Raw genomic sequence first — 72,089 nt, forward strand, 5'->3', positions numbered from 1 at the left:
TCAAAGCAATTCTATAGCATGTGTGGTGGATGAAAGGAATAAACAACTGAAAGTATGGTTAACGAAGACAGCATATATTGTTATAAAAAGTCGTATAGTTGTACAGAGTTTGAGACTGGGGTTCCTAAGTGTAACTAAGACCAGATTTCGAAGAGACAATGAATCCCTCATCATTTTCATCGTTTCATCTGCTCCTTTTTAAACTATGTCTTACCTGCCTGGTCTTCTACCCTTTCAAAAGCAGTTATAGCAAAGCTGCAAGCCATACAAAATAGTGCGCTCAGAACAATCACTGGATGCTTAGGAACCACAAACTTTCAACACCTTCACAATAAAACAAAGATTCTCTGTATACAGTCCCACCTCAGTATGCTTGGCACTGAAATCTATGCAACGCCAACAGATCACTACCATCCCAAAAACCCTATAACTAACCACCAAACTCCACATACAGATTAAAAGCTCACCCCTGCCTCACTTTTCAGTAACCTCTACTCGTGTATGCCCCACCCATCACAAATATAACACTGGTAACGCATACACACCGAAATAACCTGAGAAGCACTAGACAACCGACTTTCCAATCCAGTATTAAACTTCAATCTACAAGAATATACCCATCAGAAACCACACTCCCCAGACAGACATGGGTCGCGCTCTCCCGTTTATTCGTTAGACATTACCACCAATACAAAACCACAAACACCATTTCAACATATGCAAAGTCACTTTATTCTCCCACAGCTCATCTACTATAAAGAAGATATGGAGCATTTATTACTCAGTTGCCCTACAATCTTTGCAAATAGATGCATGCATATCACAACACTTCATGACCTGTGGTCGCAACCAGTGGACATGGCCAGCTTCCCAAGTGCTGCAGAAGCTTCATAAGAATAGAAGGGACCCCAGGCAGGAGGTGAGTAGGTAAATGTGCTGTTAATGGGCTTTGCCTGCAATTGCTTACACCGCAAGGGAAAAGTCACCTTTGGAAAGGCTGTATCACTCTCATCAAAGAACTTCTCACTTCAAAGGATTTTAAATTTCCATGCTAATGGAGGTACTGCAGAAGCCTTTAGAAAGGTCCTGGATAACACCAAGACTCTTATATTGAAACTGGTCTTTGGGTAATAAGTTTTTATGTATTCGCTGAGACAGCAAGGGCAACTGAGACCCTAACCAAGGACATCCTATTACCGCTATAGATATATGTACGCTAGCCTGAGTCAGGAACCTATTTCATCGACCAACCCTTAGGAGTCAATGAAGAGCTGGGTTGACTGTGGATCAACTGCTGTAACCAGGATTCGAACCTATACGCTCAACCTTGAGTGGCCCATGAATGCATCACGGTCAGTAACGCTAACTGATACACCACGGAGAACATATTTTCATAGTAGATCTCTATTCTTTGCCTTAGCAAGGTCGTGCCTGGAAGACAAAAAAAAAAAAAAAGACTAATCACTCGCTTCCATTCTTTAGGTGTCATGTGTAATGCACCAAAAAAAAACAGATTCCTTTCACAATCAGGCCCCACAGATCTTTCCATGGTTTCCCCTGGACATTTTGCTGCTGTAAATCATCACAGAGTTAACTTATGAGGGGCTTGAAGAGCTAATAGCATCTTGCAGCAGCAACAGTGATGAATAGGACAAACCTGCAAAGCCTATTCTTACATCAATGGCATTCTTAAACTTCCTCTACGAGGTAAATGGACTAGCAGAAAATGAGTTAAAATGGACCTAATGATGAAGAAAGTCTCAAATTTAAGATAGAACCTGAGGACTTCTTAGCACCTTGCAGGGAGCTCGCAATTTTTTGAGGTAGGCTGTACAACAAACAATCACTTCCTTTTTTAAAATCCATGGTTACATTTTCTCCTCCTGCATCCTTTTCACATGCTAATGATCCCTTTACCTTTCAAATTCATCACCACTACAAACACATCATCGTCATTCATTGGTGAGCATAAAATATATATTGATATTATTTCATTTCAGGGTACAAACAGTACCTACTTTCATTTTGATAATTTCTTGTTTTACAATTTGTTTAGTTCATTATTATCATTATCATGCTTGACAGTCATTTCTCCTTATTCACTCCATTTTGACACATATATCCTCTTTCTCAACCTTTCCTCACTCATTCTCTCCATGTGTCCACACCATTTCAATACACACTCCTCTGCTCTTTCAGCCACACTCTTTTCATTACCACACATCTCTCTTACCCTTTCATTACTTATTCGATCAAAAATCCTCACATTACGTATTGTCCTTAAACACTTCATTTCCAACACATCCACCCTCCTCCATACAACCCTATCTATAGCCCATGTCTTGCAACCATATAATATTGTTGGACTTACTATTCCTTCGAACATAGCCATTTTTGCTCTCCAAGAAAACATTCTCTCATTCCACACATACTCCATTGTTCCCAGAACCTTCACCCACTCCCTTACCCTATGACACTTCTGCTTCCATGGTCTCATTTGCTACCAAGCTCACTCCCAGATATCTAAAACACCACTTCCTCCAATTTTTCTCCATTCAAACTTACTTCCCACCTAACTTGTTCCTCAACCCTGCTGAACCTAATAACCTTGCTCTTCTTACATTTATTCTCAACTTTCTCCTTTCATAACTTTTCCAAACTCAGTCATCATCTTCTGCAGTTTCTCACTTGAATCAGCCACCAGTATTGTCAGTGGCAAACAACAACTGACTCACTTCCCAGGCCCTCTCATCCCCAACAGACTACATACTCGCCCCTCTCTCCATAACTCTTGCATTTACCTCCCTAACCACCCCATCCAAAAACTAATTAAACAACTATGGTGATATCACACACCCCTGGTGCAGAATAACCTTCGCTGGGAACCAATCACTCTCCTCTCTTCCTACTCGTACAAATGCCCTACACCCTTGATAAAAACTTCTCTATAGCAGCTTATCTTTCACACCATATACTATTAAGTCCTTCCACGAAGCATCTCTATCAACCCTATTATATGCCTTCTCCAGATCCATAAATGCCACTTAGAAATCTGCCTGTTTTTCTAAGTATTTCTCACAACTTTCTTCAAAGCAAACACCTGATCCAAACATCCTCTACCACTTCCAAAACCACACCACCCCTCCCCAATCTGATGCTCAGTACATGCCTTCACCCTCTCAGTCAATACCCTCCAATATATTTCTAAGTATTTCTCACAACTTTCTTCAAAGCAAACACCTGATCCAAACATCCTCTACCACTTCCAAAACCACACCACCCCTCCCCAATCTGATGCTCAGTACATGCCTTCACCCTCTCAGTCAATACCCTCCAATATAATTTTCCAGATATAATCAACAACCTCATGCCTCTGTAACTTGAACACTTACCTTTATCCCCTTTGCCTTTGTACAGTGGCACTATATACATGCATTCTTCCAATCCTCAGGCACTTCATCGTGATCCATACATACCCTGAATATCCTTACCAACCAATCAACAACACATTCTTAATAAACACATTTCTTAATAAACACATTTCTTAATTAACACATTTCTTAATAAACACATTTCTTAATTAACACATTTCTTAATAAACACAACTGCAGTACCATCCACTCCCTCCACCTTGCCAGATTTCATCTTCTGTAAGGCTTTCACCACCTCTTCTCCCTCACTTCACACACCACCCCAACCAAAACACCCCGCATCTGCCACTCTGTCATCAAACACATCTAACAGTCCTTCAAAATACTCTCTCCGTCTGCTCCTCACTCGATCACTACCTGTTATCACCTCCCCCCTTGCCCCCTTCACCGATGTTCTCATTTGTTTTCTTGTCTTTCACATATTATTTACCTCTTTCCAAAACATCTTTATATTCTCTCTAAAGTTTAATGATATACTCCCACCATAACTCTCATTTGTTCACTTTTTAAACCCTTGCACCTTCCTCTTGACCTCCTGTCACTTTCTCTCATTTATCTCCCAGTCATTTGCACTCCTTCATTGTAAGTACCATCCAAATGCCTCTCTTTTGTCTTTCACTAGCAACTTTACTTCTTCACCCCTCCACTCACTACCCTTTCTGATCTGCCCACCTTCTACCTTTCTCATGCCACATGCATCTCTTGTACATGCTATCACTGCTTCCCTGAATATATTACATTCCTCACTCACTCCCCTTATTTCATTTGCTCTCATCTTTTGTCATTCTACACTCAATCTTCTCTGGTATTTCTTTCATATTCATTATCCTTGATTGCCATTTCCCACATCAGCAAGGTAGTGCCAAGGAACAGACGAAGAAAGACCCATCCACTTATATACATACATGCTCATACACATACATACATATGAATATCAACATTAACACACATGTACATACACAGCCATATATGTATTCCCATTTATCCCAGTACATATTAAATTGTGTAACATGATTTTGCTATTTCCCTCATGAGTGTGGTAGCATCAAGAACTGATTTATATCATTGTATAACCCCTGATCCTTTTTCAAAATGTGACAAATAAGACATGAATGCTTACAAAATCAATAATGATAAAAATAACATGCTCAAATATATCTGATGCTGCCACTATGTTCCTCTGTCCAGCTCACATGACCAATATAAATATCAGTTGCCTTGACTTCATCTACTGAAGGCTCATTACTTCCTTCACCAATCACATAAACAAAAGTACAGGACAAGGGGAGCTATGGCTTATCATGCCAGTTTCAAGAGATTGGGAACAGGAAGGTCCCGCTTTGCTGTATCATTACCTTCAAAGAATTGTTAAGTATTTATAGTTCTTTACATCATGCTAACACTTTCTTCCTAGAATATCATGGCATTTCATATCACATATAGATTACAGTTCAAACACTATTGCATCTAGCAACTCTCAAATGATGCTACCATGTAGCATTTATGAATGAAAAGTATCACAGTTAAGAGAGTAATATTACCTTTGAAAAAGTCTTTCATATCAATAACTTCAAAAGAACAGCAAAAGTATTTCCTGATCATTACAACTGCATTGTGCTTTCTCATATAATTGTGTTCTCTCAGCTTATTTGTGTCAGATTATAATAAATACCTAAAGGATGCCAGTACATAGTTTTGCAAAGTACAGATTGCATTATGCTAATACTTCAAGCACATAACTAAAATTACTCACAATATGTGCCAGAGTATGACTATCATGTGGTTCTTTTACATATTTTATGCTTTTCATTTTTAAAATACTTTCATTGTCTTCTCTTTTTCCATTTCATAATGTGAGTCAGTTGTTGTTTGCTGATGATACAGCACTGGTGGCTGATTCATGTGAGAAACTGCAGAAGCTGGTGACTGAGTTTGGTAAAGTGTGTGAAAGAAGAAAGTTAAGAGTAAATGTGAATAAGAGCAAGGTTATTAGGTACAGTAGGGTTGAGGGTCAAGTCAATTGGGAGGTGAGTTTGAATGGAGAAAAACTGGAGGAAGTGAAGTGTTTTAGATATCTGGGAGTGGATCTGGCAGCGGATGGAACCATGGAAGCGGAAGTGGATCATAGGGTGGGGGAGGGGGCGAAAATTCTGGGAGCCTTGAAGAATGTGTGGAAGTCGAGAACATTATCTCGGAAAGCAAAAATGGGTATGTTTGAAGGAATAGTGGTTCCAACAATGTTGTATGGTTGCGAGGCATGGGCTATGGATAGAGTGGTGCGCAGGAGGATGGATGTGCTGGAAATGAGATGTTTGAGGACAATGTGTGGTGTGAGGTGGTTTGATCAAGTAAGTAACATAAGGGTAAGAGAGATGTGTGGAAATAAAAAGAGCGTGGTTGAGAGAGCAGAAGATGGTGTTTTGAAATGGTTTGGGCACATGGAGAGAATGAGTGAGGAAAGATTGACCAAGAGGATATATGTGTCGGAGGTGGAGGGAACGAGGAGAAGAGGGAGACCAAATTGGAGGTGGAAAGATGGAGTGAAAAAGATTTTGTGTGATCGGGGCCTGAACATGCAGGAGGGTGAAAGGAGGGCAAGGAATAGAGTGAATTGGAGCGATGTGGTATACCGGGGTTGACGTGCTGTCAGTGGATTGAATCAAGGCATGTGAAGCGTCTGGGGTAAACCATGGAAAGCTGTGTATATTTGCGTGTGTGGACGTATGTATATACATGTGTATGGGGGTGGGTTGGGCCATTTCTTTCGTCTGTTTCCTTGCGCTACCTCGCAAACGCGGGAGACAGCGACAAAGAAAAAAAGAAAAAAAAATTTCAATTAAGGCCTGGCCTGATGTGGACTTTGGTCCGTGACTGAAAAAAAAAAAATTCCATCACTCCTTTTGAAATAAATTACCTATTTATTCTTTATTACCCCCAAGATCAAGCTCTATGAAAGAATCCTGGTGTTACCCAGGACCTTTCTAAAGGCTCATGCAGCCTGTGGCTCCTTTGATGCGAGTTCTTTGCAGGCCTGTATTCCCAGCTTAGCCTAGAGCTGACTTGTCACTCATAGTGTAATCTTGATCAGGTGGAGTCCAGTAACATCTTTGAAATACGCTTTGTGTAATATAACACAAACTCCTCCACTTATGAAGCTGCATTGTTCCTCCCCTGTCTGATGCTCTGCGTGTCTCCACCTTCTCAGTCACTGCTCTCCCATAGAACAGGTACACTCAACAAACTTATATCTGTAATTCACTCACTTTTGTTCCCCCTTACTTTTCTACAGTGACACCATACTGGAGTTACTATTTGTTAGGAATCTTTTTATGAGCCATGCATTCATTGAAAATCTAAACTAACCTATAAATGACAAAGTCACCTCCTGTTTTTAGAAATTCACCTGTGGTCCCATACACTCTTTTCACCGGACCTCTTGCCATGACTCCACAAATTTCCCAAACCCAACCACCTGACATTTGCCACACTGAAAAATCCCCTAGAATAATTGTTCCATCTCTTCATCTCTTCCTGACCCCTTATGTTTTCTAGTTCTTTTCATACTATTAACCTCATTTCAAAACATTTGTAAGGACAGTATTCTGTTTTGCCTTTGTTGTGAAGGAAGAGGCTTTCTCTTTCAGTCTTAATTCATAATTAAACTGCTTTATGTTTAATTTAGGCATGAGCATTAGGTATAACTAGTCAGTAGGAACATTAGGTAGGAACCTCTGCAAACACTGCACTAGACTTGCCCTCTGCCAGTGGCCTGTTAAAGGGCAAGGCATAAAGGCTAAAAGGTGGCACTTGAGTTCTCTAATTATGGAGACTATTGCCGTGGCCACCCCTTGAGGGAGTTCCAGAATGGAACAGACATCAGAGATACCGATAGACAGATAGATAATATATTCTTAATAGCTTGCCACCACTTTAGAGTTTGTACCTGTGCACTATTTCCAGGAAAAGAAAAAGACATTCATCCTTTAAATACCCTTTACTTTCATTGCTACAACACAATAAAATAATAACAAATTATAAAACAATAACACTGCAAAACTAAACTTGCAGAAATCATTTAATAACTTACTGGCCATATTATTATATAATATACATATATATAAATATATATATATATATATATATATATATATATATATATATATATATATATATATATATATATAAATGTGCTTGTGTGTGTATTACACATGACAGCTAGAGAATGGATGCGAGTGGATGCAGTCTTTCTTCCTCTGTTCCTAAAGGAAACAGTGATTAAGCATGAAAAAAAAAAAAAAAAAAAAAAAAAAAAAAAATATATATATATATATATATATATATATATATATATCATATATATATGTACACATCTTTTTCATAAAAGGGGTCCTGGGGTTGTATAACACCTATTTGTAATTGCCATAGAACCCATTTCCAAGAAAGGGTACTGTTGTTACTCAGGACCTTTCCAGAGGCCCCTGCAGCCCAAGACTACACTAAATCTAGTAGCAGAGGAATGAGGGATTCCTTTAAAGAGACTGTACTCCTAAGGATACAGCCTTGCTAAAAATGACTTTTCACTCGTGCTGTACCCTCATGCAGGTTTGCCTGAAGATGTGATAAATAAAAGATCTTGGAGATATACTTCCATTTCTCCTGTGTCTGTTACACACAAGACTGTGTCTACACTGTACATATGTATAAATATAAATAAGGTCTAACCAGACTCCAATCACTTGAGGTTAAATTGAAAATTAATTCACCTTAAGAAGGCTGTATCACTAAGAGTAAAGTCTCATCAAAGAGCTTCTCCCAATGGAGTCTACATTTTCCTGCTACACAAGGAAGTGCAGCCTTGAGCTGCAGAGCCTTTTGAAAGGTTCTGAGTAATACCAAAACTTTCAGTGAAATTCGTTAATGAGTAATTACAAAACAAAAACACATATAAATAATACAAACCCAAGGTCCCTTTTATGGGGCTCCCACAGCTTCAGAGAATCCTAAGAGAGGAGCCCCACAAGTGTAAAATTCACTCCCTGTACAGTACAAATACGTAATTACATGTGGGTAATTACTACCGTCAAGAACAGGGAGTTGATAAACTTCTTAGGAGCAAGATGTTTCTTGACAAGATGTTATTCCCCTTAGTCGCATGCCAAGGATACAGCCTAAATGAAGGTGACTTTTCACTCAGTAGGTTGAACCCATTTTAAATATATTTGTGCAGAATTTCCCACTTAAGTGAGGTAGCATCCAAAACAAATGACTGTGCCTTACAGGAAAAACCCACATATGGCTCCTCCTTTTCAAGAGAAACTGGAGGGGAGAATTTCTAGCCCCTCGGACTCGCCTTCCATGATATCCAGGAGTTACATTGGCAGCATTCTCTCTCCCTTATCCCAAGGAATAACAGATTACATAATTCTTTTTTTGATGCATGTTTTTTTCTGAATTTGCAACGTTGTGTCAAAAACAAATGACTGGGCCTTTGAGGGTGATATCCTTATATATATATATATATATATATATATATATATATATATATATATATATATATATATATATATATATATATATATTTTTTTTTTTCATACTATTTACCATTTCTCGCGTTGGCGAGGTAGCGTTAAGAACAGAGGAGAGCCTTTGAGGGAATATCCTCACTTGGCCCCCTCCTCTGTTCCTTCTTTTGGAAAAGTAAAAACTGGAGGGAAGGATTTCCAGTGCCCCCTTGCTACCACCTCTTTAAGTCTCCTACGGCAAAAAGAATAAATGGGAATATATATTAGGTTTCCCTAGTCTTGCATTCAAATGGTAACACCAAGCAGAAAGACACCTTTGATGAGGCTTTATCAATATCAGTGGACAGTATGGGGCAGATCAATGTCAGAAATCTTCCCACCCAATATGAATCCAACTCACCCTACTCTTACATGAAAAACAGCCTAGAGGTTCCAGGTCCAGGAGCTACTTAGCTAAATACATATACATACATATATACATACATACACTGATAATCTTCATGAAATATAAATCATCGAAGTGGACATGAAAAAGATATTTGACATAAGGAACATTATATACAATAGCCAAAGTATAAGAGCTTTTTCTTTTTACAGTCTGAACCACTTGTGATGAGGCTACAGCTGTAAAAATGCTTATTACAAAAAACTGTAACTTGATTAAACTCCCATCTCACTACCTGTTTTGTATTCCCACTTCAAGGATTACAGTTATGCATTATATGCCTTTATTTGAACAATGTGTAAAGCACTAGTTACTAATTCCTTAATCACACGAAATATCACATTTAATGTCAATCTCACTAATCCACAACACTCAAAAAGTGTGAATTTATCTAACTTGTGTACATCAAACTAGCTAAGAATGACATATACACTGCAGCACTCCATGAAAGGTGTCCACTTTAAACAAAATCATATATATCACAAACAGTTGCAAGAACCTGAAATGAATAATTTAAGCAGGCAAATTTTTGTACAGTTACACACCTATACTTTGCTCACAAAATATTGCATATTATTACATTTGGTCCTTTTTAAATAAAATTACTGAGAATTGGTCAAGTTTCTTCACAGAAAACTGCACATTTAACTGTGTATCTACTAATGATTAAGAGCATATATTAAAAATAGGCATCATTATTATGATCACAATGCCCAAATGAATATTTTCCATGAGAAAAATCAAGCTGCATAGAGCTGCTCTTCAAATCTTTCAGAAGCCACTTAATTACACCACCTAAACTGAATGGTTTGAAAAAACGGTATTCTCACACTAATGTGTGTAACACTTCCTAAACACTAAGAGGACTTGCAAAGAAAGGGAGTACACTTTTAAATAAATATGATACATCAAAATCCTCACTTTGCAACTCATAAATAGGAAAATTAAATGTTGTCTAAAAAACTCCCATCAAGTATTCAAATTTTACGTATTTCAAAATACGACTCAAACAGATTATTCTGCAAATTATGAAATGAAATACTTCTTTATATTTTTTCATATAAATGGACCCTCTAAACCTAACAGTCATCAGCATGGAAAGTAAATGAAACCTGCAATGTGAGGTTTCAACACTTCAAATAAGTCCATTATCACAACATATTACTTTTGATTAATAACTAATTGTTCTGAATGACATTTAATGCATTAAATGAGCTAACTACAGATGCATAGCATCTATTACTATAACCACTATTTAAAATAAGTGCAACATCTGTCTTTGCATAAGATATAAATCTAACAGTAAATCATTGGGTGAGGTGGTGAGTATAAATGCTATCATTTCCACCAATTCAACTTATTGCTGCTTCATCACTTGGCCATCTTTCTATAATTCTTAAACTACTTCCATGAGATTCCTTATTTCACAATGTGTGAAATGCCAATGACCTGCTCACATATAAACAGGTACATGACTAATATCTGCCACAAACTTTGCATATGATAGGTCTCGTATTACCAATGGCAGTATGAATGCAGATATTGACTAGGCTTTTATACTGATCATGTGCACAAGTACACATGCCAGATCATTTACCTTTGAGAAGAGTGGCATTCAAAATATACCTAAAGAAAAAATTTGGCAACAAAACATATATATACATATACAAAATACTACAAATAAGTCTAATCTTGGGTAAGTCATTTCATAATAATTTTCAGTAGATACAAATATCTACAATGTCTACTTCTGACTGTGTGAGTTCTTTGGATTATTCTGCCTACTTATAATAAGTGTGATATGTTTATCTCTAATTATTCTTAACTATCAATAAATAAAATATCAGAAACAGCTTATGGTATCATATTCTAACTTATGGAACAGAACTACAAAACAGTATAATCTAATAACATGTTGTCCAACTTTCTGTGGGATCTTTATTACTTACATACCAACCAGGCTGTAAACTTCAATGACTTTAACTTCAAAGTCACCATTTGGCGCGAGAGGAGGATTTTCAAAAGTCTGGCACGTTTCTGTTTTGCCATAGCGGAAATCACGATCCAGCATGATTCCCTGACCATTTCTGTGAAAGGAAAATTATAAGTTCAGAAATCATCTACATATAATAATGTTAATCAATGAGAAATGTCTTATCTTATCCAAACAAAGCTTTTAGACCATTACAAAAATTAATACTCACCCTCCACCAATGGTGATCATGTTATTGTCTGCATGCATAAAGAGCTCTGCTGAGTGCTCTACTGATGAAAGTGCTGCATTATCTTGCTGCCTGGAGATGCCGACCCATTGGTACTTGGCAACAGTTGGTCGCAGGGTAAACAAGAAAGTTTCACCTGTGCCAAAGTATGTCTGCCAATTTCCAAACTCATCCTTATGGTGCCTCTGGGCCCATGCAGTGGAGCAGTAAGCTCCAAACACATAATCATCCACAGTGCGGATGCAGAGGAGAGTTGGCTCATGCTTTTCTACACGCTGTTTTGGGGAAAGAAAAGAAAAATTTGAGCATGATATTGAAACCACTCTCAAAGCTGTTTATAAAACCTCTAAATCTTAAGTGATGCAATGCATTTAAGAGTATTATGTTTAATATAATGTTTTGTGCACAAGAACAGTGTCTCCTTTTGCAGTGTTTCTATTCTGTAAACTGAGATACATTAGCATCTCTTATCTTTAAGTTTTGTGCTTTATATATCTTAAATAGATATTATATATAATGATGGACCAACCATACATCCTAAAAAAAAAAGAAAAAAAAAAATCAATGAAGTAAGTGTAAGATAAAAGCAGATGATAAAGGAGGGAAGAAATGCCTTGTGGGAGTTGCTACAGTTTTTCCCAGGACAGTAAAGCATATCTGGGAGTAGGAAGGGAGGAGGTTGGGTGGTTCTAGATGAAGGCGAGTTTACATAAAAAAGTGTAATGTTACCAAGGATGTTACAGATGTTCATGAACAGGGTTATGAGGGATTCAAATGAAAGAGTCTTGAAGCAAAGGGCAGGTCTACAGTACCTTAGTACTAAGGATGAGGAAGCCTGGAAGGTGAATCTGTTGATATTTGCTGATGACAAGGCTCCAGCGGTAGACTCAATAAAGAAACTCCAAAAGCTACTGTCTGAGTTTGGGATTATGTGAATGGAGCTGGTTGAAATCAAACATGAACAAAAGTAAGGTAATGAAGTGTAGCAGGGAGGAGGAGGAGGAGGAGACAGCTTGGTCTGAGTGTGGGTTTGCATGGAGAGGGCATGGAGAAAGTGGATTGCTTTATGCTACAGGAAGAGGATATGACAGCAGATGGAACTAAGGGGTATGAAGTGAATCATTGCAAGGGAAAGCAGGCAAAGGTCCCGAGTGCAATGAGGAATTTGTGGAAGGAGAGGCCAGTGTCTGCAAAGGTAAAGATGGGAATGTCTGAAGTTAAAGGATTCTGACAGCAGTATGTGGATGTGAATGTGTGTTGAAATTAAATGATTGAGGACAATAAGTGATGCGAGGTAGATAGATTATATAAGAACAGAGCATAAGAGTGAAATGTGGTAGTATGTGCAATCTGATTGAGAAAGCAAGATGATAATATTCTGAGGGCATTTAGTTTGTCGTTGCTTTTGTGTTGATATTACTGATCTGGGGAGTGAATAGCATGTGTGTATCATACGTGATGCCTAGAACAGTTGGCGTTTTGGTCAGAGGATGAGACTGTCCATCCATGTCTGTCTGGCATAAAAAGAACAACTGAAGATTTCTGTGGAAAAGCAGTCTATAGCCAATGTCCTACCTGTGATACGTAATGCAGCATGTTTGATGTTGGCTGTAATGTGACTGTGAGATCGTCTATACATGAAATAACCTTCATGTTGAGGCTTGTCTGAGGTAATGGGAAGTCTTGTAGGAAAAGACTGAAGACAGCTGGAGAAATAACTGCTCCTTAGGGAACTCCATTGTAGAGTTTAAGTGTTTTAGAGGTGACCATTCTGAGTGACTGGCATGGCAGCCAGCTATGAAATTGGCCAACCACTCTTTTTTATATCTCTGTTAAGGAGGGTGGTGTCTAGTATATATACTGGTGTTGTTGGCCTCCACTTACAATGAGTTACACTAAGACAGAAAAGTTACCACTGGCATGGCTGTATCATTGGGAGTACATTCTTGTCGAAAAACTTCTCTCTCCAAAAGATTCTACATTTTCCTGCTACAGAAAGTAGTACAGCCTTGGGCTGGAAGAGCCTATAGGTTTTGGGAAACATCAGGACTCTTACAGAAACTGGGCCTATAGTAATTATAAATAATTTGTTTTTTCATACATATTCGCCATTTCCCACATTAGGAGATAGCAATAAGAACAAAGGACTAAGACTCTGAGGGAATATCCTCACTGGGTCCCCTTCTCTGTTCCTTCTTTCAGATAAATCAAAACGGTAGGGGAGGATTTCCAGCCCACACTCCCTCCCCTTTTGGTCGCCTTTAAAACATGCAGGAAATACATGGGAAGTATTCTTTCTGTCCTAGCGCTACCTCACGCACATGAGGGGGGAGGGGGTTGTTATTTCATGTGTGGTGGGGTTGCAATGGGAATGAATAAAGGCAGATAGTATGAATTATGTACATGTGTATATATGTATATGTCTGTGTGCGTGTATATATATGTATACATTGAGATGTATAGGTTTGTATATTTGCGTGTGTGGACGTTTATGTATATACATGTGTATGTGGGTGGGTTGGGCCATTCTTTCGTCTGTTTCCTTGCGCTACCTCGCTAACGCGGGAGACAGCGACAAAGCAAAATAAATAAATATTATTATAATCATTACTATGATTTCTATTTTTATCATTTTTTTTTTTTTTTTTATTATCATTATTATACTTGGTCACCATTTCCTTTGTCAGCAAGGTAGTGCCAGGAAACAGAAAAAGAATGACCATTCACTCATATGCACAAATATATATATAAACACACATACATGTTCATATATACACATAGATACACATACATATACATATATACACATCCATAATCGCTCGCATTAACCATTCCTGGCGCCACCCTACTCCACAGGAAACAGCATTGCCATCCCCTGCATCAGTGAGGTAATGCCAGGAAACATGAAATACATATATTATTATCATTATTAATTTTTTTTATTATACTTTGTCGCTGTCTCCTGCATTAGTGAGACAGCACAAGGAAACAGACGAAAGAATGGCCAACCCACCCACATACACATGTATATACATACACGTCCACACACGCACATGTACATACCTATACATCTCAACATATACATATATATAAACACACAGACATACACATATATACATATGTACATAATTCATACTTTCTGCTCTTATTCATACCCGTTGCCACCCCGCCACACATGAAATGACAACCCCCTACCCCGTATGTCTGCGAGGTATTGCTAGGAAAAGACTACAAAGGCCACATTCGTTTACAATCAGTCTCTAGCAATCATGTGTAATGCACCGAAACCACAGCTCCCTTTCCACACCCAGGCCCCACAAAACTTTCCATGGTGTACCCCAGACGCTTCACATGCCCTGGTTCAATCCATTGACAGCACGTCGACCCCAGTATACCATATCGTTCCTATTCACTCTATTCCTTGCACACCTTTCCCCATCCTGTATGTTCAGGCCCCAATCACTCAAAATCTTTTTCACTCCATCTTTCCACCTCCAATTTGGTCTCCCACTTCTCCTCATTCCCTCCACCTCTCACACATATATCCTCTTGGTCAATCTTTCCTCACTCATTCTCTCCATGTGACCAAACCATTTCAAAAGACCCTTTTCTGCTCTCTCAACCACACTCTTTTTATTACCACACATCTCATTACTTATTCGATCAAACCACCTCACACCACATATTGTCCTCAAACATCTCATTTCCAGCACATCCACCCTCCTCCGCACAACTCTATCTATAGCCCACGCCTCGCAATCATACATCATTGTTGGAACCACTATCCTTCAAACATACCCATTTTTGCTTTCCAAGATAACGTTCTCAACTTCCACACATTTTTCAATGCTCCCAGAATTTTCGCCCCTCCCCCACCCTATGATTCACTTTCGCTTCCATGGTTCCATCCGTTGCCAAATCCACTCCCACATATCTAACACTTCACCTTCTCCAGTTTTTTCCATTCAGACTTACCTCCCAATTGACTTGTCCCTTAAACCCATCCATAAACAAATTAAAAAACCATGAGACATCACACACCCCTGCCGCAAACCAACATTCACTGAGAACCAATCACTTTCCTCTCTTCCTACACGTACACATGCCTTACATCCCTGATAAAAACTTTTCACTGCTTCTAACACCCTGCCTTCCACACCATATATTCTTAATACCTTCCACAGAGCATCTCTATCAACTCTATCATATGCCCTCTCCAGATCCATAAATGCTACATACAAATCCATTTGCTTTTCTAAGTATTTCTCACATACATTCTTCAAAGCAAACACCTGATCCACACATCCTCTACCACTTCTGAAACCACACTGCTCTTCCCAGTCTGATGCTCTGCACATGCCATGCATTCACCCTCTCAATCAATACCCTCCCATATAATTTCCCAGGAATACTCAACAAACTTATACCTCTGTAATTTGAGCACTCTTTTATCCCCTTTGCCTTTGTACAATGGCACTATGCAAGCATTTCGCCAATCCTCAGGCACCTCACAATGAGTCATACATACATTAAGTAATCTTACCAACCAGTCAACAATTTGTCATCCCCTTTTTTAATAAATTCCACTGCAATACCATCCAAACCTGCTGCCTTGCCGGCTTTCATCTTCTGCAAAGCTTTTACTACCTCTTCTCAGTTTACCAAATAATTCTCCCTAACCCTCTCACTTTGCACACCACCTCGACCAAAACACTCTATATCTGCCACTCTATCATCAAACACATTTAACATTATTATTATTATTATTATTATCATTATTATTACTATTATTATTATTATTATTATACTTAACCGCTGTTTCCTGTGTCAGCACGATAGTGCAAGGAAACTGACAAAGAATGGTCCAATCACTCATGTACACACAAATGTACATAGACGCCCATACACGCACATATAAATATCAACATATACATACACAGACAAATACATATATACACAAGTATATATTCATACTTGCTGCCTTCATCCAACAAGGTAGCACCAGGAAAAGACAAAAAAGGCCACACTCACTAACACTCAATTTCTAGCTGTCATGTGTAATGCACCGAAACCACAGCTCCCTTTCCACATCCAGGCCCGACAGACCTTTCCATGGTTTACCCCAGACGCTTCACATGCTCTGGTTCAGTCCACTGACAACATGTCGACCTAGGTATACCACATTGTTCAAATTCACTCTATTCCTCGCATACCTTTCACCTCTGTATCAGCCAACACTCAATCTTTTCACTCCATCCTTTCACACATTATCATGGATAGGAAGATACTTCCCAATTTTCTGCAGTGTAGAAGTACTAAAGGAGGTGGGGCTAACAATCCTCCCTCCGATTCACTTTTCCTAAGGAGAAATGCAATTTTCCCACTTAGCTATCTTTGTTTTGAAAGGTACTCAATAAGAGGGAATGGTGGCAAGTACATCCCCCCTCGACAGATTTTTGACTTATTTCTTTCAAGAAATGCATTAATCCTCTCAGCTATCCAATGTTCATGTACTCACAATGCAGGAAATGGATTATATCAGAATATCCCAACTTCAAGAGAAAATTTCATTGATGTCATTTGCATTCAGTTCACATTGCTAAGATATGTATGCCAATGCATTCAGTAAAGGGATGTAACTTATACAAATAAAGTTTACAGTCAGGAAAGTATGACATCAATAGAGATAAATGTACTGAACTGAATATTTTGCATACAATTCCCATTTCTAAGATGTGTCAATGAAATCGAATAGAAGAGAAATTTTCTCTGTTAGTCCAGGAGGTTTAAAGTATAGGTGTACTACTGAATATTATGTACAAGTGAATATTGGGTGAAGAAAAATCGTATGGAAGGATCCAGGAAGAGTTGACAAGATGATTATTACTTTTGGTATGCTCAAGGATGGTTGTTAAAGTTAAGCTGTGTAACCACCTGAACCTATTTTAGTGTGATGACTGCAACTTAACAGAAACTGTAGGGACAAATGGATCAGCTTCCAGATCATGCTACTGAAAAGCTTTCAAAATTCGAAGCTACTAAAGATTATATGTATCTACAACAGTAAAAGGATATGAAAACACTTAAAATACTAACCTGGAAGAAAGTTGTAAGGGAACAGCCATGTTCCTCAGTAGTATAAACCAATGTGGGCTGGTGCATTGTCATTCTCATTGGTAGCCATGACCACAGTGTCAGAAGCTGGAAATTCAAACAACACATTATATATCATTCATCATCTACACAGCTAAAAAAGTGTCATTCATCAGACTCTTTATGTTTTTCAAAACTTTTCAAGGGTCTAAAAATTATATCTGGGAATTCTAAATACAGGTAAATATAATTCTCAACTAGTTTTATATAGTTATTGAATGCATTATGATGAACAGTTCAATGAAGCTTAGGCCATTCTCTGAATCATCCCCTTACACCCATCACCAGCATTAATAAGGGCCAGATCCTTTTCACTTGGGAATTGGTAAAGCACTTGACAAACCTCATCCCTTGAGACGATCACCGATTTGATGCTGTTAATCGGGTACTGGCCCATGGCTCGCACACGTGGGGCAGGAGATCGGGATCCCTTTGACAGCGTGCATAAAAGTATTTGTTAACTGAGCAGCATACATATACAGCACCCTCAGAGAATAAGTGTTAGTTATATTTTCCCAGAGAGGAAAAAGATGCACCAAAGCAAAATTTTCAAGCATCAGGAATCCATGAATATAAAAGACCAGAAATCAAGTCATTCAGTACAAGGGTTATTCATTAATCCATATAATTCACTAAACCCAAACAACTTACCCTTCACCAACATTACATACAAACACAAATATGCATACTGTACATAAGCTTGGAAAAGCAATGTTTTTTACTATAGAAAATGAATACGACCAGGTATATCATCAAATACATGGTGTGAAGTGGTTTGATCGAGTATGTAATGAAAGGGTAAGAGATATGTGTGGTAATAAAAAGAGTGTAGTTGAGAGAACAGAAGAGGGTGTACTGAAATGGTTTGGTCACATGGAGAGAATGAGTGAGGAAAGACTGACAAAGAAGATATATGTGTCAGAGGTGGAGGGAGCGAGAAGTGGGGAGACCAAATTGGAGGTGGAAGGATGGAATGAAAAAGATTTTGAGCAATCGGGCCCTAAACATACAGGAGGGTGAAAGCCGTGCAAGAAATAGAGTGACATGGTATACCGGGGTCAACATGCTGTCAATGGAATGAACCAGGGCATGTGAAGCGTCTGGGGTAAACCATGGAAAAGTTTTGTGGGGGCCTGGAGGTGGAAAAGGAGCTGTGGTTTCAGTGCATTACACATGACAGCTAGAGACTGAGTGTGAACGAATGTCGCCTTTGTTGTCTGTTCCTAGCACTACCTCATTCGGACATAGGGGGAGGGGGGGGGGGGTGCCATTGTGTGGCGGGAATGGATGAAGACAGCAGGTATGAATATGTACATGTGTATATGTCTGTGTATGTATATGTATGTATACTTTGAAATGTTTAGGTATGTATATGTGCTTGTGTGGGCATTTATGTATATACATGTGTATAAGGGTGGGTTAGGCCATTCTTTCGTCCGCTTCCTTGTGCTACCTCGCTAACGCGGGAGACAGCAACTAAGTATAATAATAAATAAATATGTAAAGAAAGTATGAATGTTGTTTTTATCCATCAAGTTCCAAAGCAATTTTGCTACCACAGTATATCAATCTTTCCTAAAAACTAACTATATAACTGCACTGTGGTAAAATCAGAATTAAGTTTTGATATTTCCTTTTTGCATCAAAATTCTTTCTATATTTTCCAATTAGCATCAGCATCATCTATTACTAGTCATGTTTAAACTTTCATATAAGATCCTGGGACAACCATAACCAGTTATCGAGATGTAAAAGCTTGGATTAAAATTCCATTAGCTACCAATGAAGTGATTCAATAAGTAACTATCAATTTCAATGTCTTTAAAAGATAAATTAACCATAAAAAGTACGATATTTTAGTTTAGCAAAACTGTCATGAAATGCTGTCTTAAAAATATCTTATGAATACAGTTCTAGATACATTTTCAAATACATTTTCTTAACCAAGAAGCATTAGTTTCCAAAAATAATTACAATCTTTCTCCATGCCAACAGTATGAAGTTACAGCAAGGTTATAGTAAGTGATTCATTTATTTCATTAATCTCTACATTTCTTATGCTGTACTTGTGAAGTAATCCAAATTCATCATCATTTATTACTTTCTCCATGTAGATTAGGAAGCCCTTAGAATGTTTATTACTTCCTGATAATTCAAAGAAAAAAGTAAAAAAAAAAAAAAAATGTATGCAGCAATGACACAAACAAGTCCACAGCTACCCTACTTTTGAAAAGTTTTTTAAGTTAAAATCTGAGCAATGTTGGTAATCTTAAGCCAAAGCCATGCATGTATTATAACTGTTATTCTGAAATTTAGCATGAAGCATCAAGCATGATCAAAATTTAATGAATCAATCACTCCACAGCCTACCTCCTTGATGGTCAAGGTGTGAGACATCATCTGAATATTTGACTGAGTTTCTGAAGTTGGAAGACCTTCCAGAGAGACAGAACGGTTCAAAGATGGAGTTTCTGGAACATTCATCTGTCCTCCACTTCCAGTTCCTCCCATCATTCGTTGACTCTTGAGATACATCTCAGTCTGAACAACTACTTTTGTGATTTCTGACTTACTGAAACCACGGATGCCAAATGCAGTTTTCAAAAGCTTTTGGGGAGGAACCTGGAAAAAATCAATAGAAATAAGCACAAAAACCACAACTATCAGATTCTGCCTTATAACCAAATGTGAAATCCACACATATTAATGGTGCTATATCTCTCCCTATTTCTATTACATGTATGCAAGACATGAAAAACAGGATAATGTTCTTTACTAATTAACTTAGCTTATATATGGTTTACCCCAGATGTTTCACATGCCCTAGTTCAGTCCACTGACATGTCAACCTCAGTATACCACATCGTTCCAGTTTGCTCTATTCCTTACACACCTCTCATCCTCCTGTATGTTCTGGTCCTAATCATTCAAAATCTTTTTCACTCCACCCTTCCACCTCCAATTTGGTCTCCTGCTTCTCTTGTTCCCTCCACCTCTGATGACATATATATCCTCTTTGTCAATCTTTCCTCACTCATTCTCTCCATATGTCCAAACCATTTCAACACACCCTCTTTTGCTCTCTCAACCAAACTCTTTTTATTACTACACACCTCTCTTAGCCTTTCATCATTTACTCAATCAAACCACCTCACACCACATATTGTCCTCAAACATTTCATTTCCATCACATCCACCCTCCTCTAACAAACCTATCTAGAGCCCATGCCTCACAACCATATATTATTGTTAGAACTACTATTCCTTCACACATACCCATTTTTGCTCTCTGAGATAACATTCTCTCCTTCCACACATTCTTCATTGCTCTCAGAACATTCGCCCTTTCCCCCATCCAGTGTCTCACTTCCATGATTCCATCCATGGCTAAGTCCATTCCCAGATATCTAAAACACTTCACCTCCTCCAATTTTTCTCCATTCAAATTTACATCCTAATCAACTTGTCCCTCAACCTTATTGAACCTAATAACCTTGCTCTTATTCACATTTACTCTTAACTTTATCCTTTCACATACTTTTCCAAACTCAGTCACCAGCTTCTGCAGTTTCTCACTTGAATCAGCCACTAGAGCTGTATCATCAGCAAACAACAACTGATTCACTTCTCACGCCCTCTCATCTCCAACAGACTGCATATTTGCCCCTCTCTCTTTCATACATATTTGCCATTTCCCACATTAGTGAGGAAGTGTTAAGAACAGAGGACTGAGCCTTAGAGAGAATATCCTCACTTGGCCCCCTTCTCTGTTCCTTCATTTGGAAAATTATAAATGGGATAGGGGAGAAAGAGAGTATACTGCCCATGTATTCCCCTATCCCCATGGATAATAACATATAAATTATCTCTAGGGATAATCATAGCAGGCAACTAAAAGGAGTTAGATTGGGGGGCCAGAAATCTTCCCCTCCTGTTTTACTTTTCAAAAAGAGGGAACAGACAAGGGGTCCAAGTGAGGATTTTTTCCTCTAAGGTGGTCATCTGCTTTTGATGCTGTCTTGCTAATGTGGGAAATGGCGAATATATACATACATATAGAACCATTACTATCTATTACTTTCTTTTGATCTTTTAATGTCAAAAAAATCTGTTCTGTATATATTTTCATGTTTCACTTCTCAGTATATGACTGTGTACTACTCCAACTTCTGACTTCTATATCAAACAGGAGAAGCACAAAATTTTTCAACAACAAATGCACCATAAAATGGCACTTACCTGTAAGTTTTGGCAAAATTGCATTATTGATTCACTCAGCCCTCGAGATGGAAGAGAACCAGCCACAGAAGGATCATGAGTCACTGCCTTGCCAAATAAATGGAAGATGGCCAATGCAATGCGCATGAAAACCTTAGAACCCTCAAACAAGAAGCAGTCAAGCACACGTACCTATAAAAAGATGTGTAAATCAACCTCAAATGAAAGCATACCATAAATGCAGATTTTTTTTTTCTGTGATTACTGCAGGAAAAGCCTATTACTTTTGCAGCTGTCAATATAAAATCACCATGCACCAAGGGTTATTTGACATGATTCACCTAGTGTGATGAATTTCTCCTTTAAATGGAGGGAACACTTTTGGGAAGATAGGAAAGGCTGCTGAGAACATGCTTTCTCAACATTAAATTCTAACTTTTCATTTAGGGCAACTCCTAGAATCAAAATAATCTTAACACTAAATATCTTTCCTTGTTGAAACCTTGTGAGTGGTACTGTTATATGGTACTGTTAATAATTTCACATAGTTTGTGAGTCACAGGGTGGGGGAGGGGGCAAAAGTTGTGGGAGCGTTGAAAAATGTGTGGAGGGCGAGAACATTATCTCAGAAAGCAAAAATGGGTATGTTTGAAGGAATAGTGGTTCCAACAATGTTATATGGTTGCAAGGTGTGGGCTATAGACAGAGTTGTGCAGAGGAGGGTGGATGTGTTGGAAATGAGATGTTTGAGGACTATATGTGGTGTGAGGTGGTTTGATCGAGTAAGTAATGTAAGGGTAAGAGAGATGTGTGGAAATAAAAAGAGTGTGGTTGAGAGAGCAGAAGAGGGTGTTTTGAAATGGTTTGGGCACATGGAGAGAATGAGTGAGGAAAGATTGACCAAGAGGATATATGTGTCGGAGGTGGAGGGAACGAGGAGAAGAGGGAGACCAAATTGGAGGTGGAAAGATGGAGTGGAAAAGATTTTGAGTGATCGGGGCCTGAACATGCAGGAGGGTGAAAGGTGGGCAAGGAATAGAGTGAACTGGATTGATGTGGTATACCGGGGTTGACGTGATGTCAGTGGATTGAATCAGGGCATGTGAAGCGTCTGGGGTAAACCATGGAAAGTAGTGTGGGGCCTGGATGTGGAAAGGGAGCTGTGGTTTTGGGCATAATTGCATGACAGCTAGAAAACTGAGTGTGAACGAATGGGGCCTTTGTTGTCTTTTCCTAGCGCTACCTCGCACACATGAGGGGGGAGGGGGATGGTATTCCATGTGTGGCGAGGTGGCGATGGGAATGAATAAAGGCAGACAGTGTGAATTGTGTGCATGGGTATATATGTATGTCTGTGTGTGTATATATATGTGTACATTGAGATGTATAGGTATATATATATATATATATATATATATGATACAGCGCTGGTGGCGGATTCATGTGAGAAACTGCAGAAGCTGGTGACGGAGTTTGGTAAAGTGTGTGGAAGAAGAAAGTTAAGAGTAAATGTCAATAAGAGCAAGGTTATTAGGTACAGTAGGGTTGAGGGTCAAGTCAATTGGGAGGTGAGTTTGAATGGTGAGAGGCTGGAGGAAGTGAAGTGTTTTAGATATCTGGGAGTGGATCTGTCAGCGGATGGAACCATGGAAGCGGAAGTGGATCATAGGGTGGGGGAGGGGGCGAAAATTTTGGGAGCCTTGAAAAATGTGTGGAAGTCGAGAACATTATCCCGGAAAGCAAAAATGGGTATGTTTGAAGGAATAGTAGTTCCAACAATGTTGTATGGTTGCGAGGCGTGGGCTATGGATAGAGTTGTGCGCAGGAGGATGGATGTGCTGGAAATGAGATGTTTGAGGACAATGTGTGGTGTGGGGTGGTTTGATCGAGTAAGTAACGTAAGGGTAAGAGAGATGTGTGGAAATAAAAAGAGCGTGGTTGAGAGAGCAGAAGAGGGTGTTTTGAAATGGTTTGGGCACATGGAGAGGATGAGTGAGGAAAGATTGACCAAGAGGATATATGTGTCGGAGGTGGAGGGTACGAGGAGAAGAGGGAGACCAAATTGGAGGTGGAAAGATGGAGTGAAAAGGATTTTGTGTGATCGGGGCCTGAACATGCAGGAGGGTGAAAGGAGGGCAAGGAATAGAGTGAATTGGAGCGATGTGGTATACAGGGGTTGACGTGCTGTCAGTGGATTGAATCAAGGCATGTGAAGCGTCTGGGGTAAACCATGGAAAGCTGTGTAGGTATGTATATTTGCGTGTGTGGACGTGTGTATGTACATGTGTATGGGGGGGGTTGGGCCATTTCTTTCGTCTGTTTCCTTGCGCTACCTCGCAAACGCGGGAGACAGCGACAAAGTATAAAAAAAAAAAAAAAAAAAAAAAATATATATATATCCCCGGGGATAGGGGAGAAAGAATACTTCCCACGTATTCCCTGCGTGTCGTAGAAGGCGACTAAAAGGGGAGGGAGCGGGTGGCTGGAAATCCTCCCCTCTCTTGTTTTTTTTTTTTTTTTTTTTTTTAATTTTCCAAAAGAAGGAACAGAGAAGGGGGTCAGGTGAGGATATTCCCTCTATGACCCAGTTCTCTGTTCTTAACGCTACCTCGCTAACACGGGAAATGGCAAATAGTATGAAAAAAAAAAAGAAAAAAAAAGTATACGTTGAAATGTATAGGTATGTATATGTGCGTGTGTGGAGTGTATGTATATGCATGTGCATGTGGGTGGGTTGGGCCATTCTTTCGTCTGTTTCCTTGCGCTACCTCGCTAACACGGGAGACAGCGACAAAGTATAATAAATATTATTCATTCATTAATAAATATTAATAAACATTATTTATTAATAAATAAATATATAAATTTTTTTTTCTTTTTTTTGCTTTGTCGCTGTCTCCCGCGTTTGCGAGGTAGCGCAAGGAAACAGACGAAAGAAATGGCCCAACCCACCCCCATACACATGCCTTGATTCAACCCACTGACAGCACGTCAACCCCGGTATACCACGTCGCTCCAATTCACTCTATTCTTTGCCCTCCTTTCACCCTCCTGCATGTTCAGGCCCCGATCACACAAAATCTTTTTCACTCCATCTTTCCACCTCCAATTTGGTCTCCCTCTTCTCCTCGTTCCCTCCACCTCCGACACATATATCCTCTTGGTCAATCTTTCCTCACTCATTCTCTCCATGAGACCAAACCATTTCAAAACACCCTCTTCTGCTCTCTCAACCACGCTCTTTTTATTTCCACACATCTCTCTTACCCTTACGTTACTTACTCGATCAAACCACCTCACACCACACATTGTCCTCAAACATCTCATTTCCAGCACATCCATCCTCCTGCGCACAACTCTATCCATAGTCCACGCCTCGCAACCATACAACATTGTTGGAACCACTATTCCTTCAAACATACCCATTTTTGCTTTCCGAGATAATGTTCTCGACTTCCACACATTCTTCAAGGCTCCCAGAATTTTCGCCCCCTCCCCCACCCTATGATCCACTTCCGCTTCCATAGTTCCATCCGCTGCCAGATCCACTCCCAGATATCTAAAACACTTCACTTCCTCCAGTTTTTCTCCATTCAAACTCACCTCCCAATTGAATTGACCCTCAACCCTACTGTACCTAATAACCTTGCTCTTATTCACATTTACTCTTAACTTTCTTCTTTCACACACTTTACCAAACTCGGTCACCAGCTTCTGCAGTTTCTCACATGAATCAGCCACCAGCGCTGTATCATCAGTGAACAACAACTGACTCACTTCCCAAGCTCTCTCATCCCCAACAGACTTCATACTTGCCCCTCTTTCCAAAACTCTTGCATTCACCTCCCTAACAACCCCATCCATAAACAAATTAAACAACCATGGAGACATCACACACCCCTGCCGCAAACCTACATTCACTGAGAACCAATCACTTTCCTCTCTTCCTACACGTACATATGCCTTACATCCTCGATAAAAACTTTTCACTGCTTCTAACAACTTGCCTCCCACACCATATATTCTTAATACCTTCCACAGAGCATCTCTATCAACTCTATCATATGCCTTCTCCAGATCCATAAATGCTACATACAAATCCATTTGCTTTTCTAAGTATTTCTCACATACATTCTTCAAAGCAAACACCTATATAAATATATATAATTATTTTAAATTTTCACACTTTCTCTTTCTTTTTCTGACCCTATCATGTTACTAACTCTGCCCTCATCTGCAAAATATCTATGTAAACCTCTACTTCTTATACACAACTGAAACTAATAAATCCTCATGTGGTATACCTGATAAAACATATCCTTTATGGGACATAGTTCTGTTTGCTATGACTTTATGTCTTTTGAAATTGATAATTGCCTGAATCCAACTTCATAGCTTGGCTTTCATGCTTTATTTTATTCTACAATGTTACAAACTTTAGTCATTTACTTTATCAAATGCTTTAAATAGGTAAAAAAAAATAGGAAAAAAGTGTCCACTCTCATGCCTTTCAAAGAAGTTTTGAATATGTTTTTAAAGTGATAACTTTAGCATGGTACAAATATATGCTGGCTTTAAGTGATACTGTTAGTCATGCACTTCAATATATATTTCTTAATCGTTGCATGTGATATCAGATTTATAGGTCAAAATTGGTTTTTTTTTTCAGTACCTCAGATCCTCCTGAGTGTACTAATGATACATATCATTCTATGTAATTCCACTATGCCACTCTTGTCAAGGTTTCATCTTACTAGCAACATCATTGTTGTTTTAAGGAAATCAGTTCATATTCTGTCTAGTTCCAGTACTGAGATTTCTTTGCTTGGTCTGTAGCTATAATCAAGTTACTTTCCGTCACTTCCACAATTGTGATGGGATTCTTATCAAATACATCAAATGTATCATCACATATTTTCTTGGGATTTTCATACTTATAATTTTAAGGGCCCAAGTTCAGCTTCTTCCTTTGCTTTTATCCTACAAGTTAATACTAACTCTGGATCTCTTTCCATATTTTCATATTTTTCTTTGTCTTTTAATTCTCTCTCAGCTTGTTGCTTTCATCCTATTTGTGAATAGTACCTCTGCATTTCTTTCCATGCTACTGATTATCATTTTATGTAATTTCAATAATTAACTGTCAGCCTTTCATTTTTAAGCCCTTCAGTTCCCTCTTGGCTTGTTGCTAATCATTTTTACTCTTTTCCATTTTCATCAATTAGTTTTCTGATCTTTTGATATCCTTCTCTTTCCCTAAAATTTTCCTTTAACTGGTATTAAGTTTTGAACTACTTTTGCTCTCTCATTAAACATTACTGTGATAGTATCTAAACCTCTACCTCTCAAAATATTAATCCAATCATAAGTTGTTAATTCTAAAATCTTCCATATTATCTTACTTAGAGTGAGCGAGTGAGAGAGTGTGAGCAGGGAACTATAAATATTCTAATGCATTTCAGATTCATGTTTGCATAGATGGTATAAATTCATGTCAAATATTTTCTTTTCACAATTTTTCTTTCTTTTATAACTTTCTTTTATTTTGGCATATTAACTTTATCAATTAAGAGATTTTTGTACTGAAATCAATTTCATTACAGTATTACCAAATAAAGCAAAAGTTTGAAGACACCATTTTTGAAAGTCAATACATACCAAGTGTGTGAGGGGAAGTGAAGCCAAGATCCACCACATCCAGTTCTGGAAAGCTTCCTCAATCTGCTCTTGAGGAACTCCAAATTTAGCAAGAGTTGAAAAGGCTCCTCTCTAAAATGAAACATATTTAATGAATTAATACAAGTAGTATTTGTAGAACAGGGCAGTACTGCTGTACTATAAACAGAAAGCTACCATATCTTACAATTACCAAAAAAATTTACACTAGCTAATAAGAGATAAATATGTGCATACAACAGTTTTAGAATACTTACAATATGTTTTCTCCCTAGGATCAATGCTGCTCTACAGTTTGCTTCATTTGCAATTTTGGTTTGTGAAAGAAATCTGTTCTGAGATCCACTAACAAGGGCAGTCATGCAGTTGTATGCATCCACTTCTGTTGGAAGAAAATGTGCATTCAAATATATTAAAATTAGTTAATTAGCGTCCAATACATCATCTGCTATACAAAATGTCAGCTCCTGCAATCTACCAAAAAAATATTTGAAAAGATTTTCAGCATTTGTAAACTATGTTAAAAATATTCAAATATAACGTATCTCCAAATCACAAACCAATGTAAACTTTACCATCCATATAATGAAGTAGCACAGAAGTCAAGGGATATATAGATGGAGCATATGTGATTGCAGGGTGGCTAAATGCAATAACAGAGATGACCCGTTCACACGCAGCCACTCCCCTAGGTGACAGGGAATGTGATATCTTGTGGTTTATATCAATGAAGGTGGGCAACTGAACTGTGCACTCCGAAAGTTCTGTTAAAGAATAACAAAATATTAGGTTTCCTCTGAAACATTTTCAAACTAGCTATTAGATAATACATGAATTTAGCATTCAATTATGTTTTAGTTTCAAATATACTTCACAGTATACCAATTCTCATTTTACCTATTTTACTGAATATCAGTCTAGGAACTGAACTCAAGACCCATTATACACAGGGTGGACACAGGTACAAAACTTAATATGAAATAAGATAATAAACATTAACATGCAAACATGTCCATGTACAACTGACTGGATTTTGCATTTATGTAATAAAGAAATTGGAAGTAATATCTATGGTACTCATCTCAGAAAAAGTGATCTCACAATATTCAAACCTGAGGCTCACAACTCAATCAAAACAGAAAGCACTCCCCTGCTACAGGTCCTGCCAAATTGTCAAACTCTCACATGAAACACCTTGGCCCCATTGCAATATAAGTGCTTATAGAAACTGCAAACCACTCTTGGTTACACAACAAAAATCCCAAAAGTCTGGAAATTGGTCAACATAGTATCCATCTTCAAATCTTCCAAACCAACCATTTCTCCATCCTCCTATTGCCCTATAACACCCTTATCATCAAAAAAATAAATCCATGAAGTCAAACAAAACCTTCCATTTTCAGCCATACAGCATGGCTTCAATCCTAATCACTCAACTAATAAATTGCACACAAACCTTACGCAATACATCCTGGATGGCTTCAACCAGCCACAAATCCCCTTCCACATCCCTCGACAATTCCTCACAAAGTATGCTAGATGCCACCACAAAAATTATAGAAAATGGTTAGCCAACTTCATAGCTTGTGGCAAAGCCAGGGCCATTCATAAAGGCTTCACCTCAAAATTTTGTAAGCTTAAAAATAATTATCCCAAGGAATAGTTCTTTCTCCAACACTCATCAATATCTGTCACCTGCAGACCACAGTATGAACCTCTTAACCCCTGACACACATGAATGCACCCTGCAACCTTCCAAAACCCTAAATATTCAACTCCCATAAAACTCCAACCATATGATACATGACAATCACTTCCTACAGCACAAACACCAATACCACAGCCATAACCACACTAAATGCCCTTGTAAACAATTAATAGCATCAGTTTTGGACAAGAAATGAAATCCCTTCATATCCTTTACAAACAATTCATCCATTCCAGTCAAAATTATTCATCTGCCTGGTCATCAACCCTTTTAAATGCAAACAGAACAAAACAGCAAACCACACAAAGCAGATAAATCTGAACAATCACTGGGTATATATCAACAACAAGCATTCAACACCTGCATAATAAAAACAGTAGCCAACACAATCTCACCTCATTATGTTCAGCACCCAGTTCTTTGCAACAGCAGCAGACCATTTCCATGTCAAACTCAAAATTGACAAATCATACATGTATGGTAATGATTCGAGAAGCAACAAACATCTGCCCTTCCCACTAAATCTTAAACTAAGAAACTATACTTCCAAGGCAGGCAAAAATTAGGCTTTCTCATCTACATTCTGGACACCACCCCCAAGGAATGCACAAATTATGCTTTCTCATTTACATTCTGCATCACATGAACCTTCATGGCTAAGATGCAATCTCCAAACTAAAAGCAATAAATGTTTAATCCTCAACTGTCTTACACTCCCTGTATAAAGACATGCACCTACATCACTTCTTACACTCCCTGTACAAAGACATGCTCCCACATCACTTCTTACACTCCCTGTACAAAGACATGCATCTACATCACTTCTTACACTCCCTGTACAAAGACATGCACCTACATCACTGCAATTCTTGAGCAGATCATAATGCAATAACAGCCATATTTCCAATAATTTCTGAAACATACTCCCCTCTCTTGCAAACTTCATCCCGTCATAAGCAGCCTTTCTGACATGTCCAGCAAACAGCATTCCTCATACTAACCTCTTCTCTATATTTAACTATCCCTGTCTAAAAAGAAATCTTATCCTCTTGTACATCCACAATCACTCTCTTCCAAAGATTATCATGTGCATTCTTTTAATTCATTTGTCCCATTATCTTAACTTTTCTATTTTTTTCTGGAAGACTTGGACTCTCCTTCCAGGTTCTCTTTTTCTCCTAAGCCAAATTGCTGAATTCTTTATTTCAAAATTATTTTCATTCTTTATCTGTCCTTCCCCTACACTGCAGCATCATCAATCAATGCACTTTCCAAATGCCTCCAAACCACCTGATATCTACACTGTACTGTTTCACTGAAATTTCCTAACCTCATTTAACTTCTCTTGTGAGTTATGAACTACACTTAAATGTATTTCACCTTTTCTACCACTAGTAATAACTCTCTGTACTCTTGGGCTTATCAAAAATTTCATATCTACCTCTCTCTACTTTTAATGTGTATACTGTTCCCTCTTGTAATGTTTCAAAGTACTTTTTTCACATACACAAATTCTCTTGTTTCACCAGTAATCTGCTACCCATCTTTCACTTTCTACCTCATCTCACTACCTTTCTCAACTTTTTCAATAATCATAAATGATATTACATAAATTTTCACTCTACTAACAGTACATATCCCACATCTGTATTCCTAATTTCCTCTCTTAACTGCCTTTAACAACTTAGTTTTCTGATCAAGAAAATATTGCTCAAGCCCCTTTTTGTTCTACTTCTTTTCCTATAATACATATATCAATGGATATCTCTGTGTTGGTGTTGCTGAAATATGTCTGCTCCAGGTTACACCTCTAGAGAAAAGTTACCACTGGCAAAGCTGTATCTATGGAAGTACAGACTTGTCAAAGAACCTCTCACTTCAAAGGAGTCTACATTGCTACTGGCAGCAGTGCAGCCTTGGGCTGCAGGAACCTTTGGAAAAGTACTGTTTAACACCAGGACTCTTTCACAGGAATGGTTCCTGTGTAGTTAGAAATAAAAATAAATATTTGTGTGTTTAACGTACTCCTTCAACATTATCCTTTTCTCTTGAGACACTCTCTTACCTACCTATTTATTCATATAACTAACTACAACCGACTTCCTTGTATCATCTCTACTTTTATGAAAAGCATAACCAAAACCTCATTTCCCTACTGTTACACAACAGACTATTAGCACCAACTGTTATTAGATAGCTTTGGAAAGAGGGGCAAGTATGAAGTCTGTTGGGGATGAGAGAGCTTGGGAAGTGAGTCAGTTGTTGTTCGCTGATGATACAGCGCTGGTGGCTGATTCATGTGAGAAACTGCAGAAGCTGGTGACTGAGTTTGGTAAAGTGTGTGGAAGAAGAAAGTTAAGAGTAAATGTGAATAAGAGCAAGGTTATTAGGTACAGTAGGGTTGAGGGTCAATTCAACTGGGAGGTGAGTTTGAATGGAGAAAAACTGGAGGAAGTGAAGTGTTTTAGATATCTGGGAGTGGATCTGGCAGCGGATGGAACCATGGAAGCGGAAGTGGATCATAGGGTGGGGGAGGGGGCGAAAATTCTGGGAGCCTTGAAGAATGTGTGGAAGTCGAGAACATTATCTCGGAAAGCAAAAATGGGTATGTTTGAAGGAATTGTGGTTCCAACAATGTTGTATGGTTGCGAGGCGTGGGCTATGGATAGAGTTGTGCGCAGGAGGATGGATGTGCTGGAAATGAGATGTTTGAGGACAATGTGTGGTGTGAGGTGGTTTGATCGAGTGAGTAACGTAAGGGTAAGAGAGATGTGTGGAAATAAAAAGAGCGTGGTTGAGAGAGCAGAAGAAGGTGTTTTGAAGTGGTTTGGGCACATGGAGAGAATGAGTGAGGAAAGATTGACCAAGAGGATATATGTGTCGGAGGTGGAGGGAACGAGCAGAAGAGGGAGACCAAATTGGAGGTGGAAAGATGGAGTGAAAAAGATTTTGTGTGATCGGGGCCTGAACATGCAGGAGGGTGAAAGGAGGGCAAGGAATAGAGTGAATTGGAGCGATGTGGTATACTGGGGTTGACGTGCTGTCAGTGGATTGAATCAAGGCATGTGAAGCGTCTGGGGTAAACCATGGAAAGCTGTGTAGGTATGTATATTTGCGTGTGTGGACGTGTGTATATACATGTGTATGGGGGGGGGGTTGGGCCATTTCTTTCGTCTGTTTCATTGTGCTACCTCGCACACGCGGGAGACAGCGACAAAGTATAATAATAAATAATAACTAATAATATCGCATTCAACAGTTTGAAATCAAACAACAACCCTTTTCAATCAACAAGAGTAACTGGAATCTGCAAATCATATAATCATTAAAATATGTACAATTTCCAACAGCTCAATTTTGTGATTCTAAAATAATCATCAAAATTCTAATAAAATACTTACCAGTGGTTCCATATATCTGTTTTACGGTATCCCAATAGTAAAAGTCACCAAAATCCTTTTCAGAAGAGTGGTAACGGCATATTTCACGCCAGAGGTCTTCACGTGCTGGACTACCTAGACTCCAATCTGTGTCCCGAACTAAGTGTTTAGCCTGAAAAATCAAGAAATATTAAGTCATAAGCCATTAAACTTGCTACTTTCAGGTAATAATATATATGCATTTACAAATCCAAGGACTTTCTAATACCAGTAACAATGTGCTATGTAATGTTACCTCTTTCATTTTCCCCGCTTGTATGTGTCCTTGAACATCTTCCCAAGATGCCACTGTTCCCTCATCAGCAGAGTGAGCAAGATTATGAAGGGGGATTCTTGACATGTCCACATGGCCAGAAAAGGGTGAAGGGTTGGTGGGAGTTTTGTCATCTGAGAGAGCCTCAGCATGATGGCCACTACCAACAGTCATTTTGATGAAATTGCCAAGTAGTTTTACCTGAAAGTTAAGGTACTAAGAATATTGTCTTTGAGTGCAATAAAACAGGAATATTCTTTAAACATGCCTGGTCCCAGTGTTAGGAGCACATATCCTAGACATGATATAATAAAACCATAACTAAACCTGATATTCACTGGTAAAAACTAGCCTAAGTTATCATTAATAGTCTGGGCTCCAGGAAAACTTTACAATGAAATACAGATGACTCTAACTGGATGACTACAAGAAAGGACCCAGGAATAAAGCCCTACGGTAATCCACATACTATCATACAACCATTAAAAGACCTTACATGGGATATTGCAGGTAACTGAAACAATGTTTCTTGGAAGAAGAGAGCTGGACTTTAGGATAAAGTCATAAGTGTATAAATACAGACACAAATGCCAATATCTCCCCTTTCCTAGCTTGCACTACGTACTCTGTCATCAATGAATGGGGCTGCACTCTCTCCGTTTTGAAAGAACTCACTGATCTTAAACCAGTCTGCCACAAACTAATGATGTGTATATCAAGGACATCATCTTTCAATAACTCTACCAAAGTTTCAACTCTAATACATTTAGCAGAATACGTCAAAACATTCAAATGTAAACTGTTATTAAATACAAAGTTCCTTCATTGCCTACCTGCTTTTTCACTTCAGAAATTCGCCTATGTTTTGTTGAGCCGTCAACTGGCCACTGTATGAGGGATTTTGGGTAAGCTGAAATGGGAACTGCCACTGACTTCTTGCTAAAACTCTGTTGAAAATTTAAAAAATGAGGAAAAACCTTACAAGCCTGTTTACTTTATGAAGCTTAAAAGTGATGCAAAAGTTTCAGTATGGTATATACATGTGGTGAGCATTTAAATATCATGCAACAAAAACTAAGAATATCTGTCTTTTTGAAAAATAAACTTCAAAGGTGCAAGAACTTAAGTCACTGAAAGGGTCATATTGTACATTAAGGTATTAAGGAGCTACCAATATGGAACCAATAATTCAGAATGATAAAAACAAACCTACACAATAAAAAAAGAAACATTCTAATTATCTATACCCAGCCGAACACCATCTGTTGTCAATCCAAACTCTCATTCTACTCCGCACACTCACCCTCACTTGCACTCTTTTACACTCACCTACACTGTAACCTTAGATCACTCTCTCACCATAAATCACCCTTCCTCATTTATTCATTACATGTCATCTTCACAAAGTTTATGAGGAAACCAGGTCCCAATATGTAATATCTGGCTCATTATTACACAGACCTTTCAATATCAGAGTAAGGAACAATCTTTAAAGAGATTTTGCTTTGATGCATATTGATGAGGAAATGTTCGAAAAATTACTTAGAGCATACATTAAACTCAAACTAGGGGACACATAGAGCTGTTGAAGGTGGACAAAGACGACTAAAAATAGCAGAACACAGCTAATGGGGTGGGTCTAAGAATTAACCATAATGGAAGGGGAAGAGATGGGAGATATTACTGGAATGTACTAGTTTTTGGATGGATCTGATATAATAAGCAACCTTCAGTTCTTCAAAATTAGCAATGACATGTCACAGGACACAGCAAGAAACTAAAAAAAACAAAAGATGTGAAGAAACACTTGTATAGAAAGAATTTTGGATACCTGGAACAAACTTCTGTAATGATGGAAACTGCAAATGAAGATGCAAATATGTCTAAAGAGATCATTTAATACAGATGAAAGGTTAAGGCTCTAGAGAGTAAAACTCCTAAACCAAACAGCACAAACAAATAATCACAAGGAAAGGATTATGGGGCAGCATGGTCCTCTTGACCCTGGCCTAGCAGCCAAAACATGGACATGGGATGAGTCACAGAGCTCAAGAGTCCAGACTGTGGAAAGCAGTTATTTAAAAGAAGCATGTGGTTATGACCAGAGGGAATGAAGAAAGTAATGAGGGGGTGTATGAGAGACTTGTAATGGCAGGGAATGCAAAGAGAATGAATTGTGAAATAGTATAGCAGGTGAAACATAATACTTTGGTGTTTGAGCATGGGGAAAGAATGCAAGATGGAGAGTTTACAAAGTGTACAATAGCATGATTAAATGGGTCAGTGTGAGAGGAAGACCACCTGTGAGAGGGTTGAGAGAGTGGAAGAGTACTAGAGGGAGAGAAATGGAGGAAGGATGCATGGAATGGTATATTCAAGGGAGACATGTAAGGACAGGGATAAGTGGAGACTCTTTCACCATGGCTACCTCCTTGATGGGAGAGAGTGGAAGAGTACTAGAGGGAGAGAAATGGAGGAAGGATGCATGGAATGGTATATTCAAGGGAGACATGTAAGGACAGGGATAAGTGGAGACTCTTTCACCATGGCCACCTCCTTGATGGGAGTTCCCAGAGCGAAAAGGTTTTAAAGATATGGTTAGACTGATAGACAACCACAAATGCACACAAATAAAAACAAAACAAGAGGTTACAACTGATAAATCTAAAAAGTGTATGAAAGTTCATGAGAAACAATTCTTCAGCAACAGAATTCTGGAAATGAACAAACAATGCATAGGGGAAATAAATGCAAGTGGTCATGAAAAATCCAATAAACTATGTCAGCAAAACACAAGGTTAAGAGATGGGGGGCATAAATAGTGCAAAGTTCCTCCCCATAACCAAGACTACATAAGGACAGGTTATCACATTCACACACACAAAAGCCACACAAACATATTCATATCCAATTCTAGTGTAAATATATGGACGAATTCCTTTTCATTTGTAATGTGAAATGAAAAGCAACCTCAGTTACAGAAATCATAACTTTATCAAAGTTTTAGAAGAATTCATCAATTTATTATCCCTTTACTGTGGCACAAACAATTACTTTTATCATTATCATACAAACCTAAGGCTTATTCTATGCTTGTTCTCCGCAGCTACCCATAACACTTCTTTGGAGCAAGAAATTCCCCGGAGAGGATAATGCATCCAATGATGATCGACCTCGCCGAAAGAGCTTCCACTAGGTGTAAGCACTTGCGGACGGAGTCCGGTAACATCCGCAGCAGAATTAATTTGCACTTATGAAATGGTGCAGCATTTACAGCATTTCAGTAATATGGATTACTCGACTGTTCATCAGAAATTTTATCATTCAACAAAAAAAGGGGGGGGGATATATAAAAGGCACAACATTTATTTTAGCATACCTTTAGCTGATTGAGATCAAGGATATCTGTTTGATTGTTGTTGCTGGCATCGTAGTCTGGATCTTCCCCTTGGACCAAATCACTATCAGGATAATCGGTGTAGTTTGGAGTGTCACAGGCGTCGGGGATGAGATGGTAATCGTGCTGCAACGGCTGTTGATCGCTCTTGTGCTGACTGCTGGGGGGCTGATCACTACTACGTGTATGTAGTTTCCTGGGTGAGCTTAACCGTGATCGATGAGAGCCTCTGGCGTCCTCATGACTGGTAATACCACGTGTGGCTGCAAAGGCCACAGGGTAAATATTGGCTAAAATGTCGTAAGTCAACATTTTGAATGAGATGAAAATACGCGCCGTGAAGGTAAGGTTGGGTTGATTAAACTGTCAAGGAAGCAAGAAGTTTCAACAATTGTTATTTGAGGAAATGTGGAGGTTGATGGGGGTGACTCATGATCAATACATGTTACTCCCTATGGACATAACAGGAGGATTGTATTTACGAAGGGCCCAGTTCTTGATTGATGAGGATACTGGCTGGCATGCAAAGATAACCTCTGCTATGTCACTAGAGTCTTTTCAAAGTACTTTCATTCTTTGTCATGCACATTGTACACACTTTCACATACAAATATCAAATCTGAAAACAATAAATTGCTCGTGATAAACAGTAGTTATTTTGCCGGCTATTCGTCACCAGTGGGTCCACTCGTAATTTTGCCGATTAGTTCATTTTCGTCACTGTTTCCACTACCCCATTTCTGGGTTACGCTGAGGTTGACTAAGGTCGGGAAGCCAGAGGGTCATCGGTCTGACTGTTTTAATTGACCCTACACTGACGACTTCAAGATGGCGACTGGCATGCACTGCACTCTCCCACTGAGACCCAGAACTTTGGTAGACTTAGTGCAATCAAAATTGACCTTTTCACATATTACTCTGATATCTTTATAAATTTAGATATCTGAAAAAATCTCTAATAGGTAAAGTTGACACATTTATTAGTAATACGAAAAAATGCAAAATACGATTTGACCCACTAGTGTCGAATGCCTTAATATTACTAATATTACAAAAGCCATGGCGATGATAATGTTACATATTAATCTTCAGATAATTAATATCAATCTATAAATATGATTTAATGTCTTCCAATACCATAAAATAACTGGCTATCAGCATGCATTGTGTTCCATGAATGCATATATTAGCCACGTCTGGTGTTCTCCCAGCACAGACCCAGCATACACAACGGCCATGATATTGTTAGTCCTTAATGCTAAACCACGGCCATCATAATTGCTATGGCGATAAAGTTCAAAAGAAAAACAATAATCCAAAAGTAAATCAAGCACATTGATGACATTAATTAACAATAAAACTAAATATTAAACTTGATGGCTTTGCAGAAATCATTTATTATCATATGAGTTGTAACAACATCTTTTATCCTCCCGTCATAACATACAAAACGGCCATATGTCATAGCCCCTTCCAGTCATAACAATGTAAACCAGCTAAACAGTCATACCAACTTAAGGCACTAGTGAATTGATCAAAATTACATCATATTAATAAGAACTGAAATAAACCTTTTTTAACAAACATATGTTTATAAGAACTGAAATAAACTTCTTTTTAACAAATATATCCGTTTATCTTGATAAACAAATATCTTCTTATGCCCACTGACAAGCATTCTGAGCCCCACAATCATATAGTGGTCATAGCTTTCAGTATGCAAATTTGTCACTGCAGCAGAGAGTATTTTGACCTAATGTCAGGGGGCTGCACTATTACTGTTTTCGAAAACTACAACACTCAATTTGGACAAGCGCAATATCACTGGCATATGTTTCATGGCTTCCTGTCACTTTTTGCATAACTTCCAACACACTTCGATGCCTCTTTATTGGCATATTTACGCAACAGAATTTAGCAGATACACAAATCAAGGCCAGCTGACAATTCCAAGTTCCATCACACAACCGATCATTTTTCAAGTAATCCAAAAGCCATAATTGTGAACAGCCAGCCGTGAAAAGAATCGCACGCCATGGTCTTAATCCTAACACTAAAGTTGCTCATTTCTGACTCCTCTTTTATCAACGTTGTCTTAACAGTTTAGATACCACCCATCTAATCTGTTAATGTTTACCACGGGTCAATGAGCTTCATTCTCCTCAGCCGGTAGATAACACCGCGATAGGACTCTTTATGTAACACTAATAATAGAAAAATCAAATGACACTTTATATATCAACAGACTTGCAATGATCTATGACAAAAGATATGATGGTAAAGTCTAACAGACATATGACAACGAAATAGGAAGGGTCGGGAAAGTAATTAAAATATAAAAAATAGCTTCTGCCACAACGCTGTTACTGAATCATGACTACTGAAATAAGCTTTTAATACGATCTACTATCATGATACGAGGATGCGAGCTGCCAAACACGAAATCAGAAGTTGGCGTTTGTGGCACGCAGACTTTCTTTAAAAATTGCATTCTAAAATCTGACCCTATATATCCGCCAAATCTCTCAAAAATACCATACAGAGTATTTAAAAAGTTCCTCAGCATCAACCTCATTAAGAATGGCTAGATATACCCTAAAATCACATTTCAAATCCTATAAACATATTCATAGTAGCCTTATAATTATATCAACTACAATGAAACTTCTACAATACACCTTGATACTATACATCCACTAAATCCTTAAGGCAATGCACTTTCTTGAAGTAATAAATACATTGTGATCGTTTCCACGTACAAAATCTTTTCATGCGTAAGCTTTAATAACAGTATTAATCTAAAACTAATTCTACTGGCCTCACTAATTATCAAATGCACATTACCAAGACACGAACAGATACCGTAGACGAGCCGACACAGCAACCACAATCATGGAACAATTTTGGTATGAAAGAAAGGAAAAGAAAGCTATGCCATCGTGGCTCACTGCAAGAAATATAATCTATTACACCTTTCATACGGATTAATTTCTAAAACTTACCACACATTTCGAAAGTCATGATTCCGGTTGGCTGATGAAGTAAAAATTTCAATAACGAATCGTGGTACTGTTGCAGCGACCAAACGGTAAAGCTGAAGGAATTATAGTCTTTTTTGTTGTCCAGAGAGTGTTCAACACTATGTTCGGCACTGTCTCTTAATTACCCTGCAGAAGCAGTTTCTGCAAGATGAAAGTATTCTCTCTTGAACCTGTTATCATTTTCTAAAACAGATAACGCCACTGACTCGGGATCAACTAGTACCTCCTAGGCTTTGTCCTACTTTATATATGAGAGTGGCCCTTAAGGTGCCAAATAGTGTATTCACGACCAGCTCTGCAACGCTACTCTTGCACTTCCAACAAATGGCGCATATTATTCATTAAGTTTACTTGCAACACAGTGATGGTTACCGACTAGCCTAAACTTACTATTTTTTACCTATCACAAATAAAAAAACAGCATCAGCAGTCTTCGACAGGATGTACAATGTGTGTGTGTGTGTGTGTGTGTGTGTGTGAGAGAGAGAGAGAGAGAGAGAGAGAGAGAGAGAGAGAGAGAGAGAGAGAGAGAGAGAGAGAGAGAGAGAGAAACGATCTCGCTAACCTTCCACTCCAGTGTTCATTTGATCCTCAGGATGAGTCAGTAACACTGCTCCTGACAATGTTGGTCTTTCCTTTCTTCCCTTCCGAAAGTAAACCTGACCAGAATAAGTATTTCATGTTTTTGCATCTTAAGTGCAGTAAATAATCAAGATGCTCTCCCGTTTAGTATCGTTTAACACAAACTATCACATGTAACATATAGAAGACTAGGGAGAAAGAATACCCACGTATCTCCCTGCGTGTCGCAGAGGGCGACTATTGGAGAAAGGGGCTGAACATCTTCCCATCCTGGATTTTTACTCTTCCAAGGTAAATGTATCAATGCAGGAAGGAGCTACGTAAAGTATCTTCCTCGAAGGCTCAGTTGTACATGAAAATGAAACACGATAAGTTCCCAAGTGAACTTGAGCTTTATTTTCTTTGTGGTTTTATGTATATACTAGATCATGCACAACACTCAGACCTCTCGCAATATATATATATATATATATATGTGTGTATATATATATATATATATATATATATATATATGTGCATATATATATATGTGTGTGTATATATATATATATATATATATATATATATATATATATATATATATATATATATATATATATATATATATATATATACATACACACAACAGAGCCTTCGAGGAAAAATTTTTGCTTAGGTTTCAAAAGGGTCTTGAGAAACACCGGAACTCATGGAAATTGGTTCCGGAGTGGATATACAGCCTCTTCTCTCATTCGTTTGCTTATTCCCGCGTGAGGCTACCTCGCTCACGCGGGAAAAAAGCAAACACGTATGAAAGAAGAGACTTTATTTATTTATACCTACTCCAGACCAGTTTCCATGAAAGTCCCGGTGTTACCTGAGACCTTTCTAAAAGCTCCTATGAACCAGAGCTGCACTACTTCCTGTAGTAGGGACATGTAGACTTCTTTGAAGTTAGTGATGCACTGACAAGACTGCATTTCCTTCTACAGCCTAGCCAAAGATATCCCGGCGATAAACAAATATTCAAACGAGTGTACGGAACAATGTGGACACGTTAATCATTATATTGTGATGGTTAGATATACAAAATGAGCCTGGTTTTCCTTGCCCCTCTACCTGACAAACTGTCATAAGGAATGTCACACACTATCGTACCAGACGCAGTTTTAACTCCACTAGTTACTGCCTGTACTAACCTCTCTTCCCATACCACGACTGGATTAGATTATAGAAGTACTGGAACTTCTAAGGCTATTCAGCGCTCTTCCCATACCACGAGCAGTAAGCAAAAGCCGGTCATGGGGGTTATTTCAACATCTTGTCCCAAGTTAAAAAGAATACAAATATATTTTGACATGAAACTGTAACCGATGTAATTTACCGATTTATTTAAGTAATATAATATACGTACGAGTTATAAGAACATTTCAGTATGTTAAAAGTGAGACTCATTTTCATGCTAGGCGGTACCCAAAGAAGAGGAGCAAGTTACTGTATGGGGCAAGTAATCTACCAGACCCTCATTGTTTCATCATATATATATATATATATATATATATATATATATATATATATATATATATATATATATATATATATATATATATATATTATTGATACAGGGATGTGAAGGGTTTGTGGGTAGAGAGCGTTAGATGGTATTGGAAGGACGGGAGGGTGTGTAGTAATGGGGAGTGTGGTAGCGCTGGGGTAGGCTGGATGAGTGGTGTGGACAGTAGCAATAAGCGAGGCGGCCGTAAGAAGCTGCAGGGGCACATACCATCTATGGAACCTCTGGGTTGGGTGGAGGGGAAGAGGTGGGGCTGGGGGGCGGGACGGTCGGTCACGTGGAGATGGTGCGGTCCGAGACCAGCCGCTCCAGACAAGCTGCGCGCAGTGTTTCTCCCACCATACACGCTATCACACCAACGTTCCTCCCCACAACGGAGTAACCCAGCACAACAGTATACCGATTTGCGTTTCCATACTATTTTGCAATCCTTACCTTAATGTGTAGATTACTTCCATCATCCCCAGTAAATTTTTCAATTAAAAGACTTTGAGTACTTCATATCCGCGTATGAAATAGGAAGGGTGTATTTGCTGTTTCTCCGTCGTACATTCTTTTTTCTTGGTCAGTCCGAATTTCACTACCGCATCATCATTCCTTAAATTTCCAGATGACTGACTTGAAACCTGTTAGACATGTACCATGGTTCAGTAAACCCAGGCACCTTAGGCCTCTTGCAGACGGAACACTCGGTGGCGCCCATGTTTTTCCTTTGTTTCGAATATTATTAATTTCTAGACTGAGGTCTTTAAAAGTGGTTGTCTAAGATTAAAGGTCAGGCAGCCACGCTTTCTAGAAATCTATCACATTGAAACAAGAGACAACGCTGTTCCTTCATATTTTGGGTCAGATGATTTGGAATTTAGGAGGCATGTATCATACCTCGTTTCAATACGCAATGATATTTCTTCTTTTTTCACAGGTCTTTTGAAGGATTTTAAGGGACCATGGTTCAGACAATCTCAAAACGTTATTTTTGGGTTGCAGTTCCTTACAATCTCAATCGCCGTACACAGGACAGATACGTCATATAAGATTTTGCTACAATTCTGCAGATGTCAAAGTTCATTTAAAACAATATGGTTTTGACCATTACTTGACAACATTCTCTCTTATGCTAAACATTCTACTTTAAACACTTCAACTCGCCTTTCCAACCCTCCTTGTAATGCTCATTTTCTTTCTCGAACTAAACATATCTCCTCTCTTCAATTTGGATTTATACATCGTCTCTGAATGGGGAAGCAGTAACCCAGTTATAGAGCTTATGCTAAAACGTAATATTCCAGGAGTCATTTATTTCCCTCTGTTCAATTTCTGAATACCACAATTCAACCCTGTAATAACGTAAACAAGTTTGACAGAACCATATTATCCTCCGCTCTGTCGTGGAAACCTCACGTAATCAATAGCTAAGACTGCTGTAGAGATGCCGTGATTATGTATCTGGTGAGTAGACATTTCACATCTGCCGGGGTTTTATTCACCCTAGAATACAGTACTGCTCATTGGGATGGTTCCTCCTCCGCCTATCTAGTAACGTGAATGGATACAAAAACGTTCCGTGTCAAAAATTCACCTGAGTCCACCTCTCCTCAACCACTCCTTGGTGGACGCCACACGTTGCTGCTCTCTCTCTCTCTCTCTCTCTCTCTCTCTCTCTCTCTCTCTCTCTCTGTTCTACTGATATGATTTTGGACCCGAGGCCGGCATCTGGCTGCTGCTTCCCAGTCTGTTGTGTGGAGGTTGGCCACTCAAGCAGCCACCGAGCGGCTAATCTGTGAAATGCTCCTCCTTCTTGTGTTTATCTCTCATCCTATATCCTTTCTATCCTTAAGACTCAGACATACCAGACATTTACCTGCGATCTGATTAACTTCTACTTTCTTTTTGTTTCAATTTATTCCTTTCACAAAAAACTGACTGAGACATACATCGGTCACTATAAATCATCTCTCTCTCTCTCTCTCTCTCTCTCTCTCTCTCTCTCTCTCTCTCTCTCTCTATATATATATATATATATATATATATATATATATATGTGTGTGTGTGTGTGTGTGTGTGTGCGTGTGTAAAAGTACACAAGAAGTAAGCGTACATAAGATGCAGGTAAAACCGCAAGAAAACGGAAAATCCGAAATGTCAAGTCTTGACGATGTAATTATGCGAAAGCGTCTGACACCTCTTATTTTCCTCATCCTTGGGGTTTTACCTGTTTACACACACACACACACACACACACACACACACACAATATATATATATATATATATATATATATATATATATATATATATATATATATATATATATATATAAAGAAAAATATCTGCAACAGGCCAAATGCTGACAACATGACATCACTTGTCCACTCCGACATAATTTCTTTTTTTATCATACTCGACAAAGGCCAAAAAAGGGGGAATGGTCGAAGGCTACAGACAATGGCTGTGTCACAATGGTGAACTGGAAGAACAAAGCGAAAGAAAAAAAATATTAGGTCAAACATCTAAGGTCGATGGGATAAAACGATCCCGGGAAATCCCTTCGAAAAGTCAAGTTTAAATCTACGACAGAAAATGGGAAAGTATGGCTTCCGGTCGGTTCCCATAGGTCGCCAAAGTATAGAGTATTACACCCATCTTAATACAGGCAAAGCTGACTCCCCTACCACTTTATGATGACTGTGTGGATGCACGTTTCTCTTGACACAACGAACACAACGACAATCTTTACGACTAACTCGTATAACACATTCTAATCGGTCTTAGAGCGTACAGCGTGAAAAGTTGCCTCCCTAACAAGGCAATAGCTTCTTCCATGTGATTCGAATGCTGACCTGATCCTTAAGGGTCAGGTCAATCATAACAGGCCAAGCTATCGTATGGCTATGGTTATGGATCTTTAAATGATTTTTCTGTTTGTGAACTACCGCTACTAAGCCAATCAACGCCGCGAAACCGCTCACAGCGATGCTTCCACATAACTTCATACTAATAGAGTTTGAAAACACTTATTAGCATTGCAGTGGAAGATGGTACTAAGGGAAAGCAGTAAACACCTATACGAATCCAAGTGTCAGATAAATTGTGTAACAGTGAACTCCCTAACTGCATAATGAATAATGTTAAATCTACCGTTACACACGTATCATGGCGTCTCTATTAAGCTCTTTCCTTTCACATAACATCCATCACTGAAAATTCTAGTTATATGAAGCACACAGAAACATTTACTAGTTACTGCCTACATTTCTGGTAATAGGATTCACTGATTTCATATGAAATATTAATCAAGTTCTGCCAATTTTGTGTAAATAAAACGTTGTATATCTATAATGCTATGTAAATAATAGGTGTTCAGTGCAAAATCTAGCCTGGAAAGGATGAACACTGTTATATATATATATATATATATATATATATATATATATATATATATATATATATATATATATATATATATGTATTGTTGACTGGTTGGTAAGGTTATTTAATGTATGTATGACTCATGGTGAGGTGCCTGAGGATTGGCGGAATGCGTGCATAGTGCCATTGTACAAAGGCAAAGGGGATAAGAGTGAGTGCTCAAATTACAGAGGTATAAGTTTGTTGAGTATTCCTGGTAAATTATATGGGAGGGTATTGATTGAGAGGGTGAAGGCATGTACAGAGCATCAGATTGGGGAAGAGCAGTGTGGTTTCAGAAGTGGTAGAGGATGTGTGGATCAGGTGTTTGCTTTGAAGAATGTATGTGAGAAATACTTAGAAAAGCAAATGGATTTGTATGTAGCATTTATGGATCTGGAGAAGGCATATGACAGAGTTGATAGAGATGCTCTGTGGAAGGTATTAAGAATATATGGTGCGGGAGGCAAGTTGTTAGAAGCAGTGAAAAGTTTTTATCGAGGATGTAAGGCATGTGTACGTGTAGGAAGAGAGGAAAGTGATTGGTTCTCAGTGAATGTAGGTTTGCGGCAGGGGTGTGTGATGTCTCCATGGTTGTTTAATTTGTTTATGGATGGGGTTGTTAGGGAGGTAAATGCAAAAGTCTTGGAAAGAGGGGCAAGTATGAAGTCTGTTGGGGATGAGAGAGCTTGGGAAGTGTCAGTTGTTGTTCGCTGATGATACAGCGCTGGTGGCTGATTCATGTGAGAAACTGCAGAAGCTGGTGACGGAGTTTGGTAAAGTGTGTGGAAGAAGAAAGTTAAGAGTAAATGTGAATAAGAGCAAGGTTATTAGGTACAGTAGGGTTGAGGGTCAAGCCAATTGGGAGGTGAGTCTGAATGGAGAAAAACTGGAGGAAGTGAAGTGTTTTAGATATCTGGGAGTGGATCTGTCAGCGGATGGAACCATGGAAGCGGAAGTGGATCATAGGGTGGGGGAGGGGGCGAAAATTTTGGGAGCCTTGAAAAATGTGTGGAAGTCGAGAACATTATCCCGGAAAGCAAAAATGGGTATGTTTGAAGGAATAGTGGTTCCAACAATGTTGTATGGTTGCGAGGCGTGGGCTATGGATAGAGTTGTGCGCAGGAGGATGGATGTGCTGGAAATGAGATGTTTGAGGACAATGTGTGGTGTGAGGTGGTTTGATCGAGTAAGTAACGTAAGGGTAAGAGAGATGTGTGGAAATAAAAAGAGCGTGGTTGAGAGAGCAGAAGAGGGTGTTTTGAAATGGTTTGGGCACATGGAGAGAATGAGTGAGGAAAGATTGACCAAGAGGATATATGTGTCGGAGGTGGAGGGAACGAGGAGAAGAGGGAGACCAAATTGGAGGTGGAAAGATGGAGTGAAAAGGATTTTGTGTGATCGGGGCCTGAACATGCAGGAGGGTGAAAGGAGGGCAAGGAATAGAGTGAATTGGAGCGATGTGGTATACAGGGGTTGACGTGCTGTCAGTGGATTGAATCAAGGCATGTGAAGCGTCCGGGGTAAACCATGGGAAGCTGTGTAGGTATGTATATTTGCGTGTGTGGACGTGTGTATGTACATGTGTATGGGGGGGGGTTGGGCCATTTCTTTCGTCTGTTTCCTTGCGCTACCTCGCAAACGCGGGAGACAGCGACGAGGTATAAAAAAAAAAAAAAATATCTTGAAGAATGTGTGGAAGTCGAGAACATTATCTCGGAAAGCAAAAATGGGTATGTTTGAAGGAATAGTGGTTCCAACAATGTTGTATGGTTGCGAGGCGTGGGCTATGGATAGAGTTGTGCGCAGGAGGATGGATGTGCTGGAAATGAGATGTTAGAGGACAATGTGTGGTGTGAGGTGGTTTGATCGAGTAAGTAACGTAAGGGTAAGAGAGATGTGTGGAAATAAAAAGAGCGTGGTTGAGAGAGCAGAAGATGGTGTTTTGAAATGGTTTGGGCACATGGAGAGAATGAGTGAGGAAAGATTGACCAAGAGGATATATGTGTCGGAGGTGGAGGGAACGAGGAGAGGAGGGAGACCAAATTGGAGGTGGAAAGATGGAGTGAAAAAGATTTTGTGTGATCGGGGCCTGAACATGCAGGAGGGTGAAAGGAGGGCAAGGAATAGAGTGAATTGGAGCGATGTGGTATACCGGGGTTGACGTGCTGTCAGTGGATGGAATCAAGGCATGTGAAGCGTCTGGGGTAAACCATGGAAAGCTGTGTAGGTATGTGTATTTGCGTGTGTGGACGTATGTATATACATGTGTATGGGGGTGGGTTGGGCCATTTCTTTCGTCTGTTTCCTTGCGCTACCTCGCAAACGCGGGAGACAGCGACAAAAAAAAAATATATATATATATCTTTCAAACTATTCGCCATTTCCCGCGTTAGCAAGGTAGCGTTAAGAACAGAAGACTGGGCTTCTAAGGGAATATCCTCACCTGGCCCCCTTCTCTGTTCCTTCTTTTGGAAAATTAAAAAAAAAAAGAGAGGGGAGAATTTCCAGCCCCCCACTGGAGATGTTACTTTACCTCTGCTAAAGCTATCGCGGATGACAAGGGCGCCTTCGCTCAGGTAGTATCATCATCACAGGACAAAAAGGAGAATAGTCAAGGACCCTCTCACTCCAAAGGAGTCCACCATTCCCCTGTTACTGAGTGGAATGCAGCCTTGAAGCTGCAGGGACCCCGTAAAAGGAATCCTAGGGTTACATAATAACTATAATCACGCTTCTGAGAGAGAAAAAAAAAAGTACTTTGCCTGCTTCACCGTGGGTCCATTCAAAACCCTACCACACTAAATGTAGGGGAACGTATACTACTTTTTAGGATGTGTATATATATATATATATATATACTTCCCACGTATTCCCTGCGTGTCGTAAAAGGCGACTGAAGGGGGAAGGAGCGGGGGGCTGGAAATCCTCCCCTCTCGTTTTTTTTTTAATTTTCCAAAAGAAGGAACAGAGGGGGCCAGGTGAGGATATTCCAAAAAAGGCCCAGTCCTCTGTTCATAACGATACCTCGCTAACGCGGGAAATGGCGAATAGTTTAAAAGAAAGAAAAGAAAAATAAATATATCATATATATTATATATATATATATATATATATATATATATATATATATATATATATATATATATATATATAAGTGAGAGGGTTAGGGAAAATGATTTGGTAAACAGAGAAGAGGTAGTAAAAGCTTTGCGGAAGATGAAAGCCGGCAAGGCAGCAGGTTTGGATGGTATTGCAGTGGAATTTATTAAAAAAGGGGGTGACTGTATTGTTGACTGGTTGGTAAGGTTATTTAATGTATGTATGACTCATGGTGAGGTGCCTGAGGATTGGCGGAATGCGTGCATAGTGCCATTGTACAAAGGCAAAGGGGATAAGAGTGAGTGCTCAAATTACAGAGGTATAAGTTTGTTGAGTATTCCTGGTAAATTATATGGGAGGGTATTGATTGAGAGGGTGAAGGCATGTACAGAGCATCAGATTGGGGAAGAGCAGTGTGGTTTCAGAAGTGGTAGAGGATGTGTGGATCAGGTGTTTGCTTTGAAGAATGTATGTGAGAAATACTTAGAAAAGCAAATGGATTTGTATGTAGCATTTATGGATCTGGAGAAGGCATATGACAGAGTTGATAGAGATGCTCTGTGGAAGGTATTAAGAATATATGGTGTGGGAGGCAAGTTGTTAGAAGCAGTGAAAAGTTTTTATCGAGGATGTAAGGCATGTGTACGTGTAGGAAGAGAGGAAAGTGATTGGTTCTCAGTGAATGTAGGTTTGCGGCAGGGGTGTGTGATGTCTCCATGGTTGTTTAATTTGTTTATGGATGGGGTTGTTAGGGAGGTAAATGCAAGAGTCTTGGAAAGAGGGGCAAGTATGAGGTCTGTTGGGGATGAGAGAGCTTGGGAAGTGAGTCAGTTGTTGTTCGCTGATGATACAGCGCTGGTGGCGGATTCATGTGAGAAACTGCAGAAGCTGGTGACGGAGTTTGGTAAAGTGTGTGGAAGAAGAAAGTTAAGAGTAAATGTGAATAAGAGCAAGGTTATTAGGTACAGTAGGGTTGAGGGTCAAGTCAATTGGGAGGTGAGTTTGAATGGAGAAAAACTGGAGGAAGTGAAGTGTTTTAGATATCTGGGAGTGGATCTGTCAGCGGATGGAACCATGGAAGCGGAAGTGGATCATAGGGTGGGGGAGGGGGCGAAAATTTTGGGAGCCTTGAAAAATGTGTGGAAGTCGAGAACATTATCCCGGAAAGCAAAAATGGGTATGTTTGAAGGAATAGTAGTTCCAACAATGTTGTATGGTTGCGAGGCGTGGGCTATGGATAGAGTTGTGCGCAGGAGGATGGATGTGCTGGAAATGAGATGTTTGAGGACAATGTGTGGTGTGAGGTGGTTTGATCGAGTAAGTAACGTAAGGGTAAGAGAGATGTGTGGAAATAAAAAGAGCGTGGTTGAGAGAGCAGAAGAGGGTGTTTTGAAATGGTTTGGGCACATGGAGAGAATGAGTGAGGAAAGATTGACCAAGAGGATATATGTGTCGGAGGTGGAGGGAACGAGGAGAAGAGGGAGACCAAATTGGAGGTGGAAAGATGGAGTGAAAAGGATTTTGTGTGATCGGGGCCTGAACATGCAGGAGGGTGAAAGGAGGGCAAGGAATAGAGTGAATTGGAGCGATGTGGTATACAGGGGTTGACGTGCTGTCAGTGGATTGAATCAAGGCATGTGAAGCGTCCGGGGTAAACCATGGAAAGCTGTGTAGGTATGTATATTTGCGTGTGTGGACGTGTGTATGTACATGTGTATGGGGAGGGTTGGGCCATTTCTTTCGTCTGTTTCCTTGCGCTACCTCGCAAACGCGGGAGACAGCGACAAAGTATAAAAAAAAAAAAAAAAAAAAAAAAAAAAATATATATATATATATATATATATATATATATATATATATATATATATATATATATATATAGATGTAGATAGGGTTGTATGGAGGATGATGGATGTGTTGGAAATTAAATGTCTGAGGACAATATGTGGTGTGAGAAGGTTTGATTAAGTAATGAGATGTGTGGTAATACAAACTGGAGGCCTGAGACTCGTGCTGCGGTACAGTGCACCGAGAATTGTGGTTCACATCCCACCGTCTAACAAGGCGCATCCGTTACCAGTCGCTCAACGTAACCTGCTGGCTTCCAGACCATCATGTGCTATCATCTTCAGTTTTTGAATTACAACATTAAACTTTAACTTATTACCTTACCACATGCACACATTTGTACATGTAGTTACCTATTTGTACCGCACAAGTTGGGAGTGTTACACTTGAGCCACATTTCTTGACCATTCTCTACTATCGTATAACCTTTTGAAGTCAACAATGCAGTCCACATTTATTCCATCCTCTTTCAATATGTGTGTGTGTGTGTGTGTGTGTGTGTGTGTGTGTGTGTGTGTGTGTGTTGTGTGTGTGTGCTCGCGCGTGCGTGTACTCCATCAGTAAATATATACGCTACGCTCCATCATATAAATGGACATAAACGAATGCAGCCTCAACGAGGAACCTCACGCTTAAAAGGAGTCCATAATTTCTCTGCTCCTGAAGGAACCCCATAAAAGGGGCCTTGGGCTTCTATATACATGTATATACATGATCTTGTACGTTGGGTAGATCATTAGATCATTACAAATTTCAAAAGTGTACCGTCATAAGATTCTTAACACTGTACCAGCACTTCTATTACTACTGCTCTTGGTAGCTTGTAAATCACTTACTTCGCTTGACGATAGTGAGCGTGTCCTCTGGGTATCCTTGAGTCATCTCCCCCCAACACACACACACGCACACACACACACACCCTTCCTTTCTTCCAACCTTTCTCAGCACCACTCACCTGCCCCCTGTTTAATGCATTCTTTCGGTCACCTGATCATATCTATTTTATCCACCATCCCGTTCATTTATTCTTTCCTTACACTAAATATCCCTCACTGATTTTTTCCTTTACGAAAATTTCAAATGCGAATTTCTCCATGTCTCTCATAAATGTAGAAGGGAATTCTGAATCCGTAAAAGAACTAGAGAAACCAGTGCTCTTGTTATTTATTGAAGATTATGTGTAGACAAACGTCAAGAAAGACTTAGGTAACGGAAAATGGGCAGACCAATTCCAACAGATCAGCAAATCAACGTAGAAACATTCAGTGATGAAGGTATATATTGTATAAAGATCCTACAGTCGGCGAAATAATATGTGCGGTAATGTATAAAGACCTTCATTTTGCCATACATCTAATGACGAGTAATAATTCCAGTATCATGTTACGTGTACCAAGCCACCAATATATTCGACAAAGTCTGAAACTGGTTCATGTAAACGTAATTTCGTCTCAGTTTCCAGGTGTGACTTGGCATGTGGGAACAGCGGCCGGGCAGCCTGTGCGAGGCTCGGGTCACACGTGGGAGGACGATTGGCCGGAGAGCCGGGCTGACGGGTGGGAGGGACCCTGCCTGCGTGTTTGCCAGTCTGGTCAGACTAGATGAAGGTCACAACCACAGCACCGAGCAACCCACATCACCACTACGCCCATCCCTACACAAGACCAGCAAAACGCGGCCAGCATCTCGATATATTAGAATAATATGAAAAACTAACGCATGATGTATGAATACATCATTCATATGCACCTATAGCGTTGCAAGGGACGGTACTCACGTTACAGGGTATGTATACCGCAACCTTACACGTCAGTACTGTTTCAATCGGACTTCCCTTTACAATATCAGTTCCCCATTGCCAATACTGCGCATGAACCAGAGTGATCGTCTACAGTGAAGTCCTCATTTTCCATCAGATAAACAATTGCGTATTATAAACAACCTAAAATTCAAGCAAAATAATCATTCATTTCTCAACATCATGAATGTCCCTAATTCAGCTGTGCATCCTCGCCGCGTACACTGTACCGAGGGAAGGGGGTGGGAAGAGATGATGGTGGGAGGGGGTACGGCAGGGGGAAGAGCGGCACCTGTCTTGTACTACAGGTACTTCACGAGACTAACATTATTGAGAACAAATTGTACACTTGGAGGAAGCAAGTGGCAACATTTACTGGTCACTGGTGACTCAGTGCCCTATGACGACGGGCCCCCATCCCGTGGCCAGACGTGCGAGCCATCCTCAGCATGTATACACACTGAGCTAACCTTCAGCCCGGCCAGCCGGCTCGCCACCCACCCCCTCGGGGACACGCTCACCCGTGTCACATGACGCCCAGCTTGGGAATTTTTCAAATGACGCAATAGCCTACTGAGTATATGCCTCTCCGTCCTCAGTGCACCACCGTTGCTGGACGCAAGATAATCTCACCATCAGGCAGCCACAACTGAAGCACAAGATGTAGAGGATATAAACAATTGAGGTAAACAAGATGGATGTGAGCGTACGATGTTCTCCGCGCCTGTGGCCGCGCCGGTCACTGGGTCTCACACTACTGCCACAGTAAATGCCTCATCTCTGCATTTAAATGCTTATTATTCGTCACTTTTATTCTAAATAACCCAGTGTATCAGGGTTCTTGATCTGGATTTCCAACGAATTTCTTATTTTTTCATATAACTCCAAGACCCATTTAATGTTAATCTTGTAGCACTCCGGCTGCACTGCAACCAGTGTCAGAAGCACACAATAAATATATATATATATATATATATATATATATATATATATATATATATATATATATAGGGCTCCTGCAGCTTCATGGTTACGCTCCAATCAGCTGCAGGAAAATGGCGGACTCGTTTTGAGGGAAGGGTTCCTTGACGCTATATACAAGGTTCGCCCTAAGTTAGTACACTAGCTTCATATAAAGAACTACACGAGTCAGCATTTTTAAAGACTTGTGTTACGTTCGAGGCAGAACGAAGCCTGAACATTATACAGCATTATTCATGAAAGTTATACACTCTGATACGCTCAAGGCAGGACGAAGCCTGGACATTATACAGCATTATTCATAAGTCATACACTCCCTACACTATTCACGATAAGCTTTGCGCCACCATCCTCAGTTATCTCTATAAGAGACAGACTTGCTGATTTTCAAAACAGAACTGGTGTAGAGCACTCAGGCCACCATATATATATATATATATATATATATATATATATATATATATATATATATATATATATATAGGCCCACTGACAAACATGATGAACTAACTTTCCCAAAGTCGGTCACCCTTAAGCTGGCTGACGTACGGTAACGGACACTGGTGAACAGTGGTATATGCTGTCTCAGACAGCGTCCTCATGGGCAGTGGCGAGCAAGGGTTCCGACGTTCCGCCTCCAGGTCTCTGGCATGAACTCAACGAGTCCTGCTGTGCTCCTCCTCGCTAAACAAAATTTACTTTTGATAAAGAAAGTCTTTTCGCTTTACATCCTTCGATGACGATAGTAAGCATTATATACATACATACATACATACATACATACATACATACACACACACACATTATATATATATATATATATATATATATATATATATATATATATATATATATATATATATATATATATATATATATATATTATCCCTGGGGATAGGGGAGAAAGAATACTTCCCACGTATTCCCTGCGTGTCGTAGAAGGCGACTAAAAGGGAAGGGAGCGGGTGGCTGGAAATCCTCCCCTCTCATTTTTTTCTTAATTTTCCAAAAGAGGGAACAGAGAAGGGGGCCAGGTGAGGATATTCCCTCAAAGGCCCAGTCCTCTGTTCTTAACGCCACCTCGCTAACGCGGGAAATGGCGAATAGTTTGAAAATATATATATATATATATATATATATATATATATATATATATATATATATATATGTTGGAAAGGATCACAATTTTGCGCGTGATCAAGATATTCCTATGAGTCCACGGGGAAAATGAAACACGAAAAGTTCCCAAGTGCACTTTCGTGTAATAATCACATCATCAGGGGAGACACAAGAGAGAAATATGTCAGTTGATATACATCGAAGAGACGAAACTAGGACACCATTAGGTAAACATGTCTCTTATATATATATATATATATATATATATATATATATATATATATATATATATATATATATGTGTGTGTGTGTGTGTGTGTGTGTGTGACTACCAGTTGTGTGTTACGGGCAGAGGTTTCCACTCGTGTTACCCAGTCTCTTAACCTTGTTTATATATATATATATATATTTTTTTTTTTTTTTATACTTTGTCGCTGTCTCCCGCGTTTGCGAGGTAGCGCAAGGAAACAGACGAAAGAAATGGCCCCCCCCCCATACACATGTACATACACACGTCCACACACGCAAATATACATACCTACACAGCTTTCCATGGTTTACCCCAGACGCTTCACATGCCTTGCTTCAATCCACTGACAGCACGTCAACCCCTGTATACCACATGACTCCAATTCACTCTATTTCTTGCCCTCCTTTCACCCTCCTGCATGTTCAGGCCCCGATCACACAAAATCTTTTTCACTCCATCTTTCCACCTCCAATTTGGTCTCCCTCTTCTCCTCGTTCCCTCCACCTCCGACACATATATCCTCTTGGTCAATCTCTCCTCACTCATTCTCTCCATGTGCCCAAACCATTTCAAAACACCCTCTTCTGCTCTCTCAACCACGCTCTTTTTATTTCCACACATCTCTCTTACCCTTACGTTACTTACTCGATCAAACCACCTCACACCACACATTGTCCTCAAACATCTCATTTCCAGCACATCCATCCTCCTGCGCACATCTCTATCCATAGCCCACGCCTCGCAACCATACAACATTGTTGGAACCACTATTCCCTCAAACATACCCATTTTTGCTTTCCGAGATAATGTTCTCGACTTCCACACATTTTTCAAGGCTCCCAAAATTTTCGCCCCCTCCCCCACCCTATGATCCACTTCCGCTTCCATGGTTCCATCCGCTGACAGATCCACTCCCAGATATCTAAAACACTTCACTTCCTCCAGTTTTTCTCCATTCAAACTCACCTCCCAATTGACTTGACCCTCAACCCTACTGTACCTAATAACCTTGCTCTTATTCACATTTACTCTCAACTTTCTTCTTCCACACACTTTACCAAACTCAGTCACCAGCTTCTGCAGTTTCTCACATGAATCAGCCACCAGCGCTGTATCATCAGCGAACAACAACTGACTCACTTCCCAAGCTCTCTCATCCCCAACAGACTTCATACTTGCCCCTCTTTCCAGGACTCTTGCATTTACCTCCCTTACAACCCCATCCATAAACATATATATATATATATATATATATATATATATACCATGTCTTGACCTCCATGTACATATGTATGGATGCAAACACACACACACACACACACACACACACACTAGGACCCTAGCTAACGATAGGTACCTCTTTATCGACCAATCCCTGTGCGGAGGATGACGACCTAGGTTGGGTGTAGGTCGACTGTCTCGCCCAGGATTAAAGCCCAGGCAGGCCCGACCCCGGGCTGGCCCGTGCAGACTCGCTGTCACTAACGCTAACCACTACGCTATGGGGGCCCGTGTGTGTGTGTGTGTGTGTGTGTGTGTGTGTGTGTGTGTACAAACCTTATCTGCCCCAGGATCGCCTATTATGTGGCTCCAGCAGCGGTAATCTCTCTCTCTCTCTCTCTCTCTCTCTCTCTCTCTCTCTCTCTCTCTCTCTCTCTCTCTCTCTCTCCTCTCTCTCTCTCTCTCTCTCTCTCTCTCTCTCTCTCTCTCTCTCAGGCGCCAAGTTGATTGGGGTGACAATGAACTAACACATCTGCGTCGACGAAGGTAAAAAAGTGGTGAGCCGCTGCCTATCCTGCCCTCCCAGCTCGTGACGTCACTGCCTGCCTACCTTGAAGCTCGCTGACCTATGCAAGCAATCGCTCCCGATACACTTACAACATCCTCCTCAGCTACATTAGCGTCTGACCATAAACAATGCTTAATATGGCAAACTGTTGACCACCGAACCCGTTCACACACACGCACACTAAAAATCCACAGCAATGTATGTTTGTACTGTTATCTACACGAGGAACTGTTCTGTAGACGAGGCTATTGACTTGTTATCAAAACGACTCGGTGCGTTTACAATTTCCCCGAGGTATAAACTTTGGGTCTGCCTTCGTCTTAAAGTGTAGCAGCGACGCCTGGTTCTAAATACGATGTGCCGTACTGCTCTCTACCGTCATGGCTTTTCTACTTCTCGTGACAGACACAGTGCATTACCACAGACGGCAGTTTTCATGGAATGATCATTGTTACCTCAAGACAAACAAATGCCTCGTTCTGAAAACAAATTAGGAAGTCCTGCAGACGACTTAGGAGATTAGAGCGACGTTCGCTGCGGGATAGGAAAAAAAAAAAAGGAATATTAATCATAATTATCGGCATGAACTGAGCATACCCCTTTATGCCCATTTCTTTCCTTCAAAACTCCTTTCTGTCCATTTCCTTCCTTAAAAACGTAGGCCCGGTGAATCCCTCTCAAGATCCTGTACCCTACAAATGACCCTACATAAGAGGATTAATCATATCTCAGACGTGATCCCATAATTCGCTGGAGCCAGTTTATCACAATCCTCCACCGAGGACTGACAGTAAATATGTCAGGCCCCATGAATCTCGTCACCATGAATATTAGGACCCCAGAGGCCCTTCTTTGTTTAATATATTAATTCACTGAAGAAAATATGACTTTTTTAACACAATAACGCAAGAAGCAATGCAACGATTTGTTTTATTTTTTTCTTATTCTCAGCTTTCTACGAGAAAAACTATTCGCAAACTTATCATCTTTATAATGCACAACAATCCGTTCCGTAAAGTCACGAGACATAGCGGGCAGCAATCTGTGGCCACCCGCAACTTTTTTTTTTCACCACGAATTTGTTTACATACAAGGAAGGAGCACATATGACTGGAAAATGTATAAGAAAGCGGCAAGAGATCAAGTTGGAGGTGCAGGGGCTGAAAAAGAGGGCAAATGAGAGTTGAGGTGAACAAGTAACAGTAAACTTTAGGGAGACCAGGATGTTTTGGAGGGACGTTAATAATGTGCAATACACAAGAGAACCAATAGGAACATCGGTGAAGGAAGCAAAAGTGATCACAAGTAGTAATGAAGTCAAAGGAAGACGGAGTAAGTATTCTGAAGGACTACTGAATGTGTTTGATGATAGCATGGCAGATGCAGGGTGACTGGCTAAGGATAGTATACGAAATGAGAAAGTCATGGAGAGTGGTTTGGTGAAGACTGAAGAGGTAGTGAAATCCTTACGTAAGATGAAATGTGGCAAGGCAATAGGAGTGGATGCTACTGCAGTTGAATTTATCAAGAAATGGGGTGACTATGTTGTTGACTGCTTAGAATTTTCAATGAATGTATGGATCATGGTGAGGTGCCTGAGGACTAGCGGAATGTATGTGTGGTGCCACTGTATAAAGGCATAAGGGATAAAGGAGAATGCTCAAACAACACAGGTAAAAGTTTGTTTAGTGTATACCTGGTAAGTTGTATGGGAGGGTACTGATTGGGAAGCTTCAGAATGGGAGAGAAGTGTGGTTTTGGAAGTGGAAGAGGATGTGGAGAGCAGGTGTTTGCCTTAAATAATGTGTGAGAAATAGAGAAACTGATAGACTGGTATGTGGCATTTATGGTTCTTGAGAATGTATATGACAGGTCTTGACAGAGATGCCTTGTGGAAGGTCTTAAGAATATATGTTAGGGGAGGAAATCGGATAGAAGCAGCGTGGGAAGTTTCATGAAGGATGTTAGGCGTGTGCAAGGGTAGGAAGAGAGGAAAGTGAATGGTTCCAAGTGAAGGTTGGTCTTCGGCAGGGATGTGTGATGTCACCATGGTTCTTCACTTTGTTTATTGATGGGGCGGTGGGGGAGGTAAATACAAGTCTTGGAGAGAGGAACGAGTACGCAGTCTGTAGAGTATGAGAGCGCCTGAGAAGTTAGTCACTTGGTGTTTGCTGATGATACAGCACTGGCGGAATATTCGAGTGAGAAACTGAATAAGTTTGTAACTGTGTCTTAATGTGTGAAATGAGAAAGTTGAGAGTAAATGTGAATAAAAGCAAGTATATTAGGTTTAGGAAGGTTGAGAAACAGGTTAATTTCAATGGAGAAAACTGGAGGAAGTGAAGTCTTTTAGATATCTGGGAGTGGATATGGCAGCGAACAGAACCATGGAACCAGAAGTGAGAGACAGGTTAGATGAGGGGGCGATGGTTCTGGGAGCGTTGACGAATGTGGAAAGAGGTTAATGGAAGGGTAAAAATGGGTATGATTGAAGGTATGGTTGTCTCAACATTATATGGATGCGAGGCATGGGCTATAGATAACGTTGTGCGGAGGAGGGTGGATGTGTTTGAAATCAAATATATGAGGACAGTATGTGGTGTGAGGTGGTTTGAACAAGTAAGTAATGAAAGGGTAAGAAACAAGCGTGGTCATAAATAGAGTGTGGTTGAGATAGCAGAAGAGGGTGCACTGAAATGGTTTGGACATATGGAAAGAGTGAGTGACAAAGAGGTTATATATCAGGAGTGGAGGGAAGAAGAAAAACGGAAAGATCACACTGGAAATGGAAGGATGGAGTGAAAAAGATTTTGAGGAGGGTGAAGGGCGTGCACGGAATAGAGTGAATGGGAACGATGTGCATTGAATGGACTGAACCAGGGCATGTGAAGCGTCCGGGGTACACCATGGAAAGGTCTGTGGGGCCTGGATGTGGATTGGGAGCTGTATGTTCGGTGTGTTGTCTATGAGAGCTAAAGAATGGATGAGTTGATGCGGCCTTTCTTCGACTATTCCTGGCGTCACCTGGCTAACGCTGGTACCGACCAACAAGAAAGAAAGAAAAAAAAAAAAAGGTACCCAACAGCCTGGCAGGCAGGCCGGGAGCAGACAAAAACAAGCTCGAGCTTTAATTAAGAGCGAGGCTGTGACGGTATCGTCGCTAATGAAGGCCACTCAAAGTTTACGTCACAAGTAAAATGACGTCAGTGGAACATACTTGTCCTCCCGGCGTACTAGTACCCAAAACCTCTTACTCGAATTCCTCCCGTGCTGGACTTCCTGTAACGGTACATGCTTGAAATCTGGTAATACCAAGTGTTTCAACACAATTCCTTGCTTATGAGCAGGAAAATGGACAAAACTCTATTACTCAGGTTATAATAATAAAAATAATAATAATAATGAGTTGTACAGAATATATACGATGCCGTCAGGGACGCTCCGTTATCTTAATCGAGGGATAGTTGATGGTCGAGAGAGAGAGAGAGAGAGAGAGAGAGAGAGAGAGAGAGAGAGAGAGAGAGAGAGAGAGAGAGAGAGAGAGAGAGAGAGAGATGGGGGGGGGGATAGACTGCCTAAAGACCGTAAACAGTTATACAAGTCAGATGCATCTACTCCTTGAGCACGACGGTACGGTCCATGCATATGATGGCATGGCCTATGACCTGAGCCTTAGAAAGTAGCACCGTTGTGTCCATGAGACTAACATATGACAAACACTGGTGCAGCAAGGTACATGGAAACCAACCTTCCAGTACACACAACCAAATGAAGATAACGCTGTAATCAAGCCACAACCAGTACTTATATGAAATTTTCCGGTATCTGTAAGGAACCGGTTTTCCCTAATGACATTCAAGTTAATTTACTCCAAGCTCTGTACTCGGTCTAAACAATAAAAGCAGATTTCATTACGTAAAAATATGTGTTCATCTTCGTGTGTTTGGTATGAAATGCTATGGGCTTGACATGAGTTCCTCTCATTCACTATTTCAGTGAACTATATATGCAGTACACTCGTCTGCTTCCAGCTCATGTCTTGGAGACGTAACCAAATCCCTAAATAAGAAAGTCTCGTCCACCATAAAAACACACGCCGACCAACCCGTTTTTATAACCAATACTTATGGTCCCTGAACTGCAGAGCTTAACCAAAAAAAAAAAAAAAAAAATGAAATCTACTAACAGAATTCGAAGTTAAAGTAATTACTATTATCTTAATTCTTTAAGTTTCTAATTCAACTAGATGAAATACGTGGAATTTCGGGAGAAGTCCAGTATCCTGATGTGTCGAGAAAAGGATATGATCTAATCCCAGGCTTACTAGGCCTTGAATTTATCAGCATATCAAAAATTGGGGAAAAAAACAAACAAACCACTGAGTTCTTTCGATGCTGTTAGTGACAGCTGAAAATCTGAATCACACATCTTAGTGCAGGGAGACTAGGAAAGTAAATGGCTAACTCACGAAGAGCCTACTAACGTTTATATCTACGAAGGCGCCAATACCATTAGCCGTGGACTTGAATTTGTCAAGTCCACCTTTTAAATATATCTAAGGTGTTCTTTTCAACTACCCTTACTGCTAGGTGATTCTTGATACTGACTATCCTATACGGAAAAAAGTACTTTGCTGCGTTCTACCTTGCTGGTTTGTTTACCTACAAGCTGGTATCGATTACCTGGGGGGGGGGGATCAGATGATCTATCAGTGAACAGCTGCTCAGATCAAGATTAGTATAAACTTTTGATATATCTGAATGCTAGTAATAAAGCACTTCCTCATCGTCTCTTTTCTAATTCAAATTAATTAAGATAATCTACGTGTCTCTTGACGGATTTTGTGCGTCAGATTCGGCAATAATCTTGGTAGCTCACCGCTGTCCTCCGTTTACCTACGTATTTTCATGCTAGGCGACAAAAACTGTCCACAAGATTCAACATGGAGACACACAGCGACGCGAATTCGAATATGAAGTCTTTTATTGCTACTTTGCACGGTATACTTATCCTTAACTCTTACGAGATTATCACTCCTGTCTTTACCTTCCCTTAAATCACGTAGCAAGAAGTCTTTTACCCTCCCTTAAATCACGTAGCACGAAATACACAGTTGAGGTATTACATAACAGGGAGTCCATGAGATTTACTAGTTAACTAATCATACAAGAGCTTAAGATTAGGGTGAGCATATAAGCATATGGGTGAGGTGTATTTAGATAGCCGGGGTGGCAGATATACGGGGATGTTTAGTCAATTGTGTTTAATACATTGACTGAACATTAACTCGGTGTGTGTGTGTGTGTGTGTGTGTGTGTGTGTGTGTGTGATAAACCACTGTTTCTAGGCTGCTACTAAACTACTTTAAACATGTTCCTAAGTATTCAGTGTTAAAGGTTCATTTCCTTCCTGGACTGTGTCAATATCATAAAGTATTCTGATGAGTTACAAAGCTGTCGCAATGATCACTGCGTCACCCCGCAGCTTCTCCTCAGAGTATCTGAAAGTATCACCGCCAGAGGGCCAGAAGTCATGGTAATCACTGGGTTTTTCGAGCTCTCGGTTGTACGCTACCGGAACCTGACCTTGGGCGATAATCTAAACTCACGTGGCACACTCAAAGACGTTAAGTGCCATTTTCCATATGAAAAATTCATGTTAGCTCCAACGAGACCCGTGGCTAACTTCACCAGCCACACACACACACACACATGCGAGCTTCTTCCAACACCCCAAGTGCAGCCATCGGCAGCATACCATAAAATGTTTTGGCTACTTCAACCTTTCCACCAAGGAAGGGTGACAATCTCCCCATGTTGACGTGACGATCACAGTCACTTAGACTACACCAACACGATCTCATGCCGACCCTTCCGCTGAAACACAACATAGGACGCCACATTCTGCCAGCTTACCAAGCGTCTTCCAGGTCTTCCCACAACCCATGATCTAGCACGATAAAACGCTACGGTTTAGAACAAACATGTGAACGCAAGGACGACGGAGCAGCATAGCAGTTGTCTCCAATCCTTACACTAAGTCGAGGGTCCAGTAAATCAGTAATCTAAACTCGTCTATATCCATGACGAAAAAGTTTTCGTGGTCATATACCACGCAATAAACGTAGTTACTGACACGTCAACCAATCCCATCTTCGAGCCTAAGTTGAACGTTGACAATCATGATTACTCTCACTAATCTAAATCACAGAGTCAGAATGATTGGGAAGAGTACAAGAGGAATCGGCGGGAGGTAAAGAAAGAGAGGAAGGTCAAGAAAAACGTAATGGGAAGCAATCTTCAATGTCTTGTCATGACGCGTTATGAAGGAATCCACCACAATTCATACGGTCAAAGATTTCACAGTTAAGGTGGAGAAGTCCGGGAGGTGCTTGATTCGCCATCACATTCAGACTAAGGCAAAGGATCGTCAGACTGAGTTAATTCACCATGCTTGATCGAAATCCTTTTCCCAACAGCCACGACAGTGAAGGTGGTTTACATCTGAATGACGTACAGATGCTACGCTAGATTCCAGTCCTAACTGAAACCTGACTAAGGTCATGATCTATGAAATTTGTAGAGTTGTCAATGCAAATCTAACAAGACTGACCCAAATTAAATATCAAAAATACTGTGAAGCGTTGCCGGCCGGACGAATGAAAGTCAGCTACTCTGAGCAACAATGCAGCCTTTCCCAACCGAATAAGTGGCATCAACAACCGACCAAAGCTTACCTAACATGGGAAAAGACATCAACATACGAACACTTTGGCAACGTAGCCTCGTCCCCCACCCCTCATACAATCATACAATCAGTACAAAAAAAAAAAAGTAAAGGATCATTATCCCAGACCATCCGTGTAATGACATACGCTACCGCTAACATATCATGATCTACACGAATTAAATGAGCATCTTTACCTGACGGCACTCTGGCCATGGCCCACTTACACAACTGAACGTTAAAAAAAAGATATCTAAAACACAGCAATCTTCCTTAACACTCAGCACTTTACGCAGGTCATGACATCGCTGCCTTGACGCCACGATACAGCCTATCCTGGATGGCTGGCTGATTGCCCAACCTTAACGTCATCTGTTTCCACAGTGTGGTGTGCTAGCTGGCTGGCAACGAGCGCTCCGACATTAGGCTTAGCATACGGACACCACTAAGGTTACCGAAGCTGCCTGCTGTCCTACGTAAGGAATGCGTGATTGTTACTCGTATACATGAGGTTCTGATATGAAGCATACATTACCCAGAAGCTACCAATATAAACAACTGAACTTTAGTGCATCTTCATCGAGCTCCCAGGTACCAGCAGGATAAATCATCTCAAGTACGCGGTACAACCCTTGGGTATAATGGCCTCGACCTTCGATATGACCATTATGGGCGAGGTCAAAGACAAGGCTATCATGCCCAAGGGTCATACCTTCAGTCTCAAGGGGTTAAAATGATTTAAACTTATGTCAGTGAAAACAGAACAAGAGCTCCTGACACACCCAGTACACTCAAAAGATCGACAACCTAGTCGAGTCAGCTATTCCTCACCGCAAAATATTCACCGTCGCTTCCTGTTATCAACAGTCATGTCCAGTGGTCCAGAAGAAAAGAGTTTAGCCCTATCCCCTACAGATATTTACTGTTTTCCAACACTTGAGAAACCTACTAGATATCCTTCAACAAACTAGTATGACGTGAGGATACCCTAACATGAGAGGGAAGGTAAGCGTGGTGGCGGATTGCAGATGTCCACTAGGACATAATGTACTCAGGGTTGCTGAATGGAGCAGTGAGTTATAGCACGCAGTCAACCATAGCCTTGACAGCCTTGGAGGGCAAGGGTTCGTTCTCACCAATGACATTCATTCCACCACATCTACATAATATTACAACCTCGTACGTATCCATAAGTAAGGTGAGGAAGCCGGGTGGGACTGAGACCGTACGAAAATGGCTGTCACCTTCACAGAGGTCTGAAATACCTATAACACTTCGGGCTGAAGACATTATGACACTCCTCTTAAGTCAGTCGCCCCGTAACAAGAGTAAATTCCTTACCTTAAATAATCCTCAGTGTCTGACAGCTACGACAGCAGTAGCAATATCCCGTGTGGTAACTACACGGCGACACCATCAAATACAACCTGTTACTGTGGCAATAGATCCTGGGCAAGAGCTAAGCTCCCTCAGGACCTGCCCCACATGGACACCAAGAGCATAACAAACAGTTGTCTCGGTATATCACCAAGGTCCATCCCAAGTCCACACCCCTGCCAGGGTGGTGACCACATACCCTATATCTGACACCATCACACGAGCGTTATCACAATTTTCTGTTGATATTGTGAAGAAATACTAGTGCTCTAAAATAATATAATTGATCTATGCGATTCATACATGTACACAGGTACTAAAATCTGTCCCCACAACAAAAAAACAAGGTTATGCATCAAGCTTGAAAACCAGAGTCCCACCTCGTCGAGCTGCTTACCCAATCTCACACACAAGAGAATAGATGTCATCGCAAAAATTGTTCGCTACTTTTACCCAATGTCTGTACGTACCGTTTTTAGTTACCTATCACAGTGTCTAATTTTCTATGACTCACAATGACTCAGTCCTCTTAATAATGTTGAAAAGAAGACAACATACCTTGATGTTCATGTATTATTGGAAACCTACAGGATCTAGTACCGACAAATCCTATACCTGCCCTCTTATAGCCCTAGAACAATAGACCTCTCAAGATTCATTATGTTCCCTATAATACAGGCCACCCCAGTCCTCATCAACTTCAAGGACATGTATATGAAGTGACAGCGTGGTCACCTACGAGCCTGACAACACACTGCTCACCTATTCATGTGCGGACAGATCCTTAAGGGCCAGAGTGGTAAGGCCGGTGGGCCTTATGTTGTCTATAAGACTAACTACGTCATCTACTCCTAGCAAAAGAAAACTTAACAACTTGTCAAACTCCATCTACCGTGATCCTTGTACTATTCTTATGGCATGTTACACGACGAGGCTAGTGCTACAATCCTCTATCAACTTTGGTGCTACAATCCTCTTTTAACTTTAACTAGGCTCTTATACCCTAACTAGGCTGAATGTGCAATCCTCTTCAGCTCCAAATCGGCTCTTACAACTGGCTAATCTGGTGCCGTAATCCTCTTTGACTCCAAATCGGCTTTTGCAACTGTCTAAGGTGAGCGTTTCCTGCAAGAATTGGTCTCCAATATTCTTTCCTTAATATCTGAGCCTGAGTAATGATCTAATTTCTATGGATACCCTCGCTTGTTGGAGGTAGCGTCGTGACCACGCTGATAACCTTGCTATGTCTGCCTGTTTACTCCTAGCTACTCCCCCATCAGGCTTAGTGCTGTTTGTGCTACTGTGACCGCCAGACTAAGCCTAGGTTACACAAAATGCCTACGTCAGTGATACTGCGACTCCCAGAATACGCCTAGGATACACAACATACCTACCTACGTTAGTGCTACTGTGACTTACAAAATACGCCTGGGTTACTGCTACTGTGAATATCAGATTACGCCTAAGTAAGTATTACCGTAAGTGCCGGAATACGTTCAAGAATATCTACCAAGTTACAGAAAACAATGTTTCACTCTCCTCAGCCCCGTGATAAGCATCCGCTTGTACATAATCCTAATGAGTAAGCATTCCATTGATTTCGGTGCCTGCTCATTAGACTATCCTCCTATCATATCTTTAGTATGCTAAGACTTGAGCTATATTCTGTATCATATCACTCTTGTTTACTATCTCACTGCCTGATTCCGTAAACTCGTGTATATTCAGTATCGTACAAACTTTTGTATGTGATTGCATTCTCATCCAATTTGTATCATCATCAATAACACTATCGCCCTCCTTTTTCCTGTGTGATGAACACCTGGGTCCTTGGGCCAACTCAGGCCAACTCGTCACCGTTTTGCACTCGAACGCGCTCCATGCTCCCCTCCACACCTACCTCCAATTAAGTGACCATCAATGACACCGGGATACTTTGTATATCTATACTCACGACAACTAACGCCGTATTACATGTAATACCAAAACGTTTATCACCAAAAGGAAGGAACTTCTCAACGCTTACTGCGTTCGTCAAGGCAGTAATACCAAGCGAATGTCGACCATCCACCTCCAACCCTCATGCACATACTAGTACATCTGAGTGTGTGATGGAGGTTTTGATAACAAACTGTAACGTTGTTATTAGAACAGCACTGAGGCAACACTGGATATAAGAGATCAAACGATGTAAACCATCTACACTGACCCACTCGCACATTCGGTTGGCGTCTTAGCGTTGAAAGATAACACAACGTAAACAGTTATCGTAAGTACTTAATGACAGTTGCGGAGTCTTGGTTAGCTTTCATTCCTCTCAGTGCTTTAGTGATGACAGAGATTAACAGCGTATCATTAGCTACAACAGTAATCACGTATCAATTGCTCAATTACACGTATTTTTTTTCTTTTTTCAAACATCATAAGTCGTTTCATACCTATTCTCTCATCCAAACATCAATCAAGCTGCGCGCAAACATTTCCACCACATAATCCTGGAAACCCTACATCATAAAATTAGTAAAATCTGCTTCCTAAAAAGCCGGGGGAGTTACACAGAAGCCTAATCATTTATTTTTCCTGAGTGGCTAGTTCACATCTGCCTTATTTATGAAGTAATGCTCACATATTATGGGTTGAATCAGAAACTCTTACGTCCTATTAATCGTCTTGGCATCAGCTTTCCAATCATCCCTTCGTCCGCCGTGATGTTGCTGCTCTCTGTGTTCAACAGGTATTCTTTTGGCAGCTGCTCTCTCGTGAACTGTCTACATTTGTCTATTCTAAGAGGGTTTAGTCCCGTGAACGCGTCTGGCTGCTGCTTCCCAGCGATTGTGTGGAGAGCACCCGCTCGAGGATTGACCGTTACGGTACCTTCTTCCCTCGACCAACGAAGCTCTCTTTCCGCTTTCATTTTCTCTTCCTGTAACTCCTCTACCATCATGAGTCAGGTCTACAAACACCTGAGGAGCCCGGGTCAGTTTCTGCAATTTTTTCTAACCCTGCATTCCTTTCGCCCGAAAGGAATACACAACATACATGATCTGGTCATGCCATGCACGCGCCACGTTGGTCATTATGAAAAATAAAAACCACAGTTTTCATTTCCTTTTTATACTTAACTTCTCTCGCCTTAGCGAGGTAACATAGCAACAAACGAACAGCGGTCTCATCTGCATATATCGACTCACACCCCGGCATGTATAATGCACTAACACCTGCGCCTAACTGCTACAGCCCAGTTCCACATGCTATTCCACGGTTCACCTTGACAGCTTGATATCCCCTGGCCCAACCTACGTCGCTCCCCCTCCCTCATGACAGATCACCTCTATCAAATCCATTCTGTGGCATGCACGCTCTTCATCCTTCTGAATGTTTAGGAACCGATACCAGAAAGCCTCCTTCCCTACATGTCCTTTGTGATCTCTCCCTCCCACTTGCTCCAACGACTTCTGACATGAAGGTTCTCTTAGCCTATCTTCACTCATCCTCCCCTTCTGAGCCATTTCATGACGCTTACTACACCACTTCTCTTATACTGTCATTCCTTATGTGATCAACCCGCTTCACAACACACAGTCCTCAAGCGTTTAATTTCCAGCAAGTCCATCGCCTTCCTTTTGCGTTCAAGTAAGAACACTCTCTCATCCAAACAACTCAGCCGGGACGACTATGCTTTCAACAGCACTCATCTTTGCTCTAACAGACACTGACCTCTCCCAAACACACTCCTTAATGCACCCAGGACCCCGTCATCCTTCGTATGACTCACTTTAGCCTCCGAGGTTCCAACCACAGCATCGTCCGTTCACTCAGGTATTTACCTGCAGCATTCACTCCCCCAGATCCTTCCCATTAAACCATATCACACTATTCTGTCCAATCCTCCGGCTGCAACTTTTTATTTGTATTAACATTTGCACGCAACTTTCACACACGTTCCCAAACTCTCTCACTAGCTTCTGGAGTCTTCTCCTGCAGTATGCCATCAGAGATCTGCAAACACTAACTGGTTCATTTTCCATACCCCTAACCCCGAACATGCTGTAGAGCCTCCCCATACTGTGAGATCCTTGAATTTACCTCCCTCACCATCACGACCAAAAACAGATCAAACCGCCACGGTGACATACTAACCTTGACTCAGAACTTCCCTCACCGAGAACCATCCTTCTGTGTACTCGCACATACACTTTCTCTCCAGGTAAAAACTTCAACCTGCAATTGGTAACTTTCCAAGTACACCATATAATCGTTCCATCTTCCAGATGGGCTCTTTTGAAATACATATATATTATAATTACTCCAGCCAATCTCCAAATTTTGCCAAGCAATACATGGCACGAATATTTCTATTGTGGGTTTGCGCTACATGTCACTGTTATGAATGTCTTCTAACGTATGCACGTATATCTGGGGTGGTCGGTCTCCTGAGCATAACACTCATTAGATTACTCTGCGATTGATTTCGCTTCACATAACCTTTTTTTTTTTTTATATCTGTGTACACACTACCCTGTCGCATACAATGTGTAAAACATACCCTATGAAAAACAGTGTGGAGTTCACTTAATGAAAGCCAGAATCAGTTCTTATTTTCCTTTCTGCCATCACCAATTTTCTTCAGAGTACGTCAGTTGGTCTCGGATATTCATTTTCTTGTTCTGAATCTCGAGCAACCCGTTACCTCCTTGTCCTCCACCATAATATCATCCATCTACCACAAGATGAACCAAAGTGACCGGCAATACTGACCTAATAGATTCCATACTACAAATTTCATATATATATATATATATATATATATATATATATATATATATATATATATATTATTTATTCATTTATTTTGCTTTGTCGCTGTCTCCCGCGTTTGCGAGGTAGCGCAAGGAAACAGACGAAAGAAATGGCCCATCCCACCCCCATACACAATGTATACACACACGTCCACACACGCAAATATACATACCTATACATCTCAATGTACACATATATATACATACAAAGACACATACATATATACCAATGCACACAATTCACACTGTCTGCCCCCATTCACTCCCATCGCCACCTCGCCACACATGGAATACCTTCCCCCTCCCCCCCTCATGTGTGCGAGGTAGCACTAGGAAAAGACAACAAAGGCCCCATTCGTTCACACTCAGTCTCTAGCTGCCACGCAATAATGCCCGAAACCACAGCTCCCTTTCCACATCGAGTCCCCACACAACTTTCCATGGTTTACCCCAGACGCTTCACATGCCCTGATTCAATCCACTGACAGCACGTCAACCCCGGTATACCACATCGATCCAATTCACTCTATTCCTTGCCCTCCTTTCACCCTCCTGCATGTTCAGGCCCCGATCACACAAAATCTTTTTCACTCCATCTTTCCACCTCCAATTTGGTCTCCCACTTCTCCTCGTTCCCTCCACCTCCGACACATATATCCTCTTGGTCAATCTTTCCTCACTCATTCTCTCCATGTGCCCAAACCATTTCAAAACACCCTCTTCTGCTCTCTCAACCACGCTCTTTTTATTTCCACACATCTCTCTTACCCTTATACTACTTACTCGATCAAACCACCTCACACCACACATTGTCCTCAAACATCTCATTTCCAGCACATCCACCCTCCTGCGCACAACTCTATCCATAGCCCACGCCTCGCAACCATACAACATTGTTGGAACCACTATTCCTTCAAACATACCCATTTTTGCTTTCCGAGATAATGTTCTCGACTTCCACACATTCTTCAAGGCTCCCAGGATTTTCGCCCCCTCCCCCACCCTATGATTCACTTCCGCTTCCATGGTTCCATCCGCTGCCAGATCCACTCCCAGATATCTAAAACACTTTACTTCCTCCAGTTTTCCTCCACTCAAACTTATCTCCCAATTGACTTGACCCTCAACCCTACTGTACCTAATAACCTTGCTCTTATTCACATTTACTCTTAACTTTCTTCTTTCACACACTTTACCAAACTCAGTCACCAGCTTCTGCAGTTTCTCACATGAATCAGCCACCAGTGAACTTAACTAGAACATGTGAAACTGCCGAGGGAAACCATGGAAAGCTCTGCTGTGGTTTCCGTGCATATGCAACATGACCACTAGAGAATGGACGTGAATGAATGGGGCCTTTTCTTCGCCTGGTTCTGGCGCTAACTGGCTAACGCAGAAAACGGCGATATATATATATATATATATATATATATATATATATATATATTCCTTTCGTGTAATAATCACATCATCAGGGGAGACACAAGAGAGAAATAAAAGTCAGTTGATATAAATCGAAGAGACGAAGCTAAGACGCCATTTGGTAAACATGTCTGACGCGCAAAATTGTGATCCTTTCCAATATATATATATATATATATATATATATATATATATATATATATATATATATATTATTTTTTTTTTCTTTTTTTTGCTTTGTCGCTGTCTCCCGCGTTTGCGAGGTAGCGCAAGGAAACAGACGAAAGAAATGGCCCAACCCACCCCCATACACATGTATATACATACGTCCACACACACAAATATACATACCTATACAGCTTTCCATGGTTTACCCCAGACGCTTCACATGCCCTGATTCAATCCACTGACAGCACGTCAACCCCGGTATACCACATCGCTCCAATTCACTCTATTCCTTGCCCTCCTTTCACCCTCCTGCATGTTCAGGCCCCGATCACACAAAATCTTTTTCACTCCATCTTTCCACCTCCAATTTGGTCTCCCTCTTCTCGTTCCCTCCACCTCCGACACATATATCCTCTTGGTCAATCTTTCCTCACTCATTCTCTCCATGTGCCCAAACCATTTCAAAACACCCTCTTCTGCTCTCTCAACCACGCTCTTTTTATTTCCACACATCTCTCTTACCCTTACGTTACTTACTCGATCAAACCACCTCACACCACACATTGTCCTCAAACATCTCATTTCCAGCACATCCATCCTCCTGCGCACAACTCTATCCATAGCCCACGCCTCGCAACCATACAACATTGTTGGAACCACTATTCCTTCAAACATACCCATTTTTGCTTTCCGAGATAATGTTCTCGACTTCCACACATTCTTCAAGGCTCCCAGAATTTTCGCCCCCTCCCCCACCCTATGATCCACTTCCGCTTCCATGGTTCCATCCGCTGCCAGATCCACTCCCAGATATCTAAAACACTTCACTTCCTCCAGTTTTTCTCCATTCAAACTCACCTCCCAATTGACTTGACCCTCAACCCTACTGTACCTAATAACCTTGCTCTTATTCACATTTACTCTTAACTTTCTTCTTTCACACACTTTACCAAACTTAGTCACCAGCTTCTGCAGTTTCTCACATGAATCAGCCACCAGCGCTGTATCATCAGCGAACAACAACTGACTCACTTCCCAAGCTCTCTCATCCCCAACAGACTTCATACTTGCCCCTCTTTCCAAAACTCTTGCATTCACCTCCCTAACAACCCCATCCATAAACAAATTAAACAACCATGGAGACATCACACACCCCTGCCGCAAACCTACATTCACTGAGAACCAATCACTTTCCTCTCTTCCTACACGTACACATGCCTTACATCCTCGATAAAAACTTTTCACTGCTTCTAACAACTTGCCTCCCACACCATATATTCTTAATACCTTCCACAGAGCATCTCTATCAACTCTATCATATGCCTTCTCCAGATCCATAAATGCTACATACAAATCCATTTGCTTTTCTAAGTATTTCTCACATACATTCTTCAAAGCAAACACCTGATCCACACATCCTCTACCACTTCTGAAACCACACTGCTCTTCCCCAATCTGATGCTCTGTACATGCCTTCACCCTCTCAATCAATACCCTCCCATATAATTTACCAGGAATACTCAACAAACTTATACCTCTGTAATTTGAGCACTCACTCTTATCCCCTTTGCCTTTGTACAATGGCACTATGCACGCATTCCGCCAATCCTCAGGCACCTCACCATGAGTCATACATACATTAAATAACCTTACCAACCAGTCA

At 40.3% G+C, this 72,089-nt stretch overlaps 1 protein-coding gene across 4 annotated transcripts; it reads right to left on the reverse strand.

The window, feature by feature from the left end:
- Positions 1-9,034: 9,034 nt before the first annotated feature.
- LOC139753373 (GTPase-activating protein skywalker-like) lies at positions 9,035-39,816 on the reverse strand. 4 transcript variants are annotated; one of them, XM_071669783.1, is made up of 14 exons: positions 39,468-39,729; positions 36,448-36,728; positions 33,902-34,015; positions 33,051-33,269; positions 32,777-32,927; positions 28,243-28,431; positions 27,925-28,049; positions 27,650-27,760; positions 22,013-22,183; positions 20,144-20,395; positions 18,117-18,203; positions 17,717-17,821; positions 11,603-11,895; positions 9,035-11,485 (listed from the first exon to the last, which is right to left on the reverse strand). In XM_071669783.1, the coding sequence occupies exons 1-14, from the start codon at positions 39,484-39,486 to the stop codon at positions 11,344-11,346; spliced, it is 2,259 nt and encodes a 752-aa protein (XP_071525884.1). In that variant the 5' UTR covers positions 39,487-39,729; the 3' UTR covers positions 9,035-11,343. The 4 variants fall into 4 exon arrangements, with proteins under 4 accessions (XP_071525884.1, XP_071525883.1, XP_071525886.1 ...); XM_071669782.1 differs by lacking the exon at positions 39,468-39,729 and adding an exon at positions 38,411-38,494 and having other exon boundaries at positions 36,448-37,084; XM_071669785.1 differs by lacking the exon at positions 18,117-18,203 and having other exon boundaries at positions 39,468-39,816.
- Between the last annotated feature and the right edge of the window lie 32,273 nt (positions 39,817-72,089).

The sequence above is a fragment of the Panulirus ornatus genome, chromosome 14 (assembly GCF_036320965.1).
Source record: "Panulirus ornatus isolate Po-2019 chromosome 14, ASM3632096v1, whole genome shotgun sequence".
Taxonomy (NCBI): domain Eukaryota; kingdom Metazoa; phylum Arthropoda; class Malacostraca; order Decapoda; family Palinuridae; genus Panulirus; species Panulirus ornatus.

Bases quoted from the DNA above. Each gene is read 5' to 3' on its own strand.
- LOC139753373 (XM_071669782.1), bottom strand. From the start codon at position 36,777: ATGTTGACTTACGACATTTTAGCCAATATTTACCCTGTGGCCTTTGCA. The intron at 34,016-36,447 runs GTATGCTAAAAT...AATTTTCAACAG, and splicing joins TTGATCTCAATCAGCTAAAG to AGTTTTAGCAAGAAGTCAGT. The intron at 32,928-33,050 runs GTAACATTACAT...TTGATTTTTCAG, and splicing joins AAGCGGGGAAAATGAAAGAG to GCTAAACACTTAGTTCGGGA.